This window comes from Pongo pygmaeus, chromosome 5, assembly GCF_028885625.2.
Source record: "Pongo pygmaeus isolate AG05252 chromosome 5, NHGRI_mPonPyg2-v2.0_pri, whole genome shotgun sequence".
Lineage (NCBI taxonomy): Eukaryota > Metazoa > Chordata > Mammalia > Primates > Hominidae > Pongo > Pongo pygmaeus.
Window position 1 is genome coordinate 30901711 of NC_072378.2, and position 66994 is coordinate 30968704.

General features: G+C 51.7%; 5 protein-coding genes and 1 long non-coding RNA gene across 21 annotated transcripts in view; 4 read left to right on the forward strand and 2 right to left on the reverse strand.

Annotated features, from left to right (window-relative positions):
* Positions 1 to 8955, forward strand: part of DDR1 (discoidin domain receptor tyrosine kinase 1) — a 19218-nt gene extending 10263 nt beyond the window's left edge. For 9 of the 12 annotated variants that reach the window (XM_063665999.1, XM_063665997.1, XM_054492181.2 and 6 more), the window contains 13 exons: positions 173 to 272; positions 805 to 991; positions 1099 to 1345; positions 1864 to 1959; positions 2068 to 2219; positions 3305 to 3470; positions 4203 to 4313; positions 5415 to 5659; positions 5818 to 5945; positions 6177 to 6395; positions 6873 to 7107; positions 7688 to 7837; positions 7956 to 8955. In XM_063665999.1, the coding sequence (XP_063522069.1) occupies positions 173 to 272; positions 805 to 991; positions 1099 to 1345; positions 1864 to 1959; positions 2068 to 2219; positions 3305 to 3470; positions 4203 to 4313; positions 5415 to 5659; positions 5818 to 5945; positions 6177 to 6395; positions 6873 to 7107; positions 7688 to 7837; positions 7956 to 8096 (2177 nt within the window). In that variant the 3' untranslated portion in view covers positions 8097 to 8955. The remainder of the gene's footprint in view (positions 1 to 172; positions 273 to 804; positions 992 to 1098; positions 1346 to 1863; positions 1960 to 2067; positions 2220 to 3304; positions 3471 to 4202; positions 4314 to 5414; positions 5660 to 5817; positions 5946 to 6176; positions 6396 to 6872; positions 7108 to 7687; positions 7838 to 7955) is intronic. The other 3 variants (XM_054492186.2, XM_063666002.1, XM_054492185.2) reach the window with 1 other exon arrangement.
* An 8010-nt stretch (positions 8956 to 16965) lies between these two features.
* Positions 16966 to 23712, forward strand: GTF2H4 (general transcription factor IIH subunit 4). Of its 3 annotated transcripts, XR_010126667.1 has the most exons (15): positions 16973 to 17202; positions 17831 to 17970; positions 18232 to 18336; positions 18681 to 18812; positions 19412 to 19508; positions 19600 to 19688; positions 19905 to 20016; positions 20178 to 20246; positions 20431 to 20514; positions 20754 to 20886; positions 21068 to 21198; positions 21863 to 21910; positions 22062 to 22140; positions 22588 to 22825; positions 23587 to 23712. XR_010126667.1 is itself a non-coding variant. In XM_054491592.2 (14 exons), exons 2-14 carry the CDS (start codon positions 17834 to 17836, stop codon positions 22758 to 22760), a joined length of 1389 nt encoding a protein of 462 aa, XP_054347567.1. In that variant the 5' UTR covers positions 16966 to 17202; positions 17831 to 17833; the 3' UTR covers positions 22761 to 22880. The 3 variants fall into 3 exon arrangements, 2 of the variants coding, with proteins under 2 accessions (XP_054347567.1, XP_063522074.1); XM_054491592.2 differs by lacking the exon at positions 23587 to 23712 and having other exon boundaries at positions 16966 to 17202; positions 22588 to 22880; XM_063666004.1 differs by lacking the exon at positions 23587 to 23712 and having other exon boundaries at positions 16973 to 17250.
* VARS2 (valyl-tRNA synthetase 2, mitochondrial) lies at positions 22995 to 35277 on the forward strand. 3 transcript variants are annotated; one of them, XM_054491586.2, is made up of 30 exons: positions 22995 to 23121; positions 23582 to 23814; positions 23933 to 24014; positions 24132 to 24232; positions 24524 to 24645; positions 24759 to 24825; positions 24922 to 25019; positions 25636 to 25717; positions 25863 to 25982; positions 26453 to 26564; positions 27595 to 27683; positions 28526 to 28616; positions 28891 to 29018; positions 29135 to 29238; positions 29471 to 29552; positions 29868 to 29944; positions 30033 to 30108; positions 30391 to 30493; positions 30727 to 30797; positions 30918 to 31043; positions 31252 to 31356; positions 31506 to 31574; positions 31698 to 31776; positions 31904 to 32031; positions 32153 to 32305; positions 33173 to 33379; positions 34093 to 34204; positions 34362 to 34537; positions 34698 to 34826; positions 34927 to 35277. In XM_054491586.2, exons 2-30 carry the CDS (start codon positions 23614 to 23616, stop codon positions 35026 to 35028), a joined length of 3192 nt encoding a protein of 1063 aa, XP_054347561.1. In that variant the 5' UTR covers positions 22995 to 23121; positions 23582 to 23613; the 3' UTR covers positions 35029 to 35277. The 3 variants fall into 3 exon arrangements, with proteins under 3 accessions (XP_054347561.1, XP_054347566.1, XP_063522073.1); XM_054491591.2 differs by lacking the exon at positions 22995 to 23121 and adding an exon at positions 23189 to 23246; XM_063666003.1 differs by lacking the exons at positions 22995 to 23121; positions 34093 to 34204; positions 34927 to 35277 and having other exon boundaries at positions 23614 to 23814.
* Positions 35278 to 40126: 4849 nt separating this feature from the next.
* On the reverse strand, positions 40127 to 40946 carry SFTA2 (surfactant associated 2). The gene is made up of 3 exons (XM_054492001.2): positions 40811 to 40946; positions 40482 to 40570; positions 40127 to 40348 (listed from the first exon to the last, which is right to left on the reverse strand). Exons 1-3 carry the CDS (start codon positions 40869 to 40871, stop codon positions 40262 to 40264), a joined length of 237 nt encoding a protein of 78 aa, XP_054347976.1. The 5' UTR covers positions 40872 to 40946; the 3' UTR covers positions 40127 to 40261.
* Positions 40947 to 49725: 8779 nt separating this feature from the next.
* Positions 49726 to 63237, forward strand: MUCL3 (mucin like 3). The gene is made up of 7 exons (XM_063665681.1): positions 49726 to 49807; positions 57431 to 58324; positions 58742 to 59269; positions 59630 to 60308; positions 60594 to 61363; positions 61421 to 62622; positions 63091 to 63237. The coding sequence occupies exons 1-7, from the start codon at positions 49726 to 49728 to the stop codon at positions 63235 to 63237; spliced, it is 4302 nt and encodes a 1433-aa protein (XP_063521751.1).
* LOC129038690 (uncharacterized) lies at positions 62490 to 65789 on the reverse strand. Its single transcript, XR_008503204.2, has 4 exons — positions 65699 to 65789; positions 64895 to 65033; positions 63187 to 63319; positions 62490 to 62654 (listed from the first exon to the last, which is right to left on the reverse strand). It is a non-coding gene; the product is annotated as an uncharacterized LOC129038690 (long non-coding RNA).
* Positions 65790 to 66994: the final 1205 nt, after the last annotated feature.

Below are 66994 nucleotides of genomic sequence, written 5' to 3' on the forward strand. Positions count from 1 at the left end.
TCCTGCTGGGAAGCTGTCACTCTTGAGGAGGGGGCTAGCCAGCATCGTCTCCTCCGTGCCAATGGGCCAGTGGAGAGATACGAGAAGGGACCTGAAACCTGCCCAGGCCTGATGCAGGGATGGGGGATGGAGCCTTCATGCCTCTGACCCCCATCCTCTCACCCTTCCCCAGATGGACTCCTGTCTTACACCGCCCCTGTGGGGCAGACAATGTACTTATCTGAGGCCGTGTACCTCAACGACTCCACCTATGATGGACATACCGTGGGCGGGTAAGAAAGGCCCCTGCAGGATATGGAGTTTGGGGTGGGAGGGAGGACTCTGTGTGTGTGTGTGTGTGTGTGTGTGTGTGTGTGTGTGTGTGTGTAGGGGGGCTAGTAAGTAGGGTGGGGAGTGAGGTGGAAGAACTGAGAAGAGGGATGGGTTAGGTGGGGCCTCAAAGGGTAGGATTAGGGTGACCACTAGCCCATATGACACTGTACAAAAAAGGCACCCCTTTGCTAACACACATTGTTGGAAATTGCTGCAATAAATATGCACATCATAGACTGAAATGGTGCCCCTTAGAGGTGGTGCCCTTGTGCTGGACCTTTGTGACCTGCAAAGTACCTGTAATAGTGCTGGGGTAGGGGTGGAGAGAAGAGAAGGGCCAGCTGCATGAGTGTGAGATGGGGTGGGAATGGGACTAGTGGACAGGAGCCAGGCTGGCCAGGCCACTGTGCTGGAGGCTGGCGGGGCAGAGTGCCTGGATGTCAAGACCCTCTTCCCTTCCAACCTCCTCTTCCTTGGTCCCCTCTTCTCCAGACTGCAGTATGGGGGTCTGGGCCAGCTGGCAGATGGAGTGGTGGGGCTGGATGACTTTAGGAAGAGTCAGGAGCTGCGGGTCTGGCCAGGCTATGACTATGTGGGATGGAGCAACCACAGCTTCTCCAGTGGCTACGTGGAGATGGAGTTTGAGTTTGACCGGCTGAGGGCCTTCCAGGCTATGCAGGTGAGTGAGTCCGGCTCTCGAGGAGGGCTCTGAAGCCATGCGGGGTGCCGTTGGGGTGCCCCCAGCACTCCTAGCCTTGACCCTGTGCCCTCTTCCCTTCATCCCAGGTCCACTGTAACAACATGCACACGCTGGGAGCCCGTCTGCCTGGCGGGGTGGAATGTCGCTTCCGGCGTGGCCCTGCCATGGCCTGGGAGGGGGAGCCCATGCGCCACAACCTAGGGGGCAACCTGGGGGACCCCAGAGCCCGGGCTGTCTCAGTGCCCCTTGGAGGCCGTGTGGCTCGCTTTCTGCAGTGCCGCTTCCTCTTTGCGGGACCCTGGTTACTCTTCAGCGAAATCTCCTTCATCTCTGGTAAGCCCTGGAGTAGCCCAGTCCCCAGTCCCTGAAATTGACAACTGATTTCATTCCTAACCCTGCAGTGTCCCTAAAATATTCATTCCTTGCATCATATCTACCCATCACCCACCGAAACTTCTCAATTAGGGGTGCCCCAAATAGCTTGAGCCCCTTTCTGCCTCTTGTTCTCTGCGTATCCGTCTTTCCTTTGTAAGCCCCTCGCCCATGACTGTTATTGAGCCAGTATGACAGTACTGGTCGTTAAAATATTGAAATACTTCTGTATTAGTTGAGAAATAGCCTCTTCTCTAAGCCTCCAGATACGTGTCCTCCGCTCCCCACAATCCAGCAACTATAGGGTTAACACCCACCACAGCTGGGGACTTCAGGACCCTGCTCCCCCAGCCCCCACTGGTCAGTGGTTGCCTATTGAGAATCACCCATGCTTCTGCTCCTTTGCAGAGCAATCCACTGCCTCCCTTGGGTCTCCTCCTCATTTACCTCCCTCCTTTCTTTTTGTTCCTTCTCCCCAGATGTGGTGAACAATTCCTCTCCGGCACTGGGAGGCACCTTCCCGCCAGCCCCCTGGTGGCCGCCTGGCCCACCTCCCACCAACTTCAGCAGCTTGGGTGAGCAGTCTTGGGTGGGCGTGTGGACGCTCTGCACCCTTCTCCCTGGGCCTCCCCCTCGGCTAGGGTGGGACCCTCCTGTGGTGTTGACCCTGCTGCCTCTGCCAGAGCTGGAGCCCAGAGGCCAGCAGCCTGTGGCCAAGGCCGAGGGGAGCCCGACCGCCATCCTCATCGGCTGCCTGGTGGCGATCATCCTGCTCCTGCTGCTCATCATTGCCCTCATGCTCTGGCGGCTGCACTGGCGCAGGCTCCTCAGCAAGGTGGGCACAGCCGCGGCATGTGGAGTGGCGGGGGGAGGCCAGGCCCCGGCACGAGCCAGGGTCCAGGGGGACATGCAGGGCACAGCCCACTAGCATCCCAAGAGGAGGGCTTAGTAAAGAGACCACTTAAACCATGTCAAAGAGGGTATGGGGCTCACAAGGAGGGCTGCTCCCCAGCTCCGGGTCTGCTCAGCAGAGAGGAGCAAATACCACGACCCAGAGGAGAGAGTCTGTGGAGAGGGCACCTTGACAGGGGCAGTAGACTTTGGTCCTGGGGTGCAGCTGGCCCGTGTCTACCCCTCAGGGAGGGCCTGGGAGAATAGATGCCCTGACCTCACTTTCTGCCCCAAAGTCCTGCTGGGCTCCTCTCTGGCCAACCCAAACCAGGCCTGTTGGTGCAGTCTACCCTGGTCAGCCTTGGGGCAGAAGCAGGGTGGTGACAGGCAGAGAGTGGGGTTGGAGGAGCAAAGGGAAGACGTCTGGCACACCCCAAGCCACGTCTTCCGGCTGGAGTCCAATGGCAGTAATATACATTAAGGTTGATGACTGGACACGGTGGCTCATGCCTGTAATCCTAGCACTTTGGGAGGCCAAGGTGGGAGGATCACCTGAGGTCAAGGGTTCAAGACCAGCCTGACCAACATGGTGAAATCCCATCTCTACTAAGAATACAAAATTAGCCAGGCATGGTGGCTTATGCCTGTAATCCCAGCTACTTGGGAGGCTGAGGCATGAATCTCTTGAACCTGGGAGGCGAAGGTTGCAGTGAGCTGAGATCGTGCCATTTCACTTCAGCCTGGGCGACAAGAGCAAAATTCCATCTCAAAAACAAACAAACAAACAAACAAAAAAACGGTTGATAGTTACGGACTGGGCAGATGAGGGTTGGAATCTCATTGTGGGACAGGGAAGTTACCTCCATGCTCTTGAGCTTTACTTTCTCTACCTGTAAGATGGTGCTGATAGTATCTACAGCTGTAGGGCTCTTGTGAGGGCTGAGGGAGGGAACGCAAGGATGGACACAACAGAGGGCCAGGCCGTGTGTGCTGAGCAACACGGGTGACGCCTCCCATCCCCATGACAAGGCTGAACGGAGGGTGTTGGAAGAGGAGCTGACGGTTCACCTCTCTGTCCCTGGGGACACTATCCTCATCAACAACCGCCCAGGTCCTAGAGAGCCACCCCCGTACCAGGAGCCCCGGCCTCGTGGGAATCCGCCCCACTCCGCTCCCTGCGTCCCCAATGGCTCTGGTAAGACCTGCCTTGTTCCAGTCGCACCTCTGTCCTCTCTGCTGTTTTTTTATTGTATCCCTTTCCCATTCTCTTTTTTTCCTGTCTTCCCCAGTTTCCACTTGTTTTCTTCTTTCTGTGCCCCTGGTTACTGTCTATATCACTCTTTGTCCCCACCATGTAGTCTCTCTCAAGACTTCCCCATGTATTACCCATAGTCCCCCGTGGTCCTATCTTGTCTGTGTCCCACAGACATCTCTCTGTCTTTGTTGTAGCCTCTCATTGTGTCTCCCTGGCCCCTCCGCTTTGTATTAGACTCACTATGTTTGTTCCTTCTATCCATCCATCCTCCATCACCCATCCTTCCATCCATAGTCATACATCCTTGCATCCATCCATCAGTCTTCCATCATCTATCCTTCTATCTATATTCATAAATCTATTCATCCATCCATCCACCCACCCATATCCACCATCCATCTATCCATCTATATTCATACATCCATCTTTCCATCTATTATCCATCCATCCAACAAAACATCTGTTTACCATCCATCCATCTATTCATATGTCCCATCTGTCCATGCATTCATTATCCAGCCAGCCGTCCGTCACTCTGCAGATCCTTGTTTTATCCTGTCTGTCTCTTAATGCAATCATCAGCCCTGGTCTTGCCCTATTCAAGGTCTCCCTGTCTGTCTAGCCTTGAGTCTCATCCCTTCCCCGTGTTTCCCCTCCTCCTTCTCTCGACAGCGTTGCTGCTCTCCAATCCAGCCTACCGCCTCCTTCTGGCCACTTACGCCCGTCCCCCTCGAGGCCCGGGCCCCCCCACACCCGCCTGGGCCAAACCCACCAACACCCAGGGTAAGCCCCTCTGCCCCTGGGCTCTGCCAGGCTCCCCATACCTCTACTGGGGCAGGGAAAAGCCCTCACACCTTGCACTTCCTCCTCTCCCCACTGTGGCCTATTCTGCTCTCCTGAGCTCCCAAGGAGGAAGCTCTTGTGCCCTTAGCTCATCTCTGCTGCTGCTTGCTCTTTTTAAAGGTCCCCCCCTTGAGCTGAGGAGTAGAAAGCTTACTGGTCCCCAACTCTTCTCCCTCCTCCTCTTCCACGCCATCTCTTCAGCTCTCCAGAGCTAGACAGGAGGTTGCTGTGGTGGCCCCAGACTATTGTAACTCCTCCTCTATTCTCCACTCTCTCTAGAGCTGCGAGGAGGAGGGCTCTCACCCCGGGCGCTTGCCCTCTCCCTCACATGTGTCCTCTCTCTGCAGTCCCAGAGGTGAAGGCTCACGCCCCAACCCTTTCCATCTGCCCCTCGTCTCCTCAGTGTTGCCTTCTCATTGTGGCCCCTTCCCCAGGGCTAAGAGGGGACAGCTCTGCTTCCTGTCTTGTCTGTAGACAACTTGTGTTGGGGCTGTGAGCAGCTGTTACCCTCCCTCCTCTGTGTGCCTCTGTCTCTGCTTGTTGTTGAGCTTGGTGTGTTGGGTTGAAAGGATTGGGAGGGCTTGGCCCCCGGGGGAGCCAGGCTGAAAGCCACGGGAGAGCAGCTAAGTGAAGGGGAGGGAGCTGTGGTGAACGGGACAAGGGTTTGGAAGGTGGAGGGTGCCTGGATGCTGGGACCATCCTGAGGTGGGAGAACTCCTGGGGAGGAATTCTTCCAGCCAAGATTTATCTCACGGTCTCTTGAGAGACCCTAGGGAGGCCCTAAAAGAGTAAGACTTTATGACAGTTTTGCTCAACCGTATTCATTGCCTTGAAAACCTCTGGAATAGCTAACTCTCATCCCATGCCAGTGTCTTCCTGGTTTGAGATCGGTGCATGGAATACTGGGAAGATACAGCATAGACCCAGTCTCTCACTTGACCGGGAGACACAGGGCCCTCCGGGAGGCTGAGGTGTGGGGAACTATAGCTCTCGGGCTGTTCCTGATGCCTCGTCCTGTCTTCTTTCCCCTCATCCCTGCAGCCTACAGTGGGGACTATATGGAGCCTGAGAAGCCAGGCGCCCCGCTTCTGCCCCCACCTCCCCAGAACAGCGTCCCCCATTATGCCGAGGCTGACATTGTTACCCTGCAGGGCGTCACCGGGGGCAACACCTATGCTGTGCCTGCACTGCCCCCAGGGGCAGTCGGGGATGGGCCCCCCCGAGTGGATTTCCCTCGATCTCGACTCCGCTTCAAGGAGAAGCTTGGCGAGGGCCAGTTTGGGGAGGTAAGGAGGGAGCCTACCCAGCCATCAGTAGTGTCTGGCCCTATTGGGTGCTCTGATGCCATGCCTGCACATCCCCTTGGCCAGGAACCTTAGTCATTTGTAACTGTGTTAATCCCTTTGACCCTGTGACCGCCTAGCAAACGAACTTCTTTATCCAGGTGCACCTGTGTGAGGTCGACAGCCCTCAAGATCTGGTCAGTCTTGATTTCCCCCTTAATGTGCGTAAGGGACACCCCTTGCTGGTAGCTGTCAAGATCTTACGGCCAGATGCCACCAAGAATGCCAGGTGAGGACCAGGGATGGCATCTGGAAGAAGGGAGGGGAGGCCGTGAAGAGTGGGGAGCCACCTAGAGAGAACAATGGCAGAGCCCAACAGAGGGGTGGCATCTCTGGGAGGGGATTTGCATGTACGCTGGGGGTGGGGACGCCTGGTCCACCTGAGGCGGGGCGGGGGGGCGCGGGGGAAGGTGCAGGCCGCCCACTCGGCATTCCTCTTCACCTTCTTCTTGTTCTCCAGGAATGATTTCCTGAAAGAGGTGAAGATCATGTCGAGGCTCAAGGACCCAAACATCATCCGGCTGCTGGGCGTGTGTGTGCAGGATGACCCCCTCTGCATGATTACTGACTACATGGAGAACGGTGACCTCAACCAGTTCCTCAGTGCCCACCAGCTGGAGGACAAGGCAGCCGAGGGGGCCCCTGGGGACGGGCAGGCTGCGCAGGGGCCCACCATCAGGTACCTGCTTACCCAGCCTGGGCCTTGCTGAGAATTCCCCAAGGGGATCTCCTCTTCTCCCCTCGCTTCAGCCTGGAGGAAAAGAGGGGAGCATGGGGGTGGGAAGGGAGGGAGAGGTTCCAGGAGGGCCTGGGATAAGGAATGTGTGACAAGTTAACCCAGGAACATGGACAGAAAGGCTGGAGGTGACTATGCAAGAGTGGTGAAGGGACTTGGGCCCTGCCATGACATCCCTTCTGCTTTCTCTCACCCTCACTCCCCTCCGAGTCCAGATTGGGCAGCACAATAAAAGAGGAGCCCCCTAGGGTTGGCCAGGCATGGGAGATTGAGAGGGAAGTGACCCTTGGCCTCACGTGGGCATTCCACCTCCGCATGGGGAGCCAGAGTGACCAGGCCCGGGGAGTGGGCTCTCTCTCCTCTCCTGGATGGGAATCTGCGAAGCTGCCCCCAGTGACCTTCTGTTGGTTCCCTTCTCAGCTACCCAATGCTGTTGCATGTAGCAGCCCAGATCGCCTCCGGCATGCGCTATCTGGCCACACTCAACTTTGTACATCGGGACCTGGCCACACGGAACTGCCTAGTTGGGGAAAATTTCACCATCAAAATCGCAGACTTTGGCATGAGCCGGAACCTCTATGCTGGGGACTATTACCGTGTGCAGGGCCGGGCAGTGCTGCCCATCCGCTGGATGGCCTGGGAGTGCATCCTCATGGTGAGCAGCCCGAGGACAGCCAGGTTGGGGCAGGGCGGGTGGGAGAACACTGGCCGCCACTCGCAGCCCTGGTCTTCATCAGTCACGCACTTTCTCTGGGTTGCATTTTACAGAATCTCATCTGTAAAATGAGGTTATCCTGGCCCAAGGGACTGGGGAAAGCAGGAGCTGCAGTGTGATGGGCAAGAGTCCAGGAGCCAAAAGTGGGTACTGGGGATGGAGACAGGGTGGCAGAGAGCTCAGGAGATGAGGTTGGGGGAGGAAGCTGGAGATGGAAGGGGTTGGGTAGGGAGACCAAGGGTCAGGACCAGAAAGTGGGGGTGGATGGAGAGGAAGGAGGAGCAGAAGGAAGAGGTGGGCCAGGGCCTTGGAGAGAAGACCAGAGCATGGAGAGGAAAGGCAGAGCCCCAGGGAGAGGAGTTGGAAAAGGTGGCCAGGGGAGGAGAGTGGAGAGCCTGGCGTCAGGAGGGATCAGGCCTGAGTGGAGCCCTGAGTGGATCTGGGGCTTCTGACAGGAAGGGAGGAGGGTCTATGTTGCCTGATGTCCCTGTCTGTTTTTGCTGCCTTCTCTGCATCCCAGGGGAAGTTCACGACTGCGAGTGACGTGTGGGCCTTTGGCGTGACCCTGTGGGAGGTGCTGATGCTCTGCAGGGCCCAGCCCTTTGGGCAGCTCACCGACGAGCAGGTCATCGAGAATGCGGGGGAGTTCTTCCGGGACCAGGGCCGGCAGGTCAGAGTGGAGGAGAGGGAAGATGGGTCCGAGGCGGGGGACAGAAGGGGCAGAGTCGTCGTCTTGGAGACTAAAGAATATTTGTTCCCTGACTCTCATCCACACTGCCACAATGCAGGTGTACTTGTCCCAGCCGCCTGCCTGCCCGCAGGGCCTATATGAGCTGATGCTTCGGTGCTGGAGCCGGGAGTCTGAGCAGCGACCACCCTTTTCCCAGCTGCATCGGTTCCTGGCAGAGGATGCACTCAACACGGTGTGAATCACACATCCAGCTGCCCCTCCCTCAGGGAGCGATCCAGGGGAAGCCAGTGACACTAAAACAAGAGGACACAATGGCACCTCTGCCCTTCCCCTCCCGACAGCCCATCACCTCTAATAGAGGCAGTGAGACTGCAGGTGGGCTGGGCCCACCCAGGGAGCTGATGCCCCTTCTCCCCTTCCTGGACACACTCTCATGTCCCCTTCCTGTTCTTCCTTCCCAGAAGCCCCTGTCACCCACCCAGCTGGCCCTGTGGATGGGATCCTCTCCAACCTCCTCTAGCCATCCCTTGGGGAAGGGTGGGGGAAATATAGGATAGACACTGGACATGGCCCATTGGAGCACCTGGGCCCCACTGGACAACACTGATTCCTGGAGAGGTGGCTGCGCCCCCAGCTTCTCTCTCCCTGTCACACACTGGACCCCACTGGCTGAGAATCTGGGGGTGAGGAGGACAAGAAGGAGAGGAAAATGTTTCCTTGTGCTTGCTCCTGGACTTGTCCTCAGCTTGGGCTTCTTCCTCCTCCATCACCTGAAACACTGGACCTGGGGGTAGCCCCACCCCAGCCCTCAGTCACCCCCACTTCCCACCTGCAGTCTTGTAGCTAGAACTTCTCTAAGCCTGTACGTTTCTGTGGAGTAAATATTGGGATTAGGGGGAAAGAGGGAGCAACAGCCCATAGCCTTGGGGTTGGACATCTCTAGTGTAGCTGCCACATTGATTTTTCTATAATCACTTGGGGTTTGTACATTTTTGGGGGGAGAGACACAGATTTTTACACTAATATATGGACCTAGCTTGAGGCAATTTTAATCCCCTGCACTAGGCAGGTAATAATAAAGGTTGAGTTTTCCACAACTGTGTGAGTGGGTTCCTTGGGAATTTGGTATCTCTGCCTCCTGTACCTCCCTCTGAACCTACTTCCCATCTTCCTTTTTTCCTCCCTCTTCCCATTCCACTTTCCATCACCTGTTTTACCCAGCATTGTGTTATGTTTCTACATAATCCAGGTCTTTGCCTGTGGGACCTCAGGAGATGCATGAATGTCGAGTGCATGAGCCTTCTCAACTCAGAGGGGTGTTCTGGTGGAGGCCTGGAAGGAATGCAGTCAGGCCAGGGGTGCTGAACCTTTTTTGTGCCATAAACCCCTTTGGCAGTCTGTAGAGATCTACTGACTCCTCAGAATTAGGTTTTAAAACCTATAAAATGGGCCAGGTGCAGTGGCTCACCCCTGTAATCCCAGCGCTTTGGGAGGCTGAGGTGGGTAGATCACCTGAGGCCGGGAGTTTGAGACCAACCTGGCCAACATAGCAAAACCCCATCTCTACTAAAGATACAAAAATTAGCAGGGCATGGTGGCATGCGCCTGTAATCTCAGCTACTCAGGAGGCTGAGGCAGGAGAATTGCTTAGAACCCAGGAGGTGGGGGTTGCAGTGAGCTGAGATCACACCACTGTGCTCCAGCCTGGGCAACAGCGTGAGACTGTCTCAAAAACAAAACAACAACAAAAAAAAACCCATAAAATGTATAGGATTATAAGGGAAACCAATGGAAACAGTTTACCAAAATGCTAAAAAATTATGAAACTAATTTGCTGCTTTTTAATGTATTTAATAACAAGATCTAAAAACAGGTGTAATAAACTACTGACATTTTCCAAATACTAATGAGCATAAGCCATATTTGAGATTTCTACAACAATCACAGTGAGACATAAAAGTAGCTGTGGTGTCAATTAGTGACAAGTCACAGGTACTGCTAATACTACTGGTGGTTTTACCCATATTCATAATTGGAGGAAATGCTAAATTTCTATTAGAGGTTAGTAAAAGGTGTAATTTCTTTTTCTTGCCCAAATTCTAGAACCCATCTGGCTCCCCAGGGTCTGGAAATCCCAGGGGAGAATCCCTGGGTTATGCTGATCAAGTGTGCAAATGCCCCACTGGGGTGGGGGATGGGTTGTTGGAATGGAAATAGAACCAGAAACCAGAATCAAGAGCCTCAATTATCTCAGAGGCTTGGAAGGATGAGCTGCAACCACCAAGAGAACAATTAAAGGGTTCAAATTTGGTTGGAAAGAAAAAATCAGCCAGTGGGGTGGCTCATGCCTTGTAATCTCAACACTATGGAAAGCTGAGGTGGGAGGATTTCTTGAACTTAGGAGTTTGGAACCAGCCTGGGCAACATAGTGAGCCCACTCTGGCTCCCATTTATACATATATATATAAAATTAGCTTGGCTTAGTGGTGTGCACCAGCAACTTGGGAGGCTGAGGTGGGAGGATAACTTGAGCCCAGGAGGTTGAGGCTGCAGTGAGCCAAGATTGCATCACTTCACTCCAGCCGGGGTGACAGAGCAAGACCCTGTCTCAAAAAGAAAATTAAAAAAAAGTCAGTTGCAGGGATGGGTCAAGGCAGACCCAATTTGATGGCCCTTTATGTGAAATAAAGACCCTGGGGTTTTGGTTGATGATATTCACAAAATGAGACAATTGGATAATGAGGATCACAATAAAGATAAATCAATGTGAAGTTGAATTAATAGGCCCTTGGGGCCTAGGTCACGAATCTAATAGTCCTGCTAAAACCTACACAGGTCAAACCACTGTGCACTATGATTTAAGTTGTGCACCGATAGGTTAGAGTTTAGAGGCCAGATCCCAGAATAATGAGCAATGGAAGCCATGGCAGTGAGCCTGATAACCCAAATCTCTGAGCCCAGAAATGTCTTTCAAGCAGAAACACCTGGAGTTAATTTTTTTTTTTTTTTTTTTTTTTTTGGAGACCAGGTCTTGCTCTGTTGCCCAGGCTGGAGTGCCATGGTGCAATCTCAGCTCACTGCAACCTCCGCCTCCTGGGTTTAAGCGATTCTTCTGCCTCAGCCTCCCAAGTAGCTGGGATTACAGGTGCACACCACCATGCCCGGCTAATTTTTTTGTATTTTTAGTAGAGATGGGGTCTCACCATATTGGCCAGGCTGGTCTCAAACTCCTGACCTCATGATCTGCCCACCTTGGCCTCCCAAGGTGCTGGGATTACAGGCGTGAGCCACCGTGCCCAGCCCCACCTGGAGCTAATTTAAAAGTCAGGCCCTGCTTGTCCAAACCTGCCTCTTCTCCACAGTCTACTGACTCAGTGAATGGCAGCATCACCCACTTAGCTGCACAAGCCACACAAGGTGGCATCCCTGAGCTCCTTCTCCCTTACCTTCCACCTCCCAAGTCCAGTCCACAAAGCGCTATTGATTGTGCCTCCCAAATCTCCCTGGAACTTGTCGTCTCTGTCTCTGCCACCCTCCTGACACATGCTGCCTCCATCTTGCCTGGACTCCTGCAGTGGTCTCCCAGCTGTCACCCAGATCTGCCTCTGCTCCTCTCTGGGTTGTTTTCCGCCCTGCAACCACAGTTATCTTTAAAACACACAAATCTGACCCTAATCCTTCATTTCAAATCCAGCAGTGGCTTTTCGTTAATCTTAAAATGAAGAACAAAATCCTTCTGGCCAAGGTTGGCCCCCACATACCTCTCCAGCGTCCTCCCCCACCTGCTTGCTCTCCTCTGTGCACCACTGGCCTTCTTTCAGATTCGTCCAATGGGCCACAGTACTTCCTGCCACGTGGCCTTCGGGGCATGCTGTTCCCCTACCTGGAACAATGTACCCTGTAGTCTGCGCCTTGTTAACTCCTGCTTGCCCTTCAGCAGTCTTTCCTGACTTCCCCAACCAGGTCAAATCCCCTACTGATAATCTCAGAGCACATGAATCTCTTCTTTGTAGCACTTATTACGTGTGTAATTTTACATGTATTTGTGTGTAATTTTTACATGTATTTGTGTGTAATTTTACATATCTTTTTACACTTGCCCCTCCCACTAAACTATAAGTTGCACAAGAGCAAAACCTTGGAACACAGGGCTCAATATTGGTTGAAAGAATTGTATCAAATGTCTGATGGACTAACATAGATTCTGTGTAGTTACAGAACTAGAACTAGGATTAATACGTGAAAGTTACAATAATGATGATAATATATTACTGAGCACCCACTATATGCCAGGTATTGAAATTACTACATATTATATCTTACTTAATACAACAATATATGAAGTAATTAAAATTATTTCACAGAGAAGAAAATTCTGTTAGGTTAAGCAACTTGCCCAAAGTAGCACAGTCAGTCAACAGTAAAGCCTGTGGGAAGTGGGTCTGTGGGCTCCTGGCTCTCTGTTCTTTTTTTTTTTTTTTTTCCGAGACAAAGTCTTGCTCTGTCACCCACGCTGGAGTTCAGTGGCACTATCTCCACTCACTGCAACCTCCGCCTTCTGGGTTGAAGCGATTCTCCTGCCTCAGCCTCCTGAGTAGCTGGGATTACAAGTGCCTGCCACCACGCCCAGCTAATTTTTCTATTTTTTGTAGAGACGGGGTTTCACCATGTTGGCCAGGCTGATCTTGAACTCCTGATGTTGTGATCCACCCTCTTCGGCCTCCCAAAGTGCTGGAATTACAGGTGTGAGCCACTGCGCCTGGCCCTGGCTCTGTTCTTTCTCTCCAGGATGCTGCCTGAGGGGAGGAGGTCATGAGCTCCCTCTCACAGGAATTTTCTTTTTTGAACTACCACGCCCACTAACATGCTGCTAACATGGTGAAACCCTGTCTCTACTAAAAATACAAAAACAAATTAGCCGGGCATGGTGGTTCATGTCTGTAATCCCAACTACGTGGAAGGCTGAGGCACAAGAATCGCTTGAATCTGGGAGACAGAGATTGCAGTGAGCCAAGATCGCGCCACTGCATTTGGCCTGGGTGACACAGTAAGACTCTGTCCCCTCACCCCCTCCAAAAGAGGTGTGCCTATTTCAATTTTTTTTTGTTTGTTTTTGTCTTTTTAAAATTTGAGACAGAGTCTCATTTTGTTGCGCAGTCTGGAGTGCAATGGTGTGATCTCAGCTCGCTGCAACCTCCACCTCCAGGGCTCAAACAACCCTCCTGCCTCAGCCTCCCAAGTAGCTGGGCCTACAGGCATGCACCCTCATGCTCAGCTAATTTTTGTATTTTTTGTAGAGACAGGGTTTCACCATGTTGCCCAGGCTGGTCTCAAATTTCGGGGCTCAAGCGATCTGCCTGGCTTGGCCTCCCAAAGTGCTGAGATTACAGGCGTGAGCTACTGGACCCGGCCTCAATTTTTAGCAAAAGTATATGAGTATGCTCCTATACCCTGGCCAACATTGAGGCTGTCAATCCTTAATTTCTTTTTTGCTCAACTTTTATATTTTAATTTTATTTATATATTTATTTTGAGATAGAGTCTTGCTCTGTTGCCCAGGCTGGAGTGCAGTGGTGTGATCTCGGTTTACTGCAACCTCAGCCTACTGGGCTCAAGCGATTCTCCTGCCTCAGCCTCCCAAGTAGCTGGGATTACAGGCGCCCGCCACTATGCCTGGCTAATTTTTGTATTTTCAGTAGAGACAGGGTTTCACCTGCCCAGGCTAGTCTCGAACTTCTGACCTCAAGTGATCCACCCACCTCAGCCTCCCAAAGTTCTGAGATTATAGGTGTGAGCCACTGCCTCCGGCTGATTTATTTATTTTTATTTTTATTTATTTATTTATTTTGAGATGGAGTTTCACTCTTGCCCAGGCTGGAGTGCAATGGTGTGGTCTCAGCTCACTGCAAACTCTGCCTCCAGGGTTCAAGTGATTCTCCTGCCTCAGCCTCCCAAGTAGCTGGGATTATAGGCGCCCATCACCATGCCAGCTAATTTTTGTGTTTTTAGTAGAGACGAGGTTTCACCATGTTGACCAGGCTAGTCTGGAACTCCTGACCTCAGATGATCCACCCACCTTGGCCTCCCAAAGTGCTGGCATTACAGGCGTGAGCCACGGCGCCTGGCCTATATATTTATTTTTAAGAGAGAGTCTAATTCCGCGGCCAGGCTGGAGTGCAGTGTAACTGTAGCTCACTACAGCCTTGAACTGCTGGACTCAAGCGATCTTCCTCCCTCAGCCTCCTGAGTAGCTAGGACTACAGGTGTGGGCATACCCAGCTAATTTCTTTTTCTTTTTCTTTTTTTTGAGACAGGGTCTCACTCTATAGCTCAGGCTGGAGTGCAGTGGCATGATCACAGCTCAGTGCAGCCTTGACCTCCTGGGTCCAAACAATCCTCCTGCCTCAGCCTCCTCAGTAGCTGAGACCACAGCACTAGTCCTGGCTAATTTTTTGAATTATTTTTTGTTTTTTGAGACGAAGTCTCGCTCTTGTCCCCCAGGCTGGAGTGCAATGGCGCGATCTCAGCTCACTGCAAACTCCGCCTCCCAGGTTCAAGCGATTCTCCTGCCTCAGCCTCCCGAGTACGTGGGATTACAGGTGCCTGCCACCACGCCCAGCTAATTTTTGTATTTTTAGTAGAGACGGGTTTCACCATGTTAGCCAGGCTGGTCTCGAACTCCTGATCTCGGGTGATCCACCCGCCTCGGCCTCCCAAAGTGTTGGGATTACAGGTGTGAGCCACCATGCCCAGCCAATTTTTTGATTTTTTAAAACATTTCTGATACTCTGTTTAACTTTCTTTTTGCTTTGGCCAATCTTTCTTTCTCTTTCCTTCTTTCCCCCTCCCTACCCCTCCCTTCCTCTCCCCTCCCCAGTTCTCCTCTGTCCTCTCCTCTCTTCCCCTCTCCTGTTGGGACAGGGTCTCACACTGTTGCTCAGGCTGGAGTGCAGTGGTGCTATCATTGCTCACTGCAGCCTCAATCTCCTGGGCCCAAGTGATCCTTCTACCTCAGCCTGTCAAGTAACTGGGACTGCAGGAGCACACCACTACACCTAGCTAATTTTTGTTTTGTTTTTGTAGAGGTGGAGTTTCTGTATGATGCCCAGGCTGGTCTGGAACTCCTGAGCTAAAATGATCTACCTTCTTTGGTCTCCCAAAATGTTGGGATTACAGGCCTGAGCCACCCTGCCAGGCCTCTTTCTTTTCTTTCTTCTTTTTTTTTTTTTTTTTAAAGCTGCTCCTTGCTCAGCAGGGCTAACTAGTAAGCAGTGGTCTGTCCCAATCTTTCTATTATGTTTCTTTTTCTTATTGCTTTGTAACAGCTTTTTGTATTTTGTTTATTTCATCAACCATTTCTTCCTAGATTGTAAATTGTCTTTCAAACTTACCTAAAATTTGCCATAAAAAAGCTTTGTCAATTTTTAGCTGTTCTTTGAAGATTTTAAAACATTAATTGCTAAAACAACAGGGACAACAGAAAACATGGGTGGGCTACAAAGTCTAGCAAAGTCTTACATAGTCATTACCATTTTGATCCCTGGTCGCTTGCAAATGTGCTTCAAATCCCAGCTTGGGCACTTTCTGTCTGATTGCAGGAATTTTTTTTTAATTTTTTTTTTTTTTTTTTTTAGAGATGGGCATCTCAGGTTGGGCTCAGTGGCTCACGCCTGTAATCCCAACACTTTGGGAAGCTAAGGCAGGTGGGTCACCTGAGGTCAGGAGTTTGAGACTAGCCTGGCCAACATGGTGAAACCCTGAGACCAGCTTGGCCAACATGTTGAAACCCTGTCTCTACTAAAAATACCAGAATTAGCCAGGCGTGGTGGCATACACCTGTAGTCCCAGCTACTTGGGAGGGTGAGGTAAGAGAATCGCTTGAACCCGGGAGGCTGAGGTTGCCGTGAGCTGAGATCATGCCACTGCACTCCAGCCTGGGTGACAGAGTGAGAGACTCCGTTTCAAAAAAAAAAAAAGAGAGAGAGAGATGGGGGTCTCACTCTGTCACCCAGGCTGGCACGATCATAGCTCACTATAGCCTCAAACTCCTAGTCTCAAGCGATCCTCCTGCCTCAGCCTCCCAAGTAGCTGGGGTCACAGCTCTGAGCCACCTCGCCAGGCTGCAGGCAAATTTCTTAATCTCGCCGGGCTCCAGTCTTCCAGTCTACAAGGTGGGAATAACAAAATTTGCTTATAGGAATTTGGGGAAACGTGTAGTTCTGGGTTTGGGTGAAGACCTCCGCCTTTGTAGTAGGTTCATAAATCAAATCAGAGCAAATAGTTGGTGTCTTAAAAACTGTATTTATCTGGGTCTTCTAAGTAGGCGGTTTGAGGAGTGGTGGAGGCAGAAATTAAGATTTATTCAGTACTTAGGGCCAAGTAAGGTGCAATGGATCGTGTTAATCGTTAACTCGTGGAAACCGTCCGGAGTGTGTATGCTTTCTTTTCTTTCCTTTTTTTTTTTTTTTTTTTTTTTTGAGACGGAGTTTCGCTCTTGTCGCCCAGGCTGGCGTGCAATGGCATGGTCCTGGCTCACTGCAACCTCCGCCTCCAGGGTTCAAGCGATTCACCTGCCTCAGCCTCCCGAGTAGCTGGGATTACAGGTGCCCACCACCACGCCCAGCTAATTTTTGTATTTTTAGTAAAGACGGGGTTTCACCATGTTGGCCAGGCTGATCTCGAACTCCTGACCTCGGGTGATTAGCCCGCCTCGGCCTCCCAAAATGCCGGGATTACAGGCGTGAGTCACCGCGCCGGCCCGGAGTGTGTATTATCCCAGTTTTACGGGGAGTAATTGTGCTCACTCGGCTCACCACCAAGTCGCCATAACGCGCCTCCGCAAGGAAGCCCTCCAGGCACTTCTACTTTCCCAGACCCGCCTCCCGCTCCAGCCGGTTACACGCGCCGTTAGCAGCGTGGGCGGAGTTGGTTCTGCCTTCGCGGAACCAACCGGTCCGTCTTCTGGTGTCTGCCGCTCTCTCAATTAAAAGCCAGCTCCTCTCCTTTCGGCTTCCCCACGGTGCCTTTCGGGATTTGTAGTCAGACGCGCTTCAGCCGGCTCTAAGGAGAGCAAAGATAAGACTCCAATTCCCAGCATCCCCCGCGCCGGGAGAGTGCAGCATCCATTCTCATCCTCTTCACTTTTCCACTCCTCCCCTTACCTCCCTTCTCTTCTGAATTCTCCATTCTGGGCTCTTGCCTGTGAAATCTTTCTTCGCTTTCCCCATCTTTTCCTCGCATTTTTTCACCATCTTTCCCTCAATCTCCAGGAGCCAATGCGAGACTTTGGCTCCGATTAAGCGACGGCCCGAGACTCGGGGTGCGCGAGGAGGATCGACAGAGTGGTGAGGAGACCTAGGAGGGCGGGAGTGGCAGAGGTATGAGAGAGAGAGGTGAGTGAGAGGCGAGGAGTGAGAGGAAGGCAGGGAGAAGCTAGGAGATCGGAAGGCGTGGGTCAGGGTGAATGACGTGAAGTAGACTTGGGAAGGGGAAAAAGGTGGCTTTAGATTTGGGAAGCATGGAGGGGAGAGGTTACCGCCGTACTTAGCAGAAGTGGGCTAAGAGATAGAAGATAGGAAGGAGGGGCAGATTTGGAGCTTATAGACTGGTCTGACCAGGATGGGATGGAAGAGAGAGGTGTGGGCTCAATTTTCTTTGTCCCTGTTTAGCCAAAGATGAGACAAGTCATTGAAATACAAAATGATCTTGCAAACACTGGACAGTTAACAATTCTGTCACTTGGTAATTGAGGGAAGACTGGAGTTGAAGGGCAGAAACAGGGCGAGGAGGCAAGAAAGGGAGGGAGATTGGTCAGGTTTGGGAGAAACCAGAGGAGATGAGTGACATGGGAAAGGAGACCACAGAAAAGGTGTGGTTATTGTGGGGACTGATGGATCTGGAATCAGTTAGAAAGGTCAGGGGTGACACTGGCATGGATGGTGAGGTTGCACTTCTGACGTTTGCATTCCTCAGGTGATGGAGAGCACCCCTTCAAGGGGACTGAACCGAGTACACCTACAATGCAGGAATCTGCAGGAATTCTTAGGGGGCCTGAGCCCTGGGGTATTGGACCGATTGTATGGGCACCCTGCCACTTGTCTGGCTGTCTTCAGGTGAGGAGCCCCTTCATGGCAGGGAAATGTAATGGAGTCTGCAGACTGGAATAAAATATCATAGGTAAAAGTGTAGCAGCCTGGAGTGGGGGTGGGGACTGGGGGCGAGGGTTGGAAATTGCTCTAAAGTGTGGGGGCCAAAACAGCAGGACTGGTAAAGTTGTGGTGGAGTGAGATGAGATGTTTGAGAGGTAATTGAGGGCACAGATGCAGATACAATGCAGCTTCTGATATTAACCTTTGACCTCTGTCCCTGTACAGGGAGCTCCCATCCTTAGCTAAGAACTGGGTGATGCGGATGCTCTTTCTGGAGCAGCCTTTGCCACAAGCTGCTGTAGCCCTGTGGGTAAAGAAGGAATTCAGCAAGTAAGTCTCAGCCAGATACAAATTTCTCAACAGCTACATTTCCCAAACTGCTGTTCCTTGGAGCACTTCCAGGAAGTGTTAATAGGTATATTACAAAACTTAAAAATAAATACATTTGGGAAACTCTGCAAATGTATCTTCCCTCTTAAAGAGTTATGTGTGATATCTGTAATGAGGCTGTGATAGGTAATGCAGTAAAGAATTTGTCTTAAGAAGATACTAATTTCACTCTGTGGAACAGTGTTCCAAGGATCAGCAAGTTCAGAACACGCAGAGATGGTGGCTTTTATGGGCCTCCTTTTTGTTCTCCAAATACCCTACTCACCTCTCTGCTTCTGTTCCAGGGCTCAGGAGGAAAGTACAGGGCTGCTGAGCGGCCTCCGGATCTGGCACACCCAGCTGCTCCCAGGCGGGCTCCAGGGCCTCATCCTCAACCCCATTTTCCGCCAGAACCTCCGCATTGCCCTTCTGGGTGGGTATGTCACTTCTGTCTCTTCCTAAGCTAGGGCAGGGGAACTGCTGCTTATTAAACCACTAATTAAACTTTGGGAGGGGGAGTTCCTGGGGGCCTCCCCGGAACCTTGTGGTCTCCACGTTGGGAACTCCTTTAGGAGTAAGTTGGACCAGATGTAGTGTGTGGTGTAGTAAATGTCCCCCACTCATGGCCCCTGAGGATAAGGGTGGAAAGATGGCAGAAGGGCAGCAAGGAACACAGACAGGGTTCCTTGCTCTTTTTTTGTTGTTCTGTTGTGTTTGTTTTTGAGACAGAGTCTCACTCTGTCACCAAGGCCAGAGTGCAGTGGTGCGATCTTGACTCACTGCAGCCTCTACCTCCTGGGTTCAAGTGATTCTCCTGCCTCAGCCTCCCGAGTAGCTGGGATTACAGGCACCCACCAAGACGCCAGGCTAATTTGTATTTTTTGTAGAGATGGGGTTTCACCATGTTGGCCAGGCTGGTCTTGAACTCCTGACCTCAAGTGATCCACCCATCTCGGCCTCCCAAAGTACAGGGATTACAGGTGTGAGCCACCGCACCTGGCCAGGGTTCCTTACTCTTGGCCCATCCTGGCCATAGGGGGAAGGCCTGGTCTGATGACACAAGTCAGCTGGGACCAGACAAGCATGCCCGGGATGTTCCCTCCCTTGACAAGTATGCCGAAGAGCGATGGGAGGTAAGCACTTGGGACTGTGTGTGTCTCTGCTTGTGCTTCTACTTCCCATGGCCCTTGGGGCATGGTCTCCCTGTTTTCTTCTGTTCTTCAGGTGGTCTTGCACTTCATGGTGGGCTCCCCCAGTGCAGCTGTCAGCCAGGACTTGGCTCAGCTCCTCAGCCAGGCTGGGCTCATGAAAAGGTGAGGAAGCTGGAGGTACAGCAGCTCTCTGCTGTGCCATCTCCTTGGGTCCCTAAGAAATGGTATCTGGGGCTAGTCAAGATCAGAGGACATTAGCTGGAAAAGGCAAGCTGAGTAGAATATAACCAGAGATACCAAGAAAAAACGTGAGTGGACAAGTGGGGATAGTAGTCTTTCTCTGCATATCACCATCATTGTCCCGGTCTTTGTCTCTAGTACTGAACCTGGAGAGCCACCCTGCATTACTTCCGCTGGCTTCCAGTTCCTGTTGCTGGACACCCCGGCTCAGCTCTGGTACTTTATGTTGCAGTATTTGCAGACAGCCCAGGTGAGGAGGCCGGGGCCACTTGCCAGCATGCTCTGCTCCTCTCAGGTCTCACTGAGAGACTCCTGCCTACGGACTGTTCCCTGATTTTCTCTTCTCTGTCCCTTTCTTCCCATTGTCTCCCTCCCATCCCTCCTCCTTTGTCTCTGCCTCTTTCTCCCTAGAGCCGGGGCATGGACCTAGTAGAGATTCTCTCCTTCCTCTTCCAGCTCAGCTTCTCTACTCTGGGCAAGGTAAGCAGGGGGCTGAAAGGTATAGAGATGGGAAGGGGAAAGCAAGTTGTGGGGCAGTAGAGTAGAGTGAGAAGATAAGAATGAACACAGAACAAACAGAGATGGAGAAAGACAGAATGAATGTACGGGGTTGGAGGCGGGTGGGTTGTGTTTTGGACCCCAGCTGGAAACCTCTGTTCCTCAGGATTACTCTGTGGAAGGTATGAGTGATTCTCTGTTGAACTTCCTGCAACATCTGCGTGAGTTTGGGCTTGTTTTCCAGAGGAAGGTATGAGCGCCTAGATAAGTGGCTTCCAGGGAAGAAACAGGGTGGCGTGTTGCCTTCGCCTTTAAAAAGGAGTGGGGTCTTGGGGCAGTAGCAGGAAGCAGTTGCCAGAACTGAATACTTGGGTCTCTCGGGGGAGAGAAGTTGGGGTTCTGCATCTTGGGAGGGATCTAATATTTCAGGCAGGAAAATGTAAGGCAGTGACTTCTGAGACAAGGCATCTGCCTTTCTTTTCTTTTCAGAGGAAATCTCGGCGTTACTACCCCACACGCCTGGCCATCAATCTCTCATCAGGTGTCTCTGGGGCTGGGGGCACTGTGCATCAGCCAGGTTTCATTGTCGTGGAAACCAATTACCGACTGTATGCCTACACGGGTGAGGCGGGACAGAGGGCCCCTGGAAGAGAAGGTTGGGGGTGAGGGAATGCCAGTTTATGTTCGTATTTACCTGGCAGTCTACAGAGCTCTCTGACATTTCTCATGACACTTGAAAGAAGGGCTTGAGGGAGTCTGGGTGTGGGGGTGGCCTCCTCATCCTCTTTCTATCCCTGGCTCAGAGTCGGAGCTGCAGATTGCCCTCATTGCCCTCTTCTCTGAGATGCTCTATCGGTTCCCCAACATGGTGGTGGCGCAGGTGACCCGGGAGAGTGTGCAGCAGGCAATCGCCAGTGGCATCACAGCCCAGCAGGTATTCCCACTTGGGAGAGGTGGAGCAGGAAGACAGGCTGTACTTGGGCTGTGGGGGACAGGGGGTCACATTATGGAAGGCTAGCTCTGAGTCTGTTATAATAGGTGGTGGTGAGTTGTGTGTGTTTGAAGAGAAATGAAGGCTTTGGGTGTGAGAATAGGTAGATCCTTGAGGGGAAAAAAACATGGAGGGAGGAAGTATAGCTCTGGATTTGTGCCTTGGCACTGCCACATCCTAACTGCGTAAACTAGACATAGTTGTTTTGCCTCTGTGAGCCTCAGTTTCCTCACCTAGTAAATGACAGTTCTTACCTTAGGGTTGCCGGGATAATTCACTGGAAGAATAGGGGCAAAGCATTGAGCTCAGCACCTGCCATGCAATAAGTGCTAAAAAAAAAAAAAAAAAAAAAAAAAAGGTAGCTGCTGCTATTTTAAAGAAAGAAAAACAAAACATTACTGGAAAGGGTGAATGTGCCAGAAAAGGAATATCCCATGTTGCTTGGAGCAGCAACGTGGGATAACAGCTGAACTGGGATGGGTGGAGTTGATGACAGAGTTACGAGTTTTTAGAATAAGCTGATGTTCCAGTGACATTAGGTGACAGCTCAGATGGCTTTCCTGCCTTCTTGCTGGAGCCCTCATGCCATTCTTGTCTGTTTTCCTAGATAATCCATTTCTTAAGGACAAGAGCCCACCCAGTGATGCTCAAACAGGTACAGACAGGCTCCAAGATGTCAGAGGCTGGCGGCTGGTGATGAGATGATGGAAAAGAAAAAGGGGCATCCAAATCTGGGGAAGGAGCAGAGGGCCGGGTTGTCTGGGGCAGTATTCTGAGTTCCTACATTCAACCCTTGCTCCTTGCAGACACCTGTGCTGCCCCCCACCATCACCGACCAGATCCGGCTCTGGGAGCTGGAAAGGGACAGACTCCGGTTCACTGAGGGTGAGTAGCTGCTGGTGGCCAAGTCTTGGTCATTGGCCAGAGAAAGGGCAGATAATTCAGTCTTGATAAAGTGTAAAAACTTTTCATGCATTTTATTTTTCACTTCATGGACTAGCAGAGAAAAGCTGGCAAGACAGTTTTTTTTTGTTTTGGGGTGAATCGGTAGTAAACAAATCGTCCCAAATCAATGCACTTTGGATTTGGCTAGGAGAGGGAATAATTCACAGTAATTTGTATTAGGCCTTTCTGAATATGGCCGGATCACACTGGTGTTAAGATGAACCCCTGAGCAGACAAGCAGAGAGAATTAGTTTCTAAAATTGCGGTGGGGACAAGCCCAGACCGCGTCCAGGGCCGCCACGAAGGAGCTGGGGGGATTCCCAGCAGGAGCTCCGAGCTTCACTTTCTCTTCTTCTCCCCGCGCCCCTCCCGTCCTGCCGACCCCAGGTGTCCTGTATAACCAGTTCCTGTCGCAAGTGGACTTTGAGCTGCTGCTAGCCCACGCGCGGGAGCTGGGCGTGCTCGTGTTCGAGAACTCGGCCAAGCGGCTCATGGTGGTGACACCGGCCGGGCACAGCGACGTCAAACGCTTTTGGAAGCGGCAGAAACACAGCTCCTGAGAGCGCGGGACTTGGACCCGGACCTCGGCGGGCGGGACCGGGCGGGGCGGGGCATCAGAACTCAGGTGTTTTTTATTTACGCGTCAGGGCTTTTCTTGTCTAATAAAGTTGTGATAGGTAGCAGTGCGGTCCCGGGCACCTCCCCGTGGAGTTTGCCTTCGCCGCGGACTCGCTCCTCTCGCCGACAGCCATTGGACCGGGAGGGAGAGGGTGGGACCGAAGCCAGCTGCTGCGCATGCGCCGGCCAGGGCCCCGCCCCCATGCGCCGCGCGGCTCCGGGGCCACGTTCCAGGGTCGGGTTTGGTGGAGCCCCCAGTCCCTGCCGCAGCGGGGCGCCCTGGGATAGCGGCGGGGCCTCCCGGTGAGCGCGCGCCGGGGCGGCCTCCGGGAAGTGGGAGACGCTGCGGGCCCTGGGCCCAGGCCTTGGGATGGGCGGGAAGGCCTGGCCGCGCCGGGCTGTGGGCACTGCAGGAGGCCCCTGGGCAGGTGGAGATCGTGGCGGCCCTGGCGGGACTCCTTGCTGGCTCCTGGGCGCGCTGATGCCCATCATCTCCCTGAGTTTCTGAGCCCTATCTCTCATGTGTCAGTGGTCACCGCCAAATCCAGACACTCCGGCCCTATTCCGGAAGAGCCCTGGTCTCCGTGGCTCCATGGCGCTGTCCGTTGATACCATGCACTCTAGCTCTCAAGGAGGAAAGGTTGTGTGGGAGGGAATATAGACTTGGAATAACAGACTTGTGCTAATTAGAGACGGGAAAGATGGAACAAGGGGAGTGACCCTCCTCCACCCCCATATCCTAATGTGCACTCTCTCTATCCAGAACAGATCTCGGCCCTTTTCCAAACACTCCTGATGCCTCATTTGCCTCTCGCCTCTTTTCGACCACCATTTTGGGGGCTGAGGCACTCACGGGGCCTCCCCAGGTTTCATTCCGTTTCTACACAGTCGGAGCCCCATGGATCTCCCATCTCCCGGAGGAACCGTGAAGCCAAACAGAAGCGCCTGCGAGAGAAGCAGGCGACTCTGGAGGCTGAGATAGCAGGGGAGAGCAAGGTTAGGGGTCAGACAGCTTGTCCTTGGGTTTCTGAGACTTGGGAGGGGCTGGAGGAGACGGGCTGAAATGCAGTCTGGGGTATACTGGATCCCAGCCTCTTCTGCTTTCTCTTCTCAGTCACCTGCAGAATCCATTAAGGCCTGGAGGCCTAAGGAGGTAGTATTGTATGAAATCCCTACGAAACCCGGTGAAAAGAAAGGTAAGTAGAATAAGTAAGAAGGCCTTTTCTTTCACATATGTGTTGCCCATTTGGCCTGCCGAAATGCAGCCTGGAAACAAGTTCAGTGGTTAGTGGAGCTCTCCTCTGCCTTCACAGATGTCTCTGGGCCCCTGCCTCCTGCATACAGTCCCCGATATGTTGAGGCTGCCTGGTACCCGTGGTGGGTACGAGAGGGCTTTTTCAAACCAGAGTATCAGGTTAGTATCTGGCAGGGAGGGGTCCTAAATGGTCTCCAGGACAAAGTGGCCCTTGAATACGACTGGAACCTCAGAGTTGAGCTCATATTGTAGACCTTGTCTTCTTTCTGGCTCTGGTGTCTCCAAAGATTTCTCTTGGCAGGTTCCCCCTGGCCAATTCCCTCCTCTCCACTCTCCTGTTATTTGCAGGACAGTTCTTCCCTGAAGTTCTTTCTGTTCTGGAGACAGTAGAGGGTGCTCTTTCCCCAATCCAATTCTCTCTTGCCCCTTTAACTTTTCTTCTTCCTCTAGGCCCGGCTGCCCCAAGCTACAGGGGAGACCTTTTCCATGTGTATCCCACCTCCCAATGTCACTGGCTCCCTGCACATTGGCCACGCACTCACGGTGGCCATACAGGATGCCCTCGTGCGCTGGTGAGAGGGGAGTGGGGGCTGCTTGAGTTCTTGGAAGGGAAATAGGAAGGGCAGGAATGAGTGAGGATAAACATTTAAGCCCAGGGGCTCACAGGAGGGCATTTTTGTTGCAGGCACCGGATGCGTGGGGATCAAGTGCTGTGGGTCCCTGGTTCAGATCACGCAGGAATTGCTACACAAGTATGTCTTTTGTTACGTGTTCCTTTTCTTGGGTGAAAGCAATTTCTTCCCCCAAAGCAACCTGACTCTGTTCATTTGCCCTGAATCCAACTGCAGGCTGTGGTGGAGAAACAACTGTGGAAGGAACGGGGAGTGAGGAGACATGAGCTGAGCCGGGAGGCCTTCCTTAGGGAGGTGTGGCAGTGGAAGGAGGCGTGAGTATGATGGGCAGGGCTCGGGGGGCCCAGATGGCAGATTTGGTTTCTTGCCTCCCTCCACTATCACTCCTGACTTGTAATCCTTGGCTCTTCCTGACACAGCTCTGACGTCCTCAGAGATGGAAGCTCTGGAGCCCCTTAACGTTTGGTGGAGTTTCCAAGCCTTATGTGTGTGGATATTATAAATGCATTAGAATATTCGTGTGTGTGTGTGTATTTTTATATATATATTTTTTTCTTTCTCTTTACTTACCCCAATTTCTCTTGTCTAAATCTCACCTTCTTCCACTCACTCATTCCCACCTTTCAATTCCCATGGAATTACCTCATTCTTCCGGGTCTGTTATCTCATGCCATTTCTGTGAAGCATCCTTGGATTTCCCACAATATGGCTATCCCTCCTCTCTTCCTATAGAACCTTTTGCCTCTTTTAATATCTTAGAAAACCCCATACTGGGTTTGTAAGTCCATTTCTATTAGCCTCTAGAGGCTAGATCAATGCCATCCTCACTTGATTTTCCTTCAACACCTGGCATTGCTGGGGGCATTGCTGGGCCTGGTACATAGGAAGTGCTTGGGAAGTGTTTGCTGACAAGGATCTCTCTGGGCACAGGAAAGGTGGAGAGATCTGTGAGCAGCTGCGAGCTCTGGGTGCCTCCCTGGACTGGGATCGAGAGTGTTTTACCATGGATGTTGTGAGTGTTCCGTGCCTTGGTCCCTATGAGTGTTGGGCGATGTTTAGGGATCTGTGTGGGGCAGGGAGGCAGCAATGCCTGGGTCCCTGAGCAGGATGATGGGCTGAGAAGTGGCTGTTAGAGGTGGACACTCAGGTCATTTCAGGGCTCCTCAGTGGCTGTGACTGAAGCTTTTGTGCGGCTCTACAAGGCGGGGTTGCTGTACCGGAACCGTCAGCTTGTCAACTGGTCATGTGCTTTAAGATCAGCCATCTCGGACATTGAGGTGAGGCAGAGAGAGGGAAGCAGGTTTGTGAGAGCTCTGAGGCAGAGTGGTCAATGGTTAAGAGCTCAGACTCTGGAGCCAGGGTGCCTGGATTCAAATCTGATGCCTGCCTGTGACAGCTGTGTGGCTTTTGGCAGACCGTTTAGTCTCTTTAAGCCTCAGCTTCCTCAGTCTGTAAATTAGAGATGATGGAATGCTTGCATCGTGGGGGTGTTGTAAAAATTAAATGAGAATTCACATAGGTGCTTGGCAAGATACCTGGCCATGGCTTAAGTGCTCAGTGAATGTTTATTAGAAGTGTGACTGCACAAGCATTGGGTGAGGGCAGAGGGAGGTAGCTCCCGAATCCTCCAAATGGCTTTTAGATGGATTGCAGGGAGGCTGGGCAGATGGATGAGTGGCAGAGTGAAGCCTGGGCATGAGCCTTGCAGAAAGGCTGCCCTCTGACCCAGCTTTCTCGGTGCCTCCAGGTGGAGAACCGGCCCCTGCCTGGCCACACACAGCTTCGACTGCCTGGCTGCCCCACCCCCGTGTCTTTTGGCCTCCTATTTTCTGTTGCCTTTCCTGTGGATGGAGAGCCTGGTGAGCATAGTACTCTGCAGGGTCACTCGTTTACCTCCATTTTTCCTGTTTTCTGGAGCCCATGTTGGGCTGCTAGGAACCCATCAGTCCATCTCTCACATGAACCTTGGTAGTGTTCGTCTCAGTGTGGGCACTTACCCAGGGTCTTCTGGGGGATGTACAAAAAGCGCATGTCGTCACTGCCCTTTGAGAGTGTGGTGTGATTCTTCAGGAGTGCGCTACCCAGGAAAGAGATCAGTTCTAAGGTATGGTTTTTTTTGGTTTGTTTTGTTTGTTTGTTTGTTTTTTGTTTTGAGACGGAGTCTTACTCTGTCGCCCAGGCTGCAGTGCAATGGCACGATCTCAGCTCCTGCAACCTCTGCTTCCCAGGTTCAAGGGATTCTCCTGTCTCAGCCTCCTGAGTAGCTGGGATTATAGGCGCTTGCCACCAGGCCCGGCTAATTTTTGTATTTTTGGTAGAGATGGGGTTTCACCATGTTGGTCAGGTTGGTCTCGAACTCCTGACCTCGTGATCCGCCTGCCTCGGCCTCCCAAAGTGCTGGGAATACAGGCGTGAGCCACCGCACCCGGCCTCTAAGGTGTGGTTTTTACGGTGAATGTTCTGAAGAGCTCAGAGAAAGGGAAGACAGATGAGCTGGAATTGTCAGAGGAAGCTTCTTGTAGGAGGAGCTGGTGCTCCCCCTGAAGAATGTACAGCATTTGTGATTAGGACACTGAGAATCCCCAGTGTCCTCTGGGCACCCAGCAAGAATTCTATTATAGTTGCTTTAATTAATGCTGCCCCCATTTCTTCCATGCAAACAAATTATCAGGGAATTCCTTAGCACCAGACACCCTCTCAGATCTCTGGTCATCAGCTTATGGGAAACCCTGGGTTCCTATAAACACTGCTCCTACTTTTTTCTAGTCACTCCTGGGGGCCTCTTCCACCTTGACTACTCCCTGCCCCTTCCCCTTTCCAGTTCTACTGCCTTTAGCTATGTTGGCAGTGAGGGGTGAGGATGATGACCAGCTGTATGTTTGTCTTCAGATGCAGAGGTTGTGGTAGGAACCACGAGGCCAGAGACGCTGCCTGGAGATGTGGCTGTGGCCGTTCATCCAGACGACTCGCGATACACAGTAATACCCAGTGCGCTTCTGCACTCTGGCCCGCCCCACCTATGGCCTTCTCTTCTCTTGGGTTTTAAATGGTGGCTCTTTCTCTCTTGCTTCTACTTCCTTTTCCTGAGACTTCTCTCAGTGGTTCTGATTCGACTCCCTCCTGTTCTTACACTTTTTCTGTAGCTCAGGGGTTGACAAACTGGCCCATGGTCCTAATCCAGCTTGCGGCCTTTTTTTTTGAGATGGAGTCTTGCTCTGTCACCAAGGCTGGAGGGCAGTGGCACGATCTTGGCTCACTGCAACCTCCACCTTCCGGGTTCAAGCAATTCTCCTGCCTCAGCCTCCTGAGTAGCTGGGAGTGTGGCACCATGCCCGGCACGTGCCACCACGCCCGGCTAATTTTTTGTATTTTTACAAAAATTAGTAATTAATTTTTTTTAAGTAATGTAATTTTTAAGTAATGTTATTTAGTAGAGACGGGGTATCACTCTGTTAGCCAGGATAGTCTCGATCTCCTGACCTCGTGATCTGCCCACCTCGGCCTCCCAAAGTGCTGGGATTACAGGCGTGAGCCACTGCGCCCGGCCGCTTGCAGCCTTTATATTATCTATGGCTGCTATTATATACCCTCTCCAGCTCTGCTGCAGTGGCAGAATAGAGTAATTGTGCAGAGATTGAATTTGTCTCTAGGCCCAAAAGCCTAAAATATCTACATTCTGGCCCCTTAAGAGTTTGCTGACCTTGCTCTAGCTCACTACCTTCCACTTTCTACCTTCTTATTCCTGGGGTTCTCACGCCCCAGCCCAGACCCTTCCAACCCTCACAGGTGCCTGTCCCTGATCCCTCTCCCTTCCCTTCAGCATCTACATGGGCGACAGCTTCGTCACCCCTTGATGGGGCAGCCTCTTCCCCTCATCACAGACTATGCTGTTCAGCCACATGTGGGCACAGGTGAGTGGAAGTCAGGGGAGGGAGAGAAAGTTGCGGGTCTTGGAGGAGAGGGGAGGGAACCAGGAGGAAGAGGAAGGTGGGAGTGGGAGATCCTCATATAGGGTGGTCTGAGTGGGGAATGGGAGGGAGGCACAGACAGAGAAAGTCGCAGGGGCTGGGGCGGTATGGGTGATGGGGTGGTATGGGTGATGGGGCAGTGCGGGTGATGATGATACATCTGGAAAAGCAAAAGCCAAGGTCAGGTTCAGTACTCACCATGGCTGTGCTCCCCAAGGGGCAGTGAAGGTGACTCCGGCTCACAGTCCTGCCGATGCTGAGATGGGGGCCCGACATGACTTGAGCCCCCTGAATGTCATTGCGGAGGATGGGACCATGACCTCCCTCTGTGGGGACTGGCTGCAGGTGGTACCACCCTATGTTACCCCATCCTTTGGGGGCTCTCTGTCCCCCTACTCCTCCTCCTAGTTTCTTATTTCTCTAGAGGCCTTCAATATTTACTCTTGCTGCTTTTTCTCCAGGGACTTCACCGGTTTGTGGCCCGGGAAAAGATAATGTCTGTGCTGAGTGAACGGGGCCTGTTCCGGGGCCTCCAGAACCACCCCATGGTACTGCCCATCTGCAGGTAACCTCATTTTAACTCCTTTACTAAGGGCTACCCCCAAAAGGGAATGTATGAAGCTTAAGGGTGACAATAGGATGGGCTCTGCACCCCTCCGTTAGAATATGAGCTCCGTGTCAGTTTTATTCACTATTGTATCCTCAGTACCAAGGGCCTGGCATGGCATGGGGTCTTGTGCCCCTGGGAGAAGTCACAGGGCTGGAAGAGCAGTGGACTCACCCTGTCTCCCTTTCAGCCGTTCTGGGGACGTGATAGAATACCTGCTGAAGAGCCAGTGGTTTGTCCGCTGCCAGGAAATGGGGGCCCGAGCTGCCAAGGTGAGGCTGCAGTGTAGGAAGGACTGGGGCCAGGGGTTGGGGGAGCTCCCTGAGAATTGGAATGCAGAAATGGGGAGCAGGAGACCTCCTGCCCTGAAGACCTCTCCAGCTGTGGTAACTGAAAGGATATGTGGGATGGAGGCTGGGCGGCCCAGCAAGGGCTGGCTCATGTCTTTACTCAAGCCCAGAATCTTGGCAAGAGGCTTGGGAGGTCCTTTCTGAGTTTTAAAATGACCTCAGAGGGCACTCGTCCTATCTGTGGAGGTGCGGCCGTGCAGGAAGGGCAACATTGTCTAAAGGCCCCTTTCCCTCCAGGCTGTGGAGTCGGGGGCCCTGGAGCTCAGTCCCTCCTTCCACCAGAAGAACTGGCAGCACTGGTTTTCCCATATTGGGTAAGGGTAGGGTAAGGGGAGCTCTCGTGGAGATGGGGAGGGGGGACTGACTGGTTATTCTAAGACTTCACGGATGTCCTCCCGGCAGGGACTGGTGTGTCTCCCGGCAGCTGTGGTGGGGCCATCAGATTCCAGCCTACCTGGTTGTAGAGGACCACGCGCAGGTGGGTAGGAAGCAGCACCCGGAGGGCCGAGTGTGGCGCAGAGCACCTAGCCCAGGAGTCAGAGCTCCACAGGGCCAAGTCCCGCTCCTGCCTGGTAATGTGCTTCATGCTCATAGTCATGTAACCTGCGCGATCAAGGCTCCCTGAAGTGGCATTTCTTTATCTCACCCCTGGAGGAACCTGGCCACTCTAAGACCACATGAGAGGACGCGAAAACCAAGTGACATTTACACCTGTCAGCTGTTCTTCCTCACTCTCCCTGACCCCTTCCTACTTTTGCAGGGAGAAGAGGACTGTTGGGTGGTTGGGCGGTCAGAGGCTGAGGCCAGAGAGGTAGCAGCAGAACTGACAGGGAGGCCAGGGGCAGAGCTGACCCTGGAGAGGGGTGAGTGCCTGAGCTGGGGAGGGATGTACAGGGGAGCGGGGGCCTGGGCATGTGGGCCTTTGAGGGGAACAGATCCCAAGATACAGAAGGTAGGGTCAGGAAAGTTGGGAATGGAGCCAAAGGGGACAGCCCTGGTCTCTGGGGGTGGGGGTTGGCCTAGAATGGTGTCAGCAGTGGTCTGAGGTCCTAGAAGCCAAGGTTCCAACTGTCCCCATTCTTTTTCTGTTTTCCAGATCCTGATGTCCTAGACACATGGTTTTCTTCTGCTCTGTTCCCCTTTTCTGCACTGGGCTGGCCCCAAGAGGTGAGGCGGGTTGCGAGGGCGAAAGTGAAGGGGAAACGATAAAGAAGGGATGGCTGGGCCCCCACAGAGGCTTGAGGGGGGCCCGGGGCCTGGGCCTCTTACTGCTCCTCTTCCTCCTAGACCACAGACCTTGCTCGTTTCTACCCCCTGTCACTTTTGGAAACGGGCAGCGACCTTCTGCTGTTCTGGGTGGGCCGCATGGTCATGTTGGGGACCCAGCTCACAGGGCAGCTGCCCTTCAGCAAGGTAACAGCCCTTCAGTGCCCTGCCGCTTTCTGTGACCCCAGTGTTCCCCAAACCTTGTCCTCCCTTCTAACTCCTAATGTGGTCCTTTCCACGTTCGTGATTCCTTTTTCCTGATTGATTTCCTACCTTACCCCCAAAAGTATGGAGGCCAGAGATCCCAAGGCACCTCCAAGGAAACCCCCCTCTGCTGACCCCTCCCTTCCTCCAGGTGCTTCTTCATCCCATGGTTCGGGACAGGCAGGGCCGGAAGATGAGCAAGTCCCTGGGGAATGTGCTGGACCCAAGAGACATCATCAGTGGGGTGGAGATGCAGGTGAGGACGAAGCACCCACTAGAGGGACAGGGTCTGCAGGGTTTGCAGGAGAGGAAGGGAGGCTGAGGGAGGAGTGAGGCCAGCAGGTGTGACCCTTGTAGAGGCAGGGCCTTCGACCTGGGCCGTGAATTACCCCCTTCCATCCCCAGGTACTGCAGGAAAAGCTGAGAAGTGGAAATTTGGACCCCGCAGAGCTGGCCATTGTGGCTGCAGCACAGGTGAGTCATCGCTGCCTGCCCCCTCCCAGCTCTAGCTCACCACCTCTGGCTTCCTCTGCAACCCGGGTCCTGGCCCTGCAGCCACAAAGGCATCTGCCACCCTTCTTCTTCCTCTGGTTGCAGAAAAAGGACTTTCCTCATGGGATCCCTGAGTGTGGGACAGATGCCCTGAGATTCACACTCTGCTCCCATGGAGTTCAGGGTAAGCCTGGGCAAGGGGTGTCGGGGTGAGCAGAGGGCAGCGGGCACCTGTGCAGGGGCAGGGCAGGGGCAGGACTTCCGGTGCTGCCGCCACCTACATGCAGACCACCTCGATTCTCCCCTTCTAGTGGGCGACTTGCGCCTGTCCGTCTCTGAGGTCCAGAGCTGCCGACATTTCTGCAACAAGATCTGGAATGCTCTGCGCTTTATCCTCAATGCTTTAGGGGAGAAATTTGTGCCACAGCCTGCTGAGGAGGTAAGAGAAAGCAGAGGTGCTTGGGAGTAGGGTAGTCAGGTGTCAGAGGGCCAAGGTGGCATCTGGAAGGAAAGGAGGCAGGGGAGGGGGAGTCAGGCCATCCTGCCCGCTCTGCCTGCAGCTGTCTCCCTCCTCCCCGATGGATGCCTGGATCCTGAGCCGCCTTGCCCTGGCTGCCCGGGAGTGTGAGCGGGGCTTCCTCACCCGAGAACTCTCGCTCGTCACTCATGCCCTGCACCACTTCTGGCTTCACAACCTCTGTGACGTCTACCTGGTGAGTGAGGCTGGGGGAGGCTTGGTATTCCCATGCCTGCTTCTAATTCCTCTGGAAATCCGATTCCAAGGCAGAGAGCTCTGGAGTTAATAAGTTCCCAATTGTCCCCTCAGTTAGGAAAGGAGAGGAGAGGAGACAAGGGAGTCTCAGTTCCCCTCTTCCTGGGACTGGTTTTGGCAGTGCAGCCCAGGCACTGTTGCCTGCCTGTCACCCGGGGAGAGGAGGAGGAGGGAGACTTCTAGAAATGTCTGACAAGTCGGTGTCAGAAGGCAGAGGAGAATTTTTTCAGTCCCTATAGTTGTTGAGTTTGGCCCATGGGCAGGCTGTGTGCTGAGAGAGGCCTGGGAGGGACTAGCAGCGGTCTTTAGACCAGGGGTTCTCATGCTGTCCTACGTCCAAAGCACCTGGAGGGCTTGTTGACCATGGATCTCCCCGCCCGCCCCCCCAACCCCACCACCCCAGAGTGGCTCCTTTAGCAGGTGGGGGTGGGGGTGGGTGGTGTCATGAATATTCATTTCTTGTCCCAAGTGCTGCTGCTGCTGCTGGCTGTGGACCACTGCCCTAGCTCAGCCTTTTAAAAACCTCTGTCCCCTATTGATAAGCAAAAAACTCAATAATTTTTTCCCTAAACTACACGTTTTCCTGGAAATCCTGTCCCTGTGTGCTGCAGAGAATTGCTGTCCTGGATTTCCCTTCTTTGTGCTGAGTGTGTCCTGGGACTGTGGATCATATCAGAAGTGCTAAGTGCTTCTGCCTGTCCCTCTCTCCCAGGACCCATGGCCTGCCCCACTGGCGGGTAGGGCAGTGGCTGTAGGGAGGAGGGCTGTGGCCCTGGACCTGTCCTCTGACCATTGACTTCCTCTCCAGGAGGCTGTGAAGCCCGTGCTGTGGCACTCGCCCCGCCCCCTGGGGCCCCCTCAGGTCCTGTTCTCCTGCGCTGACTTCGGCCTCCGCCTCCTGGCCCCACTGATGCCCTTCCTGGCTGAAGAGCTCTGGCAGAGGCTGCCCCCCAGACCTGGTTGCCCCCCTGCCCCCAGCATCTCGGTTGCCCCCTACCCCAGAGCCTGCAGCTTGGTGAGTCCCAAGCACCTCGGAGTGGGCCTGCGGGTGAAGGCGGGGGAGCGCCTTCTGAAGGGGTTTGCTGCAGGGGGCTCATCTGCAGGAATGGTTCATACTTTACTGTGGAGCCCTGGGGAGGATGGATTGTTCCTGCAGGGTTGCTGCAATGACCCTAGGGTCTTGAGGGACAGTATTAGCGTAGTGCTCAAGAGCAGGACTCTGTTGCTAGACTGCTATTTTCGAGCTGTATGATTGAGCCTCAGTTTCCCCCATGTTTAAACTAGGAACAGTAATAGTATATGTTATGGTTGTGATGAGGGTTGGATAAGTTAGTAATAGGGTGTCCCCAAAATCTCAGTGCAGCTTTAATAACTTCAGAAGGATAAATGCTATGAGCTCACCCAAAAATTATTTTAAAATTTAGCTATTTAAATTTATACTTATTTGGTTTTGAGTTTTGACTAATTCATTTTAAATTCTAATTTATTTTTGGTCAGCCATTTCAATCAGAGCAACTAAACAGACATCAAACGCTGATCATCTAAAACCTCTTAAATGACGCCTCACTTTTTGTTATGTTCCTTGAGATAGTGGATTTTCTGTGGTGCTGAGGACAGATCTCATTGCCATAAGGAGATGGGGTGGATGGGTCGAGAAGAGAGCCAGAAGAGTTGGTACTGAGTCTCCCAGGAGCCCCTTTGCCAACTCTGGGTCCCCCCCATTGCCAGGAGCACTGGCGCCAGCCAGAGCTGGAGCGGCGCTTCTCCCGGGTCCAAGAGGTCGTGCAGGTGCTAAGGGCTCTCCGAGCCACGTACCAGCTCACCAAAGCCCGGCCCCGAGGTGAGGCAAGGCGGGTCCTGGGCTCTGGTCCCTGTAGGAAAAGGGAGCTGGTGGGGAAAAGAGGAGAGCCTGAAGGGCAGACCCCCCATTAGGAGGTGCAGGGTAGGAAGGGAGGCAGGAGCTGAGGCCTTGCCCCTGACAGTTTCTTTCTTTCCAGTGCTGCTGCAGAGCTCAGAGCCTGGGGACCAGGGCCTCTTCGAGGCCTTCTTGGAGCCCCTGGGCACCCTGGGCTACTGTGGGGCTGTGGGCCTGTTACCCCCAGGCACAGCAGCTCCCTCTGGCTGGGCCCAGGCTCCACTCAGTGACACGGCTCAGGTCTACATGGAGCTGCAGGTGACCAGAGGGGATGGGGAGGGTTAGGGCAGGCTTGGGAAGCGTGCTGGGAGGAAGGGAGGGGCTGGGCTCTATAAAGTGGAGGAAGGGACCTTCCAATGGAGGATGGAGGCCTGGCAGCAGGCAGATGTCTGAGCCTTTTCTCCCTGTTCTTCCCCAGGGCCTGGTGGACCCGCAGATCCAGCTACCTCTGTTAGCCGCCCGAAGGTATAAGTTGCAGAAGCAGCTTGATGGCCTCACAGCCAGGACCCCATCAGAAGGGGAGGCAGGGACTCAGAGGCAACAAAGGGTAAGGCTGAGGGAGGCCCCCAGAAGGCTTGACCCCTGAGGGAATGTGGACCAGGAGGGGCCTCATTCCTGGATCCTCACCTCCTTTTCTCCTTGTCCAGCTTTCTTCCCTCCAGCTGGAATTGTCAAAACTGGACAACGCAGCCTCTCACCTCCGGCAGCTGATGGATGAGCCTCCAGCCTCAGGGAGCCCGGAGCTCTAACTCATCATCCCCATCAGTTTTCCTCCCTCTCAGACCTGTCTTTGAGGACAAACAGATTTGTCAGCTGTCAGGGTGCAGTGGGACATCAGAGACTATGTGGTCCATCGCCTTCATTGTGTAAATGAGGACACAAACTGGCTTGGTCGCAGTGACTGTGGTGTCCTTGAGATGCTCATATTACTGCCTGGCCTGCCTCCCACCTGGAAGTCTGGGAATGAGGAGATTCAGATAAACTTTTGAAATCCCAAACATGTCTGTTTATGGCTCTTTGGTCCTCTTTGCTCCTAATGGTGACTTTTGTGCTTCTGAGTTGTCCCCTGAGAGCTTGGTCTGGGAAAAGAGTAGGGGGGGTCCTCGCTGGAGGAAGAGAAACTTTCTAGTCATGGGTAGGGTATGGGCACAGTGGTCCCGGTTCTACCTACTTTCTGGACTAACTGACAATGCCCTGGCTTTTGCAGGCTCTTTCTCCTCCACTTCTCACTAAATGGAAGCTTCCCTGCTCCTTGGCCGTATCCCTAGAGGTGCTGAGAGAAGTAGGACTTCCTCCAGACCTGATGGGCTGCAGGCTGGGCTGCAGATGGCGTGCCCCCACCTTCTGTGCTCTGACACCTGAGTGCCCAGCCTCTGAGTTACACATTCACAGCACAGCCAGCCACCTTACCCACGCCAAACACCATCTCATCTCCATGGAATTCAGGGGCCTGGCTCTTCCACGCCCAGAGTACATTCTGTCCAGCAGCTCTGGGTAGCCTGTCCTGGGCTGGGTCCTCTATGGTGCTAGATGTACAATGCCATTTAATCCTACTGAAAACCTCATGAGGCGGGTGTTAGCTCCATTTTGGAGATTTTTATTTTTACTTTATTTTTGAGATAGGGTCTCGCTCTGTTGCTCAGGCTGGAGTGCAGTGGCATAATCATGGCTCACTGTAGCCTCAACCTCCAGGGCTCTAGTGATCCTCTTGCCTCAGACTTCTGAGTAGCTGGGACCACAGGTGTGCACCACTGTGCCCTGCTACTGTTTTTTTTTTTTGGAAACGGAGTCTTGCTTTGTCGCCTAGGCTGGAGTGAGATCTTGGCTCACTGCAACCTCTACCTCTCTGGTACAAGTGATTCTCCTGCCTTAGCCTCTTGAGTAGCTGGAATTACAGTTGTCCGTCACCACGCCCAGCTAATTTTTTTTTTGTATTTTTAGTAGAGACAAGGTTTCACCATGTTGGCCAGGCTGGTTTTGAACTCCTGACCTCAAGTGGTCTGCCTGCTTCGGCCTCCCAAAATGCTTGGATTACAGGCATGAGCCACCATGCCCAGCCCTGCCCTGCTAATTTTTAAAATTGTTTTGTAGAGATAGGGTTTTGCCATGTTGGCAAGGGTGGTCTTGAACTTCTGGGCTCAAATAATCCACCTGCCTTGGCCTCCCAAAGTGTTGGGATTACAAGCGTGAGCCACTGCGCCCAGCCCCCATTTTGGAGATGAAGACACATGCTCAGAGAAAAGTCTCCACTGGGACCTAACCCAATAAATTAGGTGCAGGCTCTTTCTGGCTGCTGTAGCTAAACTTGAAATATAATGGTGGCTTAGATGAGGTGGATGTTTCTTCTGCTGGGCATAAGTAGTGCAGAGATCTGCAATAATGGGGGCCCACACCTCCTTCAATCTTATTTTCCTGCCATTCTGATACATTGTCAAACTTCATGTCCAAGGTCTGCACTAGCTCCCATCACCGTGTCTGCATTTCCACCCAGAGGGAGGAGGGAAAGAAGGGGATGGGCAGTTTTTCTTTTTACTCTGTTTCAGCAAGGTTTTTTTTTTTTTTTTTTTTTTTTTTTTTTTTTTTTTTTTGAGCACCTGCTGTGGGCTGGGCCTTATTCTGGACACTTAGATTCATCAGTGAATGAAACAAAATTCTTTGCCCTTGTAGTACTTCTAGCAGGACAGTCAGAAATAGCATACAAATGAGTGAATGATATACTATGTTTGAATGTCATGAATGCAGGGGAGGGAAAAAGGATAGAACAAGGTAAGGGGACTCTAATGTGTTTGTGTGGCAGGGGGCAGGTTGTACTTTTAAATAGTGGGTCAGGGCAGAACTCACTGTAAAGGTGAGGTTTAAGCAAAGGCTTGTAGGATGTATAGGAAGAGCGTTCCAGACAAAGGGAAGGGCCAGAGGAAAACAGAGAGGCACAGTCAGACAGCTCGAAGAGTAGCCTGGAGACCAGTGTGGTGGGGCAGAGTGAGAAGGGGAGGATGGCGGGAGGTGGAGAAACAGAGGTGAGGGTGGGGAATTGGTGTGGGGTAGGGAAGACTCAAGGCGGACAATCTGGGGCTTGTGTCCAAAATGGTAGCCAGTTGGCTACCTAAAGCATTAAATAACACATTCAGTTTCTCAGTCGTACTTGCCATATTTCAAGTATTTTGGTAGTTGCATGTGGCCAGTGGCTACTATGTTCGTCAGCACGGTTATAAAACATTTCCATCATCACAGAAAGTTCTATTGGAAAGCACTGATCTAAGACCTTATAGGCTGTTTCAAGAACTTTGCTTTTCCTTCTCTGAAATGGAAGCTCCTTTCTTTTCAAGGATACTACCAGAAGTTTGCCCACCTCCTTTCTACTTGCATCCTATTGGACAGAACGTGATCACATGGCCACAGCTAGCTGCAAGGGAGGCTGGGAAATGTAATGAGCCACATGCTGAGTTGAAATCTACATGACTGTCCAAAAGGAGGAGGATGGCTGTTAGGGGGCCAGTTAGCAGTCTCTGCCACCCCTAGGTCTGGAGAACCCCAAAGCACTCTTCACTGCACTGCTCTGAGTCTTGGGAGACAATTCTTTGAGAAAAATAATCTGGAAATCACATCCTGGTGATCTCAGGCCCTGAGGTCTAGGAACCAGGTTGAGGTGCTTTTAGCTGTCTGCTCTACCAACCTCTTGGACATTCAGATATCCAGTCCCCCAACTTGTTTGGGGATCCTCACAGCTGCCCCATGGGCGTCACCTGCCCACTACTGCAGGCTAGGGGCAAGTCATAAAATACTAGTCTCCTTTGGAGCCCCCTGCTACCTCTCCTTGGGGGCTAATTGTCCCAGGACAGTTGTGAAGGAAGGTAGACCAATTTTTTAAGTGTTTGTTTCCACTCTGCCATTTTCTATGTGCCCCTCATCTTCAGTGACGCTCCATACTGAACTCTTGTCGTCTTCTGTCTTCAAAGGAGTCAGTCTCCAATTTCATATGGAGATAATGGAGGGTTGTGTAGGTGTGGGGGGCAGGGTGGGTACCACAGAGGACAGAGAGCAATCCTATCAGTACCCCCCACTGCTCAAGTCTGAGCTGCAAATTTGTGTTTTGAGAGCTGGTGAGAAATCAATTTTTTTTTTTTTTTTTCAGACAGAGTCTTGCTCTGTAGTCCAGGCTGGAGTGCATGGTCTCGGCTCACTACAACCTCTGCTTCCCAGGTTGAAGCAATTCTGCCTCAGCTCCCCCGAGTAGCTGGGACTACAGGCACATGCCACCATGCCCAGCTAATTTTTGTGTTTTTAGTAGAGACGGTGTTTCACCATGTTGGCCAGGCTGGTCTTGAACTCCTGACCTCAGGTGATCCACCTGCCTTGGCCTCCCAAAGTGCTGGGATTACAGGCATGAGCCACTGTGCCTGGCCAAGACAATCTTGAGAAGGTGGTCGGGAGTGCCTGCCTCAGAAATCAGGATGAGGAGGACCCTGAACCCCAGGGGACTAGGACTTACGTGCTGGGACCAGGTTTCCATCCTAACAGCAATCCCTACCATCCTGCCGACGACCTATAAGACAGGGTGTGATATGTCCCTAAGTAGCTTACCTGTGTGATCCTCACAACAATCTGATGGTGCAGGAATAATGAGAAAAACTCAGAATTGTGTAAAAGCAAAACAAAACAAAATAAAAAAACACCTTCCCCCAAACTGGGAGGGAGCCGAGAGGCCAAAAAGTGACTCAGACAAGTCCAGCTTGATGAGTAGATGAGTTTTTTAGGACTTACATACAAGGCACTCCTGGATGGCAGCAGGACAGCTTTAGAGATCCGTGCTGCCTCCCATGCTAAAGCTGCTTTCAGGCTAATTTTCTGACTCTTTTCCTACTGTGTATGTGCGAATGGACTGTTTCCTTGGTGGATTCCAAGGTATTCTCCAGGATGTTTGGGTTCTCAGGGACACCTGCTCCTTGGCCAGGCACCGTGACCTTGGCTCGCCACCTGGCCTTCAGGATTCAGGCAGTGGCATACACCCTTAAGTAACCTGGTAGGGGACTTGTCACACTACAGCAGGTACCATCATTGTCCCCATTTTGCGAGTGAAGAAATGGAGGCTCCAAGAGGATAAGAAACATGCCCAGGAATTCACGTGTGGGCTGGTGTTATCTCACACTCACGTGGTTAGCCAGCACAGGCTCAGTTTGCACCTGGCCTCTCCTCCCCAGCACTGCGCCCGGCTGGGCATCCTCTCACAAGCTGAACCCCTCATCTCTCACCTGAGTGCCCACCCACCTCCCACCCTCATTACCTGTGTGGATCCATGGGTCAGGGGAACCATGTCCTGGGGGTGTTCTGCCTATGTCTCTTTCTTTGGTTTTTGAGCCCCTGGCGCCAATGCTTAAGCAAAGGGAAATGAAATAAAAATCTTGCTTAAACCAAGACCTCTGTCTGGTGCCTAACTTCTCCACTGCTATTAGATCCCAGGTGAGTGACTTGCCCTCTCTGAGCTTCAATTTCCTTATCTGTAAAATAGGATAATGATACCTAGTATGCCACATTCAAGACTGTTGCAAGCATCGAAATAGGGATGCAGGAGAAAAGTAGGACTTCAATAAATGTTGCTTCTCTTTATTCCCAGGTGTTCCGAAGATCTCAATTCGGTGTGTGTTCCTGTGCATGCGTATATGTGTGTGGTGTGTGAGTGTCCCCAAACAACTCCCCAGATGCCTTCTAGGCCTGTGACACTGGTGTTGAGGGAGAGACTGTCCATCCCTGGAAACCTCTGCTCAACAGGGGGACAGTCAAGGAATTGAGCATCCAACCCCCTCTTCCTGCCAGCTCTGTGCTCAGGGACCCACAGAGTCAAGCAAGTTATTGAATTCAGCATACTGAATTTTATTTATTGCCACTCAGGAGGGTGGGGGCCTGCTGAAAGACAGGGTCAGGGCCTGCCCCCTGCATCCCCGGCCCAAAAGCCCAGGCCAAGAAGGACACAGGCTTCAATGGCTGTCATGTGTTACAGATAACATGGTGTTGAGATCTTGCATGGTGGAGGGTGACGCTGGTCCCTGAAGGGAGATGGAGGAGGAGGCAGAGCTGGGAAAAAAGGGTTAAAGGGTGCGATGTAAGAGAGCTCTCCATTCCCACCACGGAGACATCCAGACCCCAGCAGAGGCCCAAACTGACTCACAGACACACAGCCCCATCCTTTCCCCTCCCAAAGAACTACCTTTTCAAGCAATTCCAGGAAGCTGGACTCATGGGAGGAATTTGTCAGAAAAGACTCCTTCAGCTTCAGTTGCAAAGTCATACCTGGCCCTGCGGATCCAGAAGTACAGCTTAGGACCCAGCAGTCAGGGCTGATTCCTCCGGAGACACAGCACCTTCCTGCCCACGCTCCCCGGCACAGTTCCTCTTCCCCAACAATGCCCCTCCAGAGCCTCTTGGAAGCTCGGGACTGGGGTGTCTCTGTCTCTCTCAGGGACCATGGAGTCCCACTCCCTTTCTCTGGCCTCTTCTTGCCACAGGGACCCAGGAGTCCTGCCCTCTAGCCCTCACCTGTTCCATGTGAGCTGCCAAGGAGGGTCAAGAGGAGGACAAGGGGAAGCCCAGATCCCATAGTGGCCACCGTGCTCCTGGGATGGAGGAGACACTGAAGTCCCGGTGGCCTCTCCTTACCAGGCCTGCTTTCTACACCCCACTCAAGCCTTAGCATAAGTATTTGAGGGGAAATAGGAGGCGGAATCTGGTCAACTGGATTTTCCAGTTCTCCCAGTAAGAGAGCACCCAGGAGAGGACCATTCACTTTGCTCTTGGGGAAAATAGAAGGAGGTCCCCTCTCTTCCACTCTGTGTCCCTCCCCTCCCTTGTGTCTCCAGGTTTGAGGGAGTGAGTGCTGGTCCTACAGACAGGGAAATGGAAAGGGAAGCATGGACCAGGGAGGCGTCCCTCCTGCAGGTGTCTGGGCCCCCACCCATGCCCGGGCCTCCCAAGGATCTTTAGAGATTAATTATTAACTGCAGTTAATTTTCATCATTCTTGACACCGAAGGGCTCAGGAATGTGGGCCCAAAAGGGAGGGGTGGATTAAGCCAAGTTTCTTCCAGAACCCAGGTGTCCTGCTCCCTCAGGATTTTTTTTTTTAAAGACTAGTCAAGTGCAGTAGTGAAAAGAGGAGAAGGAGTAGAACAAGGAGTTGGGTCTATAATGGACTGTGAACACTGCTCCCCCAGCCTTGGTGGCTTTCTAGATGAGAAATCTGGTCATGGGAACTTCCATTGCTGAACATTCTGTTTTACTTGCGCTAACGCATCCTAGATTGTCAGGTGGAGACACGGGTTTCCTCAGACATCCTCCCACCCCTGCCTTGTGCACCCATGAAAAGGGGACACCCACCTACTCCCAGCCGAGATGCCTATAGGCAAGCTCTGGGACAGGCAAGCACAGGGACAGATGTGCAGAGGGAGTTACTGACCCTCTCTAGAAACTAGGAAAGTAAGGCACAGAGAGGGTAAGTGACCTGCTAAGGTCACCCAGCCAACAAGTAGCAGAGAGATTAGAACCCATCCCTCTAGCCAGACACAGGGGCACACCAGCCATGGAAACTCGCTTAAACACACAAGGGCACAGGCCTGCGTCTTCCTATCTGCCTCTCCCCTACGCAGCCTCTCCCCTATGCAGCCTCTCCACCTTCCCCGAAGCCAGTGGGACTGAGCACAGAGGGACAGAGGCAGAGAGAGCACTGGGCAGAGGCGGGGAGAGCAAAAGCAAGATGGGGAAACAGAGATAGAGGCCCGGTCTGCACTGTAAGTGTAAAGTGAGGCAACCAATGACTCCCAGACTTGCACAGGACAACAGGAAGACCACAGTGGGAAGAAAGCATGGAGGAGAAGAGCAGCAGGCACAAGACGAACGAGCAGGAGGTAGAATTTGGGAATGCAGAGAGATCTTCCTTGGAGAAGAGAAGGAGCCCTCCCTCCCTCCCTCCTTTCCTTCCTTTTTTTTTTTTTTTTTGACAGGGTCTCATCCCTGTCACCCAGGCTGGGGTGCAGTGGTGCGCTCTTCTCCTGCCTCAGCCTCCCGAGTAGCTGGGATCACAGGCACCCGCCACCACACCCGGCTAATTTTTGTATTTTTAGTAGAGATGAGGTTTCACCATGTTGGCCAGGCTGGTCTCCAACTCCTGACCTCAGGTGATCCACCCCCTTGGCCTCCCAGAGTGCTGGAATCACAGGCGTGAGCCACCGCACCTGGCCTCCCCCACACTTTCTCCAGCCATGTGCTAGGCTCATCATTAAGTATTCCTTTACAGCTCATAAGCACCTGTGAAGTAGGTACTAGATTACCCTGATTTTAGAGGTGAAATTAAGACTTAGGCCTTGTGACTTGCCAGAGAACGCACAGCTCAGCAGTGGTGGATTCCAGTGCAGTGGACTCAGCCCTGGTGCTGAGCTTCTGAGGATTCAGGCTGTCTGGCTCCAGAGCTGGGTTCTGACCTTCCATATCACACTGTCCCCAAACATGACACGTGTCTTCCTTGGTGCCCCTTATCTCCCCTTTCCCCTTCCTTGTCAAAGGAACGGAAAGCTCTGTGAGCTGCAGCCATCTAGGTGAGAGATGGCTCAGGTATTGACCTTCCCAGCCCACCCTTAGGTTTCCAGGAGGTCAGATGCAGTCCTAGACCCTCATGGTTCCCCTACAACCCCAGCTTCCAAATCCTGCTTCCCTGAGGGACTCATACGTCCTGACTTCCAACGGTTGTACTTCTAGGAACAAGAGGATGACCTTGGGATAGGACATTTGGGTCTCTCCTTTTAAAGGAGGGTCTGGGCTGTGGATTGACTCAGACCTGGGGGACAGGACCCTAGTCTGGGAAGAGCCCAAGGGCCAGGTAGGGGAGCCCGCAGGCTCTTACTCACTCTCCCCCTCACTCAGTGCTTCCTGGGATCAGGCTGGGACAGGTTAATCCCCTGGGACAGCTTGGTGACCTCTCCCTGGGGATGGAGATTCTGGTGTTGGTGGAGGCCCTGGCACACCTGGCTCTCCCAGGACTCATAATAGGCCCCAGAGCCTTTAAAGAGCCTGGGAGATGGGCCTGGCCAACACGCTTCAACTGGTGCCATGGACACTACTGGTGCTGCTCCTGGGCCTGCAGGCCTTGGCCGGACCCAGTGAGCACTCGGGCCCAGACAGGGGGTCTTGAGGGAGGACATGAACTTGGGACCCAGTGGGATAGCCAACTCTTCTAACCCCGTTCTATGGTTTTTCTTCTTTTTTCAACAGTTCAGCTGGGGACTTCTGACATAGTATCCCCAGGTCTCCCCTCTGTCTCTGGAAGTCTCCCCACTGTCTCTGGAAGTCTCCCTTCTGTCCCTGGAGCTCTCCCCAGTTTCTGGAAGTCTCCCACTGTTTCTGGAAGTCTTCCCACTATCTCTGGAGGTTTCCCCACTGTTTCTGCAACTGTCCCCACTATTTCCAAAAGTTTCCCTACTGTCTCTGGAGGTCTCCCCACTATCTCTGCAACTGTCCCCACTATCTCTAGAAGTCTCCCCACTGCCTCTAGGAGTGTCTCAACAGTTTCTTCAACCTCTGGGAGTTTTCCCAGCAGTCCTCAGTCTTTAGCTCCAGCTGTTTCTGGGAGCGCTTCAGGAACAGTCTCCACATCATCAGGTGATATTTCTGTTGCTCAAGCCATCTCTGGAGAACCCTTCAGCTCGGTCTGTAGCTCTGGGGTGGGGCTTCCTGCAAGCCTGGCAGTTTCCCAGAACCTCATTGCAAGCAGCTCCCTTGCCTTTGTGGCTATACAAGGGCCTCTCTTTCTGTTTTCCAATTCATCACCTTTTTCTGTCATGATTAGTTCCTGTTGTATCCTAAGACTTTTTTGGCCACTTCAAGGTCATGAAAATATTCTCCTCTGCATTCTTCCAGAAACGTTATTATTTTAGCTTTTAAAATTAAGCCTATTATCCATCTCAAATTAATTTCTGTGTATGGAGCGAGGTGGAAGTCAAAATTCATTTTTTCTTCTTATGAATATCCAGAACCATTATTTCCAAGGACCTTCCCCGTCCCTGCCATTGAACGGTGAGCACCTATCCTGAAAGTCAAGTGACTGTATTTGTGTGGGTTTTTTGGTCAGTTTTTTTTTTTTTTTTTTTTTTTTTTTGAGATGCAGTTTCACTCTTGTTGCCCAGGCTGGAGTGCAATGGCGAGATCTCGGCTCACTGCAACCTCCGCCTCCCGGGTTCAAGCAATTCTCCTGCCTCAGCCTCCCGAGTAGCTGGGATTACAGGCGCCTGCCACCACACCCAGCTAATTTTTTTGTATTTTTAGTAGAGACTGGATTTTACCATGTTGGCCAGGCTGGTGTCGAACTCCTGACGTCAGGGGATCCGCCTGTCTCCGCCTCCCAAAGTGCTGGGATTACAGGTGTAAGCCACTGCACCCGGCCTATCAGTCAGTTCTTACTCCAGGGCCACAGTGCTTAAGGACTACAGCTTTGTAGCAAGTCTTGAGATCTAATAGTGTAAGTTCTCCTTTTTTTTTGTAAGAGACTGCCTTGGTTATTCTCAGTCTTGATTTTCATAACATCAGTTCATCAATTTATTCCAAAAACTTGCTAGAGTCTTGCCTATGGGTGCATTTGATGTGACTTCTGCTTTGCTCTTGCTTGAATCTCTTCTGTTTTTTCTCTCTGCCCTCTTAGGACCTGCCTCCTCCAGTGCTCCCGGAACAGCTCCAACTGTGCCTGGGACTTCAGCACTGAGTGTTGCTGTCTTAGAAGTTCCACTGCCACCATGGCTGGGTGGCCACCACGAACCCTGGGCTCAGCATCCTGGCCAGTTAAGGCACTCTTCTAGGCACTGGGTCACTTACAGTAAAAGGTTGGTGGGCCTATTCTCTCTCATTCCCCTGCAGCCACCCCTTGCTCCTTGGGAGGAGTTCAGGGATAGTCATTAGCGCCTGCTTTCAACTGTGTTTTAAACCTGTCTGAGGATGTGTCTGTAGCTCAAAGAGGTTTTGGTGGCCTCTGGTCAGACCAACTGCCAGATGTCTGTTACCCAGCTGCTTTCTCGAAAGGTTTTCTTCTTTCTTCCTCATGATCTAATCTCTCTGTCCAGGGCGAGAGGCATTCCTTCTAGAGATCACCCCTCCTTCTTCCATCTTCCTCCTCCCCCCCTCCCTTTCATTCCTAGAAGGGGAGCTTAGGGAACACCACGCAGGAAGTCTGACGGCAGGAAACGAATGGAAGGAAGACAGGAGACCAGGCTTTGGTTCCCCTTAAAGACAAGAATCAGGGTGGAGTGGTGGGGAGAACTGGGGCTTGGAAGAAGGAGAGTACCTACTGAGGACCCTCCCAGTGCAGAAGCATCACAGACCCAGGGATGCAGAAAATAGGGCCTGAGAAAGACAGTGAGGTGCGGACCTCAGTGATGAGTCTGGGACTGACAGATGTGTCCACAGGGAAGAGGCAATTGAGACTTGGATTGAAGCCCTTTAAACCCCCACCCCCACCCCCGCTGAGATTCTGCTCCCAAGGTGATAGGAGAAAACACCAGGGAGATGAGGTCTCAGAGTCAGAGACATCAGTCACAGAAAGAAAGATGGAGAGTCAGAGGGCAGTGGGGGTCTAGGGGGCTGGAGGCACCACTTACCTCAGTCACTGGCCCTGTTTTTGTGCCCCAGGTCCGAAGCCCCAGAAGGACTCTGTCTCAGACTGGGCCATTGTGTTGATCACTGTCACTTTGGTGGCAGCAATTGTCAGCCTAATGTACGGTATCAAGAAGGTGAGCAACGCTGTGGTCCAATGTGTGGGATCCCTGTGCCAGTGGGGCTGGGACCTGGTGCCCCAGGATTCAGAGGAGAACAGGGCTTTGGGGAGGGGAATGACAGCTTGCAGGGCTTGTTGCAGGGAGGGGAAAGACAGCCCTTGTCTCAGTGGCCGAGAAAAACACCCATCTGGCAGGGACGGGGTGTTGGGGCCACTGAAAGAGGCGGGGGAGTGCTGGAGGCTGACTGGCGCGTGGAAGCACTCAACTCAGCTCTAGGCAAGGAAGGACCAGTTCTGTGGAGCCACATTCACCTGGGCTTGAATCCTTGTGCAAGTTACTTGACCTGTCTGTGCTCCGGATTCTTCATTAATAATAATACTTGAATAATAATAATATTACATCGCACTGATTATGTGCTAGGTGCTGTACATATTTTAGTTCACAGCAAGCCAGTGATAGAGGAAATATTACTCCTCATTTTACAGATGAGGTAATTGAGTCCTGGATGAAATGAGAACGATGGCATCCATCTCAAAGGGTGGTTGGGAGGATCAAATAAGCTTATGCAGAGAGAGCACTAATGGTGCTTGGCATGTATTATTGTAAGTGCTCAATATACAGACTTATTCATTATTATTACTGTTTTTGCTCAAAGAGGAACGCTGAGTGCCTGGGTTGCCGAGGGGAAGCAGCAGTTCACGGGAAGAGCTGGGCTGAGCAGCAGGTTCCCAGGTCCCTAGATTAACCCATCGTACCCTCCCCTCATCTCACAGGCCTGCCAATTCCCGAGGGAGATGAGTCTGGGGTGTGGCTGTGGCTCCGTGACCCCTTACAGCTGCCGCCATGAGGGGGAGGCTGCCAGCCAGCGCTACTCTGTCAAATGAAAGGTGGGGCAGGGGCAGCTGAGCGCCTACCCTTTGGCCTTCCTTCTTCCTCTCCCAAATAGTCTCATTCCCAGACTCCCCTATCCCATTCACCCTAGCTGGGACCATTTCCTGCAGGTAGATTCCTGGGGTCACTGGCCCTCCAGGTCTCTTCCACCCACAGCGTAAGGAGGAGTCCACTGTCAGTCACAAGTTTCTGCTCTCTGTCCTGCCGCCAGCCATGCAGACTGCGGGAAGGTGCCCAGCTTCTCCGAGGGCAGTTTTCTCATCTGTAGAAGGAAGGACCAGGGCTAAGTGGCCTGCAGGCACCTTCCAGCTCTCACGGAGCCCAGGTCTGGACAGCTGGAACCCCTGCCCCTCACCCTCTCTTCCTAGTCCCACCCTCCTCCCCGACGATCAGAGAAGCTCTTTAGCTGAGGACAGTCTGCTCACGGCTTCCCTTCTCACTTCCCTCCACAGGGAGCCCCCTCAGGCTGGCTTTTGAGCCCCCAAGGCCCTCTGATTCTCTCCCCTCAGGGCAGGTGCAGAACCCTCCTCTGTGGTGCCCCCTCAGTCTGCTGTGGGAGGGTGGTGAACAAGTTATTGTAAATAAAATGGCACTTCCTCCACTTGTCTCCCAGATGCTGTGGGTTTGCCCAAGTGCATGGGCTTTTGTGTCATGTGGGCCCGGAAGGGCCAAGTCTGGTCTCTGCCACTTACCAGGGCAAGTCACTCCCTGATCTGAGGCTCATTTATCCTCATCTGTAAAGTGAGGGTGACAGGTGATAACTCATAGGTGAGGTGCTTAGTACATTCTTCAGTACATAGAAATGCCCAAACATTGGTAGCTGGCAGGGTTGTTTTGTGACTGGCCTCTCAGCCTCCAGCTCAGATGAAGCAACATAGACTGACTGTAAGAGACTGTTTGGGCCTCCACCTATCTCCAGGTTTCTCCATCCCAGACATCAGGGTCCTTGGGGTGGAGTTGTAGCTCAGAGAGAAGGGAAGGGGGTGTTCGTTCACAAACACTGGTTAGTGCTTATTCTAAAGCAGAGATCCTCCACTTCAGCACAATTCATGTCCTGGGCTGGATAATTCTTTGTTGTGGAGACTGCTCTGGACATTATAGGATGTCCCACAGCATCTCTGGCTTCTACCCCCTAGACGTCAGTAGCATCCCCCTCCAAACTGTGACAAAAATGTCTCCAAAAATTTCCAAATGTTCCTTGGTGTTGGCAAAATTGCTCCTCCCTGTACAGAACCACTGTCCTAGAGGCTTGGGTCCCTGGGGAAAGGGTGGGGAAGGGGACCAGTGAAAAGGGGGACTGTCAGTCACCCGAGTCCATATGAAATTGCAGAGGACAGCCTGTGTCTGCTTTAGTTTCTCCATCCTGCAGGATGTATTGCCTGGGAGGCAGGCTGCCCAGTTCTGAGTAGTCAGTCTTTGGCCTGACTCCACGGAGCCTCATTAATCTCCCATTAATCACATTAACAAGCAGTTGGCCTCCACTCCTCTTCCCACCTATTCCAGCCCTGCCCAAGGCTTAGGGACGAGTCACACCAAGTAAGGAGAGGAACCCACGTGTCCAGTTCTCTAGTCCTCTCATAAGCCCAAATGCCCTGATGGCCTGGCCTCCTGCCCTCAGGTCCTGGACCTCTCTATGGCCTTTGTCTGCCCCCACTTCCCTCAGAAAGGCATCCTCCGGCCCTGGCTTGCACTCCGTCCAGGCGGAGTGGAAACATTTATTGATTGCCTACTGTGTGCCAGACACTGTCCCAGGCTCTGATGACACAGCAGGGATCCAAGGTGCTTACTTTCCATGGAGACCCACAGTGGGCAGAAAGAGGTTGTGACTTTTCTGTGCTAGAGACCCAGGGAGTCTGTCCTTCCCTACTCCAGCCCCAGGCACTGTCACTGGGGAAACAAGTGAGTCTCTGAGCTAATGCTTGCTTTAGGCAGGAACTGAGGAAGGGAAGTGGGAGCTCTGGGATGCTCCTAAAAATGAGACGTCTGCATTTCTGTATAAGAGTGAATGGGGACTTCGAGGCAAAGAGACAGCTGTGGAGCTGAGGTGGGAGGGAAGAGGGAGAGTGAAAGCAGAAGCCCCTGTACGCTGAGCATCTCTTGGCCAAAGATCTTGGCCTCGGTCCCTCTGGGTGGCCTGACCTGTCTGTGTCCCTGGTGAGGGGTGTGACACATGTCCCTGTGGTTCTGTGTCTTGTCTCTGTCACTGCCTCTGCACTCGTCACATATTGTTGTATGACCTCTGAACATCACGAAGCACCTTTCTCTGCAGCGAGGGTCATTCGAAAGAAAGGGCTTTCTCTCGCCTTTGCTCTTTCACCTGATCCTCGCGGACAGCTCCGCCCAAGGTGGCAAGAATGACTATGTGTGAATAAGGGGTGTGGAAGCTGGGCTGATGCGGGAGAGGTGGGAGGGTGCGCGTGAAGCTGGACACAGATCAGAACGTGAACCCCACCCCGTCCTGCTGCCAGCCAGAGCTCAGTCCTTCTAGAACCGGGCCATCCGCTCCCCACTTCCCCAGAACCCTGGAGGCGCCACCCTCACTTCCCTCCACTGGGGCTGGCTCAGGTGCCTGCTCCTTTCTGGTTCCTCTGCCCTGCCCCCAGATCCCACCCCTCGGCAGGCACCCAGGTGCCTGACTCCATGACGCAGCAGCTGCGGTCTCCTCTTATCAGGGCTCCCCTGTGGGTTGGGGTGGCTCCATTTGTTTAAGACTTAGTCCTGAGGAGCCCCAGCCCCCATGACGTCAAGATTGGCTCCATATAAGGTGAGGGGTCCGCAGCCCATGGTCCCCAAGCAGCCACCCAGCTCCGACATGGCCCAGCCAGTCCACAGCCTCTGCTCCGCCTTTGGCCTCCAGTGCTGCCTCCTCTTCCTTCTAGCTTCTTGGGAGGCAGGTAAGATACCCACAGGGGGTACAGAAGACAGAAACAGCTTGTTTCTTAGTGTTCATAGGGTTGGACAACAAATAGAAATGAATGAAGGGAGCGGGCACGGGGCTGCTACAGACAGTTGTCTAGAGTGTTCTCTGCTCAAGTTTGCTGGCTAAGGGACATGTAGTAGGAGATGAAATCCAGCCTGTGCTCTGCTCTTTAAAACATGGCTCACAGGGCTGCACCCATCCAGAGGGGGTTTCTTCAAGTTTGCATAAAGACACTGTAGAGGCTGGCAGCCCTGGGTGGTGGGGGCAGGCACCTGACATTCATTGAGCACCAACTCTAGCTCTGTGCATGGAATTCACAGCTGCTTATGGTGATTTCTTTCTTCTTCTTCTTTTTTTTTTTTTGTTTTTGAGAAGGAGTCTTGCTCTGTCACCTAGGCTGGAGTGCAGTGGTGCAATCTTGGCTCACTGCAGCCTCTGCCTCCTGGGTTCAAATGATTCTTCTGCCTCAGCCTCCTGGGTAACTGGGATTACAGGTGCCTGCCACCACGCCTGGCTCATTTTTTTGTATTTTTAGTAGAGACAGGATTTCACCATGTTGGCCAGGCTGGTCTCAAATGCCTGGCCTCAAGTGATCCGCCTGCCTCGGCCTCCCAAAGTGTTGGTATTACAAGTGAGAGCCACCGTGCCCAGAGACTCATCTCATTTCATCTCAGCATCCCCTGAGGTGGCTAATAATATCCCATCTTGTAGTTGAGGAGAGTGGATTCACAGTGATTATGTCCCATATCGCACAGCTAGAGGGAGGTAAGCAGGGATTCCAGCTCTACTGCCCCCAGCCCTGGGGGGACAGGTGGAGCTTCTCTCCTGAGAGCTCTGTTTTGTGCAGACCTAGCTTCCAGTCCTGACTCTGACCCATTTGCCTACTCTGGCCTTCCACACCATCTGTAAAATGGGCTGGATGCTGCTGCCCAGCCGTACCAATATTTGATGCCCACAGAGCATTTACACTGCACCAGGTGTTGCTCTAGGGACTTCATCCACGTTTACTCATTTAGGCCACATGGCGACTCAGAAAAGTGTGTGTCAAAGGCTCTGTCCCTGTCTTACAGTTGGGAAACATCTCAGGGCTTTGATGAGAAAATGACTATGGACAAGTTTGAAGAACAAAACAAACCCTAAAGATAAGATGAAATTATGAAATTAGTTCACTTAGTCAAGAAACGGACTGTGACTGAACCTGGGGAGCAGAGATGCTGAACACAGGGGCGATGTGGAGGGCCTGGGCAATTTGGAGGAGGGTCTCCACAAGGCAGATGTAGAACAGCAGATTCAGAGACACTGTCTACCCACTGGACAGTCATCCAAGGACAGAGCCATCCACAGGGTGATATTAGAGGCAGTGCCCCTTCCCTGAGTGCAGTCGGGTTGCGGCCAGGGGTAGAGGCAGGGGCAGGTGGGTGGTGAATGGTGGGGACTGAGGAATCTTTGAGCTGCCTCTGAAAGGTCTCAGCAGTGCGTCCTGTCTGTGCCCTGACTTGATGTCTGTCTCCCCTACCTTGAAGGTCTGGAGACAGAGGTACCAGAGCCGCCCAACACCTCCCGGCCCCATCTCTCCCGCCTTTCCTTCCCCTTCCTCTCAGGCGGATTGTCCACTGGCTGCTCTCTCCTCCTTCCATCTTGCAGCTTAAGGAAGAGGAACCGGCAGGGGGCAGAAGGGAATCCACTCCATACACAGTCGCTCTGAGATTTGCTTCAGGGTGGAGATCTGAATTCCTGAGATTCCGATGGGGCCATGTGGGCGTGGTCTCGGAGAGGAGATAGGCGTGGCTGGGCGGCATGGAGGAAGGGGTGGGGAGGACAAGGGGAGCTGGCTGCTCCCATTCTGCAGATTTTGAAGACAAGAGTGAGTGGGTTACAGGTGGGGAGGGCTTGAGGCTGGGCTCGGGTTGTGATGAGGTCAGGTGGAACTGGAGTGTGAATCAGGGCCAGTGCATGGCTGTGCCCAGCAGAGAGAGAGGCCAGGGCAGAAAGGGAAGAGGGACAACTGGGATAGATGAAGCCCTTTAGTCTACCATTCTGGTGAGGGGGCCCTGATATTTGTCCACAGGACCAGTCAACAACCAGACAGATAACTAGATCCTGGAACCCCAGAGTCTGCATCATGCAGTCACAGAACCACAGGTACAGTCTAGATTAAATCATCCGAGGGCAGCACAGGTGCAGTCCAGATTAAATCATCACAGGGAGGCACAGGTGCAGTCCAGATTAAGTCATCAGAGGGAGGCACAGGTGCAGTCTAGATTAAATCATCTGAGGCGGCACAGGTGCAGTCCAGATTAAATTATCAGAGGGAGGCACAGGGGCAGTCTAGATTAAAGCATCTGAGGGAGCACAGGTGCAGTCTAGATTAAATCATCACAGGGAGGCACAGGTGCAGTCTAGATTAAAGCACCCGAGGGAGCACAGGTGAGGTCTAGATTAAATCATCAGAGGGAGGCACAGGTGCAGTCTAGATTAAATCATCAGAGGGAGGCACAGGTGCAGTCTAGATTAAATCATCAGAGGGAGCACAGGTGCAGTCTAGATTAAATCATCAGAGGGAGCACAGGTGCAGTCTAGATTAAATTATCAGAGGGAGCACAGGTGCAGTCTAGATTAAAGCATCAGAGGGAGCACAGGTGCAGTCTAGAATAAAGCAGCAGAGGGAGGCACAGAGGCAGTCCAGATGAAATCATCTGAGGGAGCACAGGTGCAGCCCCAGGGGCTGGGGTCCTTGGAAGAATCTAACAAGAACATTTTCCTATAACAAATGTTATTTGATTTAATTTCTATAACACAAATAATGTATGCTCATTGTAGAAAAAGGAAAATAGAAAAAATTAGAAAGAAAAATAAAATCTCTCTGTATACTCCCTAGTCCCCAGGCAATCATTTGATTATATCTCCCTTAGCTTTCCTTTTTTTTTTTTTTTTTGTAGAGACAGGTCTCTCTATGTTGCCCAGACTGGTCTCAAACTGGTGATCCTCCTGCCTCAGCCTCCCTAAGTGCTGGGATTATAGGTGTGAGCAACTGTGCCCACCAGCTTTTCTTTTTCTATGTCTGTGTTTTAAGCCACTTATTGAACTCACACTGTATAGGTATTTTAACAAGTATTTACCCACATTATTGCAAATGGAGCATGCCATTTATGGGGGTAGGGATACCAGCAAACACTAGAGATGCTCTTTTGGGAGAGCGTGCCCTGACAGAGACTCCAAGGCATCAGTTGCTTAGCAAGATGTTCTCTCTTTCTCTCTCCTTCCTTCCTTCCTTCTTTTCTCCCTTCCCTTCCCTTCCCTTCCCTCCCCTCCCCTCCCCTCCCCTCCCCTTCCCTTTTTTGACAGAGTCTCGCTCTGTGGCCCAGGTTGGAGTGCAGTGGCATGATCTTGGCTCACTGCAGCCTCTGCCTCCCAGGTTCAACTGATTCTCCTGCCTCAGCCTCCTGAGTAGCTGGGATTACAGGGTCCCACCAACATGCCAGGCTAATTTTCATATTTTTAGTAGAGATGGGGTTTTGCCATGTTGGCAAGGCTGGTCTCGAACTTCTGACCTCAGGTGATCTGCCCACCTTGGCCTCCCAAAGTGCTGGGATTACAGGTATAAACCACTGTGCCCAGCCGATGTCCTCCCTTTCAAATGAGTGAATGAAGCAGATGGTGGGGACCTTTGGCATTGTGCATCGTTTTGATGTTGTGAGATTTGTTCTTATTCTTTTATCCCAGCTGAGCATCCACCCACAGTGTCTTGTGCTAAAGTTGGATTTTCCTCTCTGCACCTCCTGCCTATTCTTCAGTGACCAAAACAGTTCTTTTCGGGCTATGATGGTTGTACGTGGAATGAATATCTCCTGGTGAAAACTTCCTAGGGAAATAAGTCACTACCAAAGTAGATCATCTGGGGTAGAGATGCTCCTCTTGTCCTGGGGGTTTACACTGATTTGCCTCTTGGCTGTGTCAGGACCAAGGAATCCCTTGAGCTTTACCTCAGCTTTTTACAATCTATGGTTCCATAATTGTTTGATGCAGATCTAAATTTCTAAAATCTTGTTATCTGAGTCTAGTTGTGGACTGTGATCCTGTGGTTTAATGACAACTGGTATCCCAGAATTGGTGGGCGAGAGGCCTTCTTTCAACATCTTTTAATCTCAGAGCTCAATTACTTAACAGCAGAAGTCACCCCTTGGTCTTCCAGCCTGCAGAGGTCACAAATACATTTGGTTTTTACTTAATGTGCATGACGAAATGTTGTTGGCAAGGCTGCTAAGGAGTTTTCATCAGTCTTATTCTTTTATTCATTATTCAACAAATATTTACAAAGTGCCTCCTATGGACCAGACACTGTTCTAGGCTGGAGACAGTGGTGAACAAAATAAATAAAAATCCCTGCCAGGCCAGGCCAGGCCAGGTGCAGTGGCTCACGCCTATAATCCTAATACTTTAGGAGGCTGAGACGAGAGGATCACTGAAGACCAGAGTTTGAGACCAGCCTGGCCAACATAGTGAGACCCTGTGGCTTAAAAAAAAAAAAAAAAGGTGGGGAGGCATAGTGGCTCACATTTGTAGTCCCAGCTGATAGGAAGGCTGAGGCGGGGGGATTGCTTCAGCCCAGGAGGTCAGGGCTGCAGTGAGCTGTGACCAAGCCACTGCACTCCAGCCTGGTGCAGAGTAAGACTCTATCTCAAACAACAACAACAACAACAACGAAAACCCTGGCTGGATGCAATGGCTGATGCCTGTAATCCCAGCACTTTGGGAGGCTGAGGCGGGCAGATCATGAGGTCAGGAGATCGAGAACATCCTAGCTAACACAGTGAAACCCCATCTCTACTAAAAATACAAAAAATTAGCTGGGCATGGTGGCACGTGCCTGTAGTCCCAGCTACTCAGGAGGCTGAAGCAGGAAAATCACTTGAACCCGGGAGGTGGAGGTTGCAGAGAGCCCAGATCGCACCACTGCACTCCAGCCTTGGCAACAGAGCGAGATTCCATCTCAAAAAACAAATAAACAAACAAACAACAACAAAAAAACCTTGCCATTATGGAAATTTAATTGTATTTATCATATATCAGAAAGTGATGAGTGCTGTGTTATTAAAACACAGCACAGAAAGTGGCCCAGGAATGCAGAGGCTGCCGTTTTAAGAAGGTGGCCACAACAGGTGAGAGGTGGTTGCAGCAGGCATGGGGGTAGGACTACGGCTCAGGCTCTCCTTACTACCAGGAGAAGGACAGGGCAAAGCACGAGATTATTTCAGAGACTACAATGTGGATTCAACAAACATTTAAACAGCTTCTGTGCTCCAGAGTCCTCCATGGTCCATACTTCCTTTAATCCTCACATTAAGCTGGTGCAGTCAGCATCATGGTTATTTACAGTTGAGAACATGGAGCTTCAGAGCACTTAAGTGACCTGAGCAAGAATGCATAACCACTGAGGGACCGAGCCTGGATGTCAAACCTGTCCTCTGATTCTTTAAGGCCAGTGGAAATTGCCCTTTGCATTGCTGCCAGCTCATTTATTCACTCAATAGATAGTCATTCATCCCTTATCATGTTTAAAAACATCTGGGGCACAGTGAAAAGTCTAATTTTGCCAATTACTTAACCTCTTTGCATCTCCTTTCCCCACCTGTAAAACAGTGAGATCACAATCTTCACTTCACAGGTTCATAATTATTTGATTAAATAAACAAATATATGAACAGCACCTTTCAGGGAGTCCACACATGTCAGTGTCCTTCCTTCTTTAAAAGACTGGGCTGACCTATTGGCTGTGCACTGTGGTCTTAACCAGCAACGATCTGGGCCCAGGAGCCCAGGATGCGTGTTCAGATTCTGTCTCGACTTCTTACTTGCTGGGTGTCCTTGAGAAGATTACTTAACCACTCAGAACCTTGTTTCTTCATCTATAAAGTTTGGAGAATAGGATAGTTCTCAACCTCAACAGGTTCTTGTGAAAAGTAAATAAGTTAATGTATGCCCTCACTTGTAGAACCTGCCTGTCTCATTGTAGAGCTCCAGAAAGGTTGCCCATTGCTATTGTTGTGGGACTATGTTCAGGTCACTTTTCCTCCGTGAAATGTAAATTTCTCAGATGTAAAATAGGGGAAGTTGACCGCTTCTAAAGAGCCTTATGGAGCATTGGGAGATCAATCACCATAGAAGAGAATCCAGAAAGAGAATGTCTGTGAGGCCACCAGCCACGTCCTGGGGCCGGGGAAGGTGTCCAATTAACAATAGCTATTACTGGTATTGCTGCCAAGGAGATCAGGTAATGGGATTGGGACAGTGGAGTGCAGGCCTGATCATTCAGCCCCCTTATCTCCCCTCACTCTCAATTCCTTTCAGAGACTTGGGCTTCTCTATTACCCTCACAGCCTTCTTGTCCCGCCCATATTTCTTTCAAGGACTGAGCTCTCCAGGCCGATTCTGCCCATCAGCAGGCAGGCGGACTGTGGTTTCTTGTGATTGGGAATAGGTCCAGGTTCCGGTTGCCGCCTTGAGCTAACAGGGACCGGAAACCTCAGTTATGTAACGACACTATCTCTTTCACTCTTTGGTGATCTCTTGGCCTTCACTCTTTTGACTAGGTATCAGAGACATCTCCTCTGTCTCCATCAGGTTGTTTTTCCATGGAATTAAGGCGTGTATCTGTCCACTGATAGGGGTGTTTTCTCTCACACCCTGTCCTTAAACATAGTCAGTCCCTCCCACAATCTAGTCGCCTCGTTTACTCCTGTCAGAACCCCCAAGCAGATATCTTTTCCTTTCAGGATGGCCCCCTTCATCTATCCCCAGTTGGCTTTAAATGTGTGAAGAGGGGGACCCAGTGGGGTGACCATAAGGGTTGGGTCATCTCATCCATTCCCCTCATCCAACTTTATCACCGAAATGAAAGCTTCCCATCTCCTTCCTCTACCCATCCTCCATTCTTCTTATACATCTCTCACTCACAACCTGTGTCTACCTGCTAATCCCTATGGGAAGTTCTGCCAGAGGTCTTACCTCAATTTCTCACACTGTTACATTTGGGATGGTGTTAGAATGTTATGGAAAGGTGAAGAGTCTAACGTTTATTCCTGGTCTTCTCAGCTATGCCATAGAAAGAAGACTCCATTCCATAAGTTACAGACCCTAAAGGGGCACCTGCACAGTAAAATGCTAGTCCATACCTGCCCTCAAAACCTTACCATTGGATAGGCATGGCAGGGAGTGGAGGTCGGCAGGCACGCAAACAACTGTAATGTGAAGTTGAAGGTAACAGGACAGAACGATGAATAAAGACCTTTTCAAGCACTGAAATGAAGCTGGATTTTATCTGCTTAGATGGATCAGAAAAGATGCCCTAAAGCCAGAAGGCCTTGAGATGGAGAGTTGAGGAGATGTGGAAGGGGATGAGGTGGCATGCTTGCTGAAGGCACAGCCTGAGCCTAGGGGCTGGAGGTGAGAATGGGGAATAGATATCATAGTATTCAGAGGAGAATGGCTGGGGAGTCATATCAGGGGGAACAAAGAGATCCCCTAGAGAAGGAGGTGGGAAGGGGGAGTTGGAGAAGAACATGGGAGAAGTTTCTTATTTGCCTCTCTCCCTCCACAGGTGCTACTACATTCCAAGAATATCAGAAAACTGGGGAACTCTCAACATCCGATCACATATTTCCCCTCACTCCAGGCCTTGTTTATAGTATCCCTTTTGATCACATTGTTCTGCATTCAGGACAAAGACCTCCAGAGCTCCCTAAATCTACAGAAATCCATGAGCGAAAACGCCACTGCAACACCACACGCCATTCTAAGCCAACTGACAAGCCTGCAGACAACTCCAAAACTACAGACAACAAAAGCTCTACATATAATCATGAGGCTCCTCCCACTTCTGAAGAAAACTCCAGCAATCAAGGGAAAGACCCAATGATCCGGAACCAGCACTCTGTTGATCCTGCTGACTCCACTACCACACATAAAGAATCCGCTGGAAAAAAACATATAACGCCAGCACCCAAGAGCAAAATAAATTGTCGTAAGTTCACAACAGGCAAATCAACGGTAACAAGAAAATCAGATGAAACTGGAAGACCTTTGGAAAAGTCCATGAGTACTTTGGATAATACAAGCACCACCTCACATAAGACTACAACTTCCTTCCACAACTCAGGCAATTCACAGACCAAGCAAAAAAGCACATCTTTTCCAGAAAAAATCACAGCAGCCTCAAAAACAACATACAAGACCACAGGAACCCCAGAAGACTCAGAAAAAACTGAAGATTCCAGAACAACAGTTGCCTCAGACAAGCTCCTGACAAAAACTACAAAAAACATACAAGACACAATATCAGCCAGTGAGATCACACAATCTCTAGCAGAGCCTACAGAACATGGAGGAAGGACAGCCAATGAGAACAACACACCATCTCCAGCAGAGCCTACAGAACATAGAGAAAGGACAGCCAGTGAGAACACCACACCATCCCCAGCGGAGCCTACAGAAAATGGACAAAGGACCCCATTGGCCAATGAGAAGACCACACCATCCCCAGCAGAGCCTATAGAAAATGGACAAAGGACCCCATTTGCCAATGAGAAGACCACATCATCCTCAGCAGAGCCTACAGAACACAGAGAAAGGACCCCACTGGCCAATGAGAACACCACACCATCCCCAGCAGAGCCTACGGAAAACAGAGAAAGGACAGCCAATGAGAAGACCACACAATTCCCAGCAGAGCCTACAGAAAATAGAGAAAGGACAGCCAATGAGAACACCACACCATCCTCAGCAGGGCCTACAGAAAATAGAGAAACGACAGCCAATGAGAAGACCACACAATTCCCAGCAGAGCCTACAGAAAATAGAGAAAGGACAGCCAATGAGAACACCACACCATCCCCAGCAGAGCCTACAGAACATAGAGAAAGGACAGCCAATGAAAACACCACACCATCCCCAGCAGAGCCTACAGAACATGGAGAAAGGACAGCCAATGAGAACAACACACCATCTCCAGCAGAGCCTACAGAAAATAGAGAAAGGACAGCCAATGAGAACACTACACCATCCCCAGCAGAGCCTACAGAACATGGAGAAAGGACAGCCAATGAGAAGACCACACCATCCCCAGCAGAGCCTACAGAAAATGGACAAAGGACCCCATCTGCCAATGAAAAAACCACATCATCCTCAGCAGAGTCTACAGAACATGGAGAAAGGACCCCACTGGCCAATGAGAACACCACACCATCCCCAGCAGAGCCTACAGAAAATAGAGAAAGGACAGCCAATGAGAACACCACACCATCCCCAGCATGGCCTACAGAAAATAGAGAAACGACAGCCAATGAGAAGACCACACTATTACCAGCAGAGCCTACAGAAAACAGAGAAACGACAGCCAATGAGAACACCACACCATCCCCAGCAGAGCCTACAGAACATGGAGAAAGAACAGCCAATGAGAACACCACACCATCTCCAGCAGAGCCTACAGAAAATAGAGAAAGGACAGCCAATGAGAAGACCACACCATTCCCAGCAGAGCCTACAGAATATGGAGAAAGGACAGCCAATGAAAACACCACACCATCCCCAGCAGAGCCTACAGAACATGGAGACAGGACCCCATTGGCCAATGAGAAGACCACACCATCTCTAGCAGAGCCTACAGAAAATGGACAAAGGACCCCATTGGCCAATGAGAAGACCACATCATCCTCAGCAGAGCCTAAAGAACATGAAGAAAGGACTCCACTGGCCAATGAGAAGACCACACCATCCCCAGCAGAGCCTACAGAATATAGACAAAGGACCCCATTTGCCAATGAGAAAACCACATCATCCTCAGCAGAGTCTACAGAACATGGAGAAAGGACCCCACTGGCCAATGAGAACACCACACCATCCCCAGCAGAGCCTACAGAACATGGAGAAAGGACAGCCAATGAGAACACCACACCATCCCCAGCAGAGCCAACAGAACATGGAGACAGGACCCCATTGGCCAATAAGAAGACCACACCATCTCTAGCAGAGCCTACAGAAAATGGACAAAGGACCCCATTTGCCAATGAGAAGACCACATCATCCTCAGCAGAGTCTACAGAACATGGAGAAAGGACCCCACTGGCCAATGAGAACACCACACCATCCCCAGCAGAGCCTACAGAAAATAGAGAAAGGACAGCCAATGAGAACACCACACCATCCCCAGCATGGCCTACAGAAAATAGAGAAACGACAGCCAATGAGAAGACCACACAATTCCCAGCAGAGCCTACAGAAAATAGAGAAAGGACAGCCAATGAGAACACCACACCATCCCCGGCAGAGCCTACAGAACATGGAGAAAGGACAGCCAATGAGAAGACCACACCATCCCCAGCAGAGCCTACAGAAAATGGACAAAGGACCCCATTTGCCAATGAGAAAACCACATCATCCTCAGCAGAGTCTACAGAACATGGAGAAAGGACCCCACTGGCCAATGAGAACACCACACCATCCCCAGCATGGCCTACAGAAAATAGAGAAAGGACAGCCAATGAGAACACCATACCATCCCCAGCAAAGCCTACAGAACATGGAGAAAGAACAACCAATGAGAACACCACACCATCCCCAGCATGGCCTACAGAAAATAGAGAAACGACAGCCAATGAGAAGACCACACAATTCCCAGCAGAGCCTACAGAAAATAGAGAAAGGACAGCCAATGAGAACACCACACTATCCCCAGCAGAGCCTACAGAACATGGAGAAAGAACAGCCAATGAGAACACCACACCATCTCCAGCAGAGCCTACAGAAAATAGAGAAAGGACAGCCAATGAGAAGACCACACCATTCTCAGCAGAGCCTACAGAACATGGAGAAAGGACAGCCAATGAGAACACCACACCATCCCCAGCAGAGCCTACAGAAAATGGAGACAGGACCCCATTGGCCAATGAGAAAACCACACCATCTCTAGAAGAGCCTACAGAAAATGGACAAAGGACCCCATTTGCCAATGAGAAGACCACATCATCCTCAGAAGAGCCTAAAGAACACAAAGAAAGGACTCCACTGGCAAATGAGAACACCACACCATCCCCAGCAGAGCCTACAGAAAATAGAGAAAGCACAGCCAATGAGAAGACCACACCATTCCCAGCAGACCCCACAGAAAATAGAGAAAGGACAGCCAATGAGAACACCACACCATCCCCAGAAGAGCCTACAGAACATGGAGAAAGGACAGCCAATGAGAACACCACACTATCTCCAGCAGAGCCTACAGAACATGAAGAAATGACCCCATTGGCCAATGAGAAGACCACACTATCCCCAGCAGAGCCTACAGAACATGAAGAAATGACCCCATCAGCCAATAAGAAGACCACACTATCCCCAGCAGAGCCTACAGAAAATGGAGAAAGGACCCCATTTACCAATGAGAAGACCACACCATCCTTAGCAGAGCCTACAGAACATGGAGAAAGGACCCCACTGGCCAATGAGATCACCACACCATCCCAAGCAGAGCCTACAGAACATGGAGAAAGGACAGCCAGTGAGAACACCACACCATCCCCAGCAGAGCCTACAGAACATGGAGAAAGGACAGCCAACGAGAAGGCCACACCATCCCCAGCAGAGCCTACAGAACATGGAGAAACGACAGTCAATGAGGACACCACACCATCCTCAGCAGAGCCTACGGAAAATGAAGAAAGGACCCCACTGGCCAATGAGAACACCACACCATCCCCAACAGAGTCTACAGAACATGGAGAAAGGACAGCCAATGAGAAGACCACACCATCCCCAGCAGAGCCTACAGAACATGGAGAAAGGACACTATCAGCCAATGAGAAGACCACACCATCTCCAGCAGAGCCTACAGAACACGAAGAAATGACCCCATCGGCCAATGAGAACACCACACCATCCCCAGTAGAGCCTACAGAACATGGAGAAAAGACTACATTGGCCAATGAGAAGATCACACTATCTCCAGAAGGGCCAACAGAACATGGAGCAAAAACTACGTCGGCCAATGAGAAGATCACACCATCCCTAGCAGAGCCTACGGAACATGGAGAAAGGACCACATCACCCAATGACAAGATCACCTCATCTGCAGCAGAGTCTACAGAACATAGAGAAAGGACTACATCAGCCAATGTGATCACACCAGCCCCAGCAGAGCCTATAGAACACGGAGAAAGGACCACATTGGCCCATGAGAAGATGACACAAGTCACAAAAAAGTCCACACAACACCCAGAAAAGACCACGTCAACCACAGAGAAAACCACAAGAACCCCAGAAAAGCCTACGCTATACTCACAGAAGACCATATGCACCAAAGGGAAAAACACACCAGTCCCAGAAAAGCCTACAGAAAACCCGGGGAACACTACACTGACCACTGAGACCATAAAAGCCCCAGTGAAGTCCACAGAAAACCCGGAAAAAACAGCAGCAGTCACAAAGACTATAAAACCTTCAGTCAAGGTCACAGGAGACAAATCTCTCACTACTACCTCTTCTCATCTAAATAAAACTGAGGTTACTCATCAGGTGCCCATTGGTTCTTTCACCCTCATTACATCTAGAATGAAGCTGAGTTCTATCACATCAGAAGCCCCAGGCAACGAGAGCCATCCATACCTCAATAAAGATGACTCACAGAAAGGTATCCACGCTGGACAGATGGGGGAGAATGATTCATTCCCTGCATGGGCCATAGTTATTGTGGTCCTGGTGGCTGTGATTCTCCTCCTGGTGTTCCTTGGCCTGATCTTCTTGGTAAGGGACAGATGTGCCCCACAGAAATCAACCTATGGGATAGGGAATTGAGGACACATTAGGGGTCAGACTTACAGGGAATAATGAGTCTAGGAAAAGAGATGGCAGAAGTGGGAGGAACAGTAATAGAGGGAGAGTTTGGTGAAAACTAAGGAGAAAGACAATAAATACACAGGAGGTAAAAAGCTGGAATTGGGGAGAAGGCTGTGGCTGAGAATGAAAGGGTGTGAAAGAGAAAGTGTGGGGGGTGGAGAGTCTGGGGTATGAGAACAGGAGGTATAAAGACAAGGAGAATATGGTGGAGTGGGGAACTGGAGATGGAGCTGGGACTCATTGTATTGGATCTGGAGCTGGAATAAACATCAAGGTTTGGATGGAATCTTGAGAATAGAATCAAGACCTGAGGTGAGTGTTGTAGAAAACAAATCGCAGATGGTTCTCATTCCTCCTTTCTCATCCTAATCACAGGTCTCCTATATGATGCGGACACGCCGCACACTAGCCCAGAACACCCAGTACAACGATGCAGAGGATGAGGGTGGCCCCAATTCCTACCCGGTCTACCTGATGGAGCAGCAGAATCTTGGCATGGGCCAGATCCCTTCCCCACGGTGATCTTGGAGTAGGCGCCCAGCCCTGGCTCTTCCATGCTCTGCCCCTTTCCTGGATGAGGAACTGGACTCACAATTTCTATTTCCTGGAGGGAAGGGCAGAGAATACTGACGGTTACCAGTATTAACCCTTCCTCTGTTCTTAATTGAAACTGGTTGGGGAATGAGGTGATAAGCAAGGAGGGTGTAAGTTTAGGGGACAAAGAAGAAAGAATGAATAATACGAGCAGACATTCTCTGTAGAAGGTGATGGTCTGAGAATGAAAAGGTGTTTGATGGACATGTTGTGGGGGCACCAATGCAGAACACTGCACTGAGTCTTAAAGGAAGGACAGGAGCCTTATAGGCAATGCCCCAGACTGACTTGTGAGTGGGGATTATGGGGAAAGGGAGGGACTGAGGGCAGAGTCTCTGGGTTTCAGGACAGCATTATGTTATTTCCATTCACTATTACTTAAGAGTTTGTGTGTAAATAGGCTCATCTCTGAGTTGTCAGGACCCTTGCCCCCCCCATTTTCTTAATGAAAAAAACAAAAAACAAAAAAAATGGATCCAAGAAGAAAAGAGAATTTATTTCCTTCTCCACTCTCTCTATGCCCTGGAGAAAAAAAAGTCCAGAAGAAATCATAAATATCTCTCACCCACATGGTTGCTTCCTCTTCCTCCCAAATCCCTTAGTTTTCCTAAACGTCTACAGTGGACACCCTGTTGGTTTGGCTTGCTGGGTTGTGGGTGGACACACAAGGAGGGGATTTTTATTTGGCCAGCAGTCTCACCCACTGATCTCCACCCCAGACCTTCCCTGATGGTGTCTCAGCATTTATTTTCCTGTCTCTTCCACCAAAAGCCAGCTGTGGCTTTATCTCGTAAAAGTTACCCATCTTCTCTACTGTCCCCATCCTCTCTCCTCCCACCTTCACCCCAGATTCCAATTTTCCTCCTTGTAGGCATTTCATCTGTGTGTGTTTTCTGGATTTTCTCTCTCTCTTCTTATGGCCATTTCACCTTACTACTGATTGGGCAGAGGGGGAAAAGGAGAATGATGATGATAGTTTCCTTCTGTCTACTGACCTTTTTTATAATAAAGTATAACATGTTTATAAAGGGCATCATAGTTATTAGACTATCCATTGGGAGAAAGTTCTGACTGGCGTTCCTGGCTCTGGCTGAGACCTTAAGAAGAGGAGGAGCCAGAGGAGCTTGAGGGCAGGACTGGCAATCTATGGAGGGTCAAGAAACGGGAGGCTGAATTTCTATTGCTCCAAAAATGGCTCCTTTCTGGATTTAGATAAGAGCCAGCCTCAGTCCAGGCTGGGTTTATTTGCATGGTGACAAAATGAGTAGAAAAACCTGTCAATTAATAAGCAAGTATTTTAAAGCAACTACTATATACTCTGTTGAGGATATAAAGAAGTATAAGACATAGTTCTCACTTGAGACACAAAGACAGGAAAATTAAAATTAAATAATTCAACAAGAGTTGTCACAAGTTAGGTGCTATACAGAATAAAACAACACCCTAATTCATTAAGCCCAACTCCGTGAGCATCTACTATGCCCCCTATTTATGTTAGGACACCAGCCCTGCTCCAAAACCGTTCTGTGCCCATGTCAGTCCCAACTGAAACCTCCCATCACCCATGCAGCCTTGGCTTTCTTACCAGAGTGTGGCATCGTCACTAACAGAACAGGTGCCCTAGCTTGCTGCCAGTCTCCTAAACGTAACTCCATCCAGAATCAAACAGCAGGGCCACAGGTCACCCGCTATCTACTCCTTTGGGTATCCCCATTTGCTGAAAGCTGGAAACCTATCATGGTCAGTAATCCCAACCCTGACACTGATGTCACTGAACTATCTGGCCCTGGCTGGGCTGGGAAGGCCCTTATTACTGAATCTCCCACCAGAGACCCGCTCTGCTAAGGGCAAGATTGAAGCTTGACTCTCAGAGAGTGGGCATGCCAGGTGCCAGAGGGACCCAGACTTAGGCCCCTGGAGAAAGGAGGCAGAGGGACACCTGGGTTCTGGAAGGGGCTGGAGAGCCCTCGAGAAAAGGAGGAAGATGCCTGGATTTTAGTTGTCTGGGTAGACAGTGACTGAGCCTGTGGCATCTGCCAGGACAGGAGTGTCTCTCTGTCCTGGGAGGGATGCACAGACCCCTAAACTCAGCCTGGACCCCAATTCAAAAACAAAACGAAATAAAAACACCTCTGCCTCTAGAGTCCTAAACATCCAACCGGACAGACTCCTCCTCTATCAAGACACCAAAATGCAGCACTGGGGGGTCAAAGGGTGTATAAGGGGGATGGGGAGGTTCTTCGCCCGGCAAACGCAGACTGAGGGCCTTGGGGCGCCGCGGGTGTCTCCTTCCCACTTCGCTCTCTATTCCCCGCTAATTATCACTTTGAAATCTAGGCGGAAATCCTTTAACAAGCTCCGGGGCTGGGCCCTCATTAGGGATAATTACTTAATGAGTAGGACGGGAGGGAATGCGCTCCCTCAGCCCTCGGGGAGTACACCTCGGGGGAGCGAGTGCCCCGAGGGCAGGAGGCTGCCGGGGCGCCGGAAGCTGCTGTCCCGGCGGAGTCGCAGCGGGAGCTCCGGTTCCCCGAGACTGCGGCCCTCCTTCGTTCCTCCAGGTTCCGCTTTGCGGGCGGCTTCTGATCTCTCGCGGACAGCTCAGATTAGCGGCTCGAGGCCGCACCCCCCGCAGCGCCCCAGCCCTACTGCGCCGAATCCCCTCCTCCCAGCCCCCAGCCCCCAGGGAGGGGCCCGGACTGACAGGCCTGGGGGTCGCTCCTACCCCCGTGATATTGGCCATAAAACTGACACCCGTTTGTGCTGTGCTTTCACGTACATCGCACCTGTGATCCTCCGATCACCCTGCGAGTTATGAGGCCTGCTTTACAAGCCTTATAAGAAGTTACAGACCTTATAAGAGTTCTTCTTATAAGGCCTGCTTTACAGATGAGAAAACCGAGGCTCAGAGAAGAGCCCTGTTCAAACCCACACGGCTCCTATGGAACAGAAGGCTTGCTTTATTTTCTCCAAGCCTCAATTTCACTTTGTTCCTCAGTGGAGCCAGGTTCTCTGACACCAAGGCAGCCCCACCTGGATGGGTGAGATGTTATAGGGACCACCTAAGGAACAGGGTGTAATTGAGATTTGCACGAGGGTGTCCAGCCCCTTCCTCCAGAGTCCAGGCCTCCCTTTCCAGCTCCTTGAACGTCCAGAGTCTTCTTCTGGCCTCACCGCCAGTATCCCAGGTCAGGGTTTTTTCTGTCACCCTCTGTCCCCAGAGACACATTAACTGGCCTCATAGTCACAGGCTCTGCATCCTCCCCTCACAGTGCCCAGCTGTCCCTGGAGAGGTGCTGGCAAAGTAAGAAGATCCAACGATTTGGGACACAGTCACCTTCATTTTTCTCCCCTCTGCCTCCTACAAAGGCCTCTGTCCCAGAAATGAGACATCCCAGAGAAAACAGGTTTCTGCTGACCTCTGGCTGGGAGGGTGGGTCTCCTCTCCTCCCACAGATGTGATCCCCTTGTTCTCTCCTGCTCCCTGCTTCTTCCCTCATATTGTCATGGCCTTAAGATGCCCCTCCCTGGAGAGGAAGGGTCCAGAAGTTATGGCCTCCCCTGCCTGGTGGCAACAATAAATGCTACAGCTATGGTCAAGTGAGAAAAGAAATTAAGCCAGACATTGTGAGAGCAACCCTCAGAACCCAGGAATCCAGCGTTCCCAGTCCCCACTCCCCACTGT

Coding starts and splice junctions, on each gene's coding strand:
- GTF2H4 (XM_054491592.2), top strand. CDS start 17,834: ATGGAGAGCACCCCTTCAAGGGGACTGAACCGAGTACACCTACAATGC. Junction 20,017..20,177: donor AGTATTTGCAGACAGCCCAG/GTGAGGAGGCCG, acceptor CTTTCTCCCTAG/AGCCGGGGCATGGACCTAGT. Junction 22,141..22,587: donor CAGACTCCGGTTCACTGAGG/GTGAGTAGCTGC, acceptor TGCCGACCCCAG/GTGTCCTGTATAACCAGTTC.
- MUCL3 (XM_063665681.1), top strand. CDS start 49,726: ATGGCCCAGCCAGTCCACAGCCTCTGCTCCGCCTTTGGCCTCCAGTGC. Junction 60,309..60,593: donor CATGGAGAAAGGACCCCACT/GGCCAATGAGAA, acceptor TGGAGAAAGAAC/AGCCAATGAGAACACCACAC. Junction 61,364..61,420: donor CCAAGCAGAGCCTACAGAAC/ATGGAGAAAGGA, acceptor AGCCTACAGAAC/ATGGAGAAAGGACAGCCAAC.
- VARS2 (XM_054491591.2), top strand. CDS start 23,189: ATGGGCGGGAAGGCCTGGCCGCGCCGGGCTGTGGGCACTGCAGGAGGC. Junction 23,815..23,932: donor AGATAGCAGGGGAGAGCAAG/GTTAGGGGTCAG, acceptor TTCTCTTCTCAG/TCACCTGCAGAATCCATTAA. Junction 26,565..27,594: donor TCCTGTGGATGGAGAGCCTG/GTGAGCATAGTA, acceptor GTTTGTCTTCAG/ATGCAGAGGTTGTGGTAGGA.
- SFTA2 (XM_054492001.2), bottom strand. CDS start 40,871: ATGGGATCTGGGCTTCCCCTTGTCCTCCTCTTGACCCTCCTTGGCAGC. Junction 40,571..40,810: donor TGGCAGCTCACATGGAACAG/GTGAGGGCTAGA, acceptor CTGGATCCGCAG/GGCCAGGTATGACTTTGCAA. Junction 40,349..40,481: donor TCCTGGAATTGCTTGAAAAG/GTAGTTCTTTGG, acceptor CTTTTTTCCCAG/CTCTGCCTCCTCCTCCATCT.